At 40.4% G+C, this 62,713-nt stretch overlaps 6 protein-coding genes and 1 pseudogene across 9 annotated transcripts; 5 read left to right on the top strand and 2 right to left on the bottom strand.

Annotated features, from left to right (window-relative positions):
- Positions 1 to 4,687: 4,687 nt before the first annotated feature.
- On the top strand, positions 4,688 to 8,495 carry LOC127757305 (probable WRKY transcription factor 29). Of its 2 annotated transcripts, none has more exons than XM_052282808.1 (3): positions 4,688 to 4,873; positions 5,018 to 5,122; positions 7,671 to 8,495. In XM_052282808.1, exons 1-3 carry the CDS (start codon positions 4,794 to 4,796, stop codon positions 8,152 to 8,154), a joined length of 669 nt encoding a protein of 222 aa, XP_052138768.1. In that variant the 5' UTR covers positions 4,688 to 4,793; the 3' UTR covers positions 8,155 to 8,495. The 2 variants fall into 2 exon arrangements, with proteins under 2 accessions (XP_052138768.1, XP_052138767.1); XM_052282807.1 differs by having other exon boundaries at positions 4,689 to 4,873; positions 5,012 to 5,122; positions 7,671 to 8,494.
- An 11,642-nt stretch (positions 8,496 to 20,137) lies between these two features.
- On the top strand, positions 20,138 to 22,117 carry LOC127757762 (probable WRKY transcription factor 63). Of its 2 annotated transcripts, XM_052283336.1 has the most exons (4): positions 20,138 to 20,869; positions 21,028 to 21,141; positions 21,261 to 21,591; positions 21,670 to 22,117. In XM_052283336.1, the coding sequence occupies exons 1-4, from the start codon at positions 20,508 to 20,510 to the stop codon at positions 21,793 to 21,795; spliced, it is 933 nt and encodes a 310-aa protein (XP_052139296.1). In that variant the 5' UTR covers positions 20,138 to 20,507; the 3' UTR covers positions 21,796 to 22,117. The 2 variants fall into 2 exon arrangements, with proteins under 2 accessions (XP_052139296.1, XP_052139295.1); XM_052283335.1 differs by having other exon boundaries at positions 21,261 to 22,117.
- A 958-nt stretch (positions 22,118 to 23,075) lies between these two features.
- On the top strand, positions 23,076 to 27,583 carry LOC127756617 (vacuolar-sorting receptor 1-like). Its single transcript, XM_052281968.1, has 12 exons — positions 23,076 to 23,733; positions 24,210 to 24,899; positions 24,984 to 25,072; positions 25,150 to 25,219; positions 25,308 to 25,391; positions 25,525 to 25,601; positions 25,679 to 25,760; positions 26,234 to 26,316; positions 26,399 to 26,456; positions 26,596 to 26,724; positions 26,948 to 27,054; positions 27,155 to 27,583. The coding sequence occupies exons 1-12, from the start codon at positions 23,115 to 23,117 to the stop codon at positions 27,251 to 27,253; spliced, it is 2,187 nt and encodes a 728-aa protein (XP_052137928.1). The 5' UTR covers positions 23,076 to 23,114; the 3' UTR covers positions 27,254 to 27,583.
- A 77-nt stretch (positions 27,584 to 27,660) lies between these two features.
- Positions 27,661 to 32,510, top strand: LOC127756618 (protein TOC75, chloroplastic-like; annotated as a pseudogene).
- A 25-nt stretch (positions 32,511 to 32,535) lies between these two features.
- Positions 32,536 to 35,582, bottom strand: LOC127756622 (uncharacterized). The gene is made up of 7 exons (XM_052281971.1): positions 35,415 to 35,582; positions 35,248 to 35,325; positions 34,218 to 34,324; positions 33,711 to 33,788; positions 33,214 to 33,315; positions 32,961 to 33,039; positions 32,536 to 32,863 (listed from the first exon to the last, which is right to left on the bottom strand). The coding sequence occupies exons 1-7, from the start codon at positions 35,539 to 35,541 to the stop codon at positions 32,745 to 32,747; spliced, it is 690 nt and encodes a 229-aa protein (XP_052137931.1). The 5' UTR covers positions 35,542 to 35,582; the 3' UTR covers positions 32,536 to 32,744.
- A 7,912-nt stretch (positions 35,583 to 43,494) lies between these two features.
- LOC127756619 (chalcone isomerase-like protein 2) lies at positions 43,495 to 45,350 on the top strand. Of its 2 annotated transcripts, none has more exons than XM_052281969.1 (5): positions 43,495 to 43,694; positions 44,061 to 44,155; positions 44,260 to 44,418; positions 44,694 to 44,920; positions 45,030 to 45,350. In XM_052281969.1, the coding sequence occupies exons 1-5, from the start codon at positions 43,534 to 43,536 to the stop codon at positions 45,189 to 45,191; spliced, it is 804 nt and encodes a 267-aa protein (XP_052137929.1). In that variant the 5' UTR covers positions 43,495 to 43,533; the 3' UTR covers positions 45,192 to 45,350. The 2 variants fall into 2 exon arrangements, with proteins under 2 accessions (XP_052137929.1, XP_052137930.1); XM_052281970.1 differs by having other exon boundaries at positions 43,562 to 43,694; positions 44,066 to 44,155.
- A 3,404-nt stretch (positions 45,351 to 48,754) lies between these two features.
- Positions 48,755 to 50,207, bottom strand: LOC127756661 (probable non-specific lipid-transfer protein 3). Its single transcript, XM_052282021.1, has 2 exons — positions 49,757 to 50,207; positions 48,755 to 49,043 (listed from the first exon to the last, which is right to left on the bottom strand). The coding sequence occupies exons 1-2, from the start codon at positions 50,101 to 50,103 to the stop codon at positions 49,034 to 49,036; spliced, it is 357 nt and encodes a 118-aa protein (XP_052137981.1). The 5' UTR covers positions 50,104 to 50,207; the 3' UTR covers positions 48,755 to 49,033.
- Between the last annotated feature and the right edge of the window lie 12,506 nt (positions 50,208 to 62,713).

Raw genomic sequence — 62,713 nt, 5'->3', positions numbered from 1 at the left:
CTTCCGGGAACCATCACACCGCCACAATCATAGATTAGGGTAGTTGTGGAGATGCAGATGCTTCTCGCGGATCGGTTAATAAGATTGATCGAATTGCGCGGGAATGTATGATACAGCGCAACAGCACATGCAAGAGCAAAGCACTTTGCAGATAGCTAGCGAATCAATTACTAGGTCGGCCGTCTTTGTTTTCTCCCATCAGCCCATGATTATTCAACTAAGCTAATGTCAAGTAGTAACAAGTTCCAGAGCATTAGTCTAGTTCATAAGGAAATAAAAATTGTTACAGAGCACTTGTTCCATTGTCCATGTCTCCTCACCTGGATCTCACTACTTACTCAGGGGGGAATAAGAAAGAAAAGGCAAACAGTAGAAGTTAACCTTGCCTTTCTTTATATACTTTTTCTTCTGAATAGCACTAAACTAATTGCATGCAAAATTGAGACGGGGACACCTAAAGAGCTCAAGGAAACGATGCAATAGATTTGTATAGCTACTATTTATGCTGCAATTGTTCTTCTGAAACTTGGATCTTCACATGCATTTGAAAAATCATAAAGTGAATGAATGAATGTATACTAATGTCGTGCTAGCTGTTCAGATATTTCAGAATATGTTTATTGTAAGAAAAGGTACGCAGCTGTGCTGGAAAAATCTTCTCTTCTATTTGATCTGGCCCCACCAATCCAAATAAACTAAAGCCGTAGTGTCTGAATTTGTCACCAGAAAGTCATCAGCTCTTCATTACTCTACCAGCTCTCATATATCTGCAACAAAATAGTACTTGGAGGTGATGCGGCCACAACTATAGCCACAATCTCAAATGGCTAAAATATTGCAATGTGGTGTTCTAAAAGTCCATATTGTCTTGCTTTGTGGTCCTTGACAGTGAAATTTTTAAATATTGCTAGTTAATTGGTCGTCAGATAGAATATGAGGTTAAATGGAAACTGATGCTTTATTATCTCTTCTACAAAGTAGAGTTGAAAATTCGAACAGCTCAAATGGTCCATGCTGCCAACTAATTCATTTCCATGCAGAGTTGATTAAACCTAAGGGCAATTTTTTAAAACTTTTTTGCTTTTCTTTGGGAGAAAAAAATCATATGGACAAGCAACTAAGTTGGCACACCTTTTTCTTTTATCAAAACATGTTAGTTTAGTTGCCATTGTCATGTCAAAATATTCATATAGGAGTATAACTTATTGACAGTCTATGAACACCAACTGTATACATACATATATTCCATATTTGCTCACTGTTTATTTTGTAGGTGTAGAAGTACCTGAACTAGACTTGGAGATGTGGTCCCACTAACTTGTAATAATAATAAATCTGTGAAGAATTATTTAGCCTGCTAATAAATCTGTCACAATTCAAATATTAGATTTTGCCATTCTTGCTAAAATAAGATTTTGAGAAGGATAAAAAGAAATATTAGGTCACTGACAGGACTGCTTATATTTACTATGCCATATTCCCCTGAAAAATCCAAATGGTAGTAGGAGTATATGATTTCCGCTCCATGATGTCATTATCATGGTAACTATTACTACCTCCGTTTCAGGTTATAAGTACGACTTTCTAGCATTATCAACATTCATATAGATGTTAATAAATATAGACACATTCGTACATTGGAGTATATGAATGTGGACAATGCTAGAAAGTATTATATAATATGAAACGGAGGTAAGTAGCACTAGTTTACATCAGGAGTCATTAACAAGACTTGTTCGTCTTCCTTCTTTTATAATTATCATTTGTCTTAGAACTGCTTTAAAAATACTACTTGGTGGAAGATTGTCTAAAGGGATTGAATATTATAAGCACTTGATCGATTCCTCTGCTTACCTGTGCCGGTAGGATTGATTCACCAAACCCAATATTTTGTAATGAAGCTTCACTCATCCTATTTTTTAACTAACAACGTAATATATGACCAATCTGAGAGACTGCATGAACAAAAGAAATTAGAGCATGAGCTGTCCTCTTGCACATGGAGTTGCATTGACATTATCATTAGTTTAATTTATTGAGCCAGCCTCTCCTTTGTCGATCAGTTCATCTTCGTTATAGCTTCCTGTTTCTTTTTACATATACACTAGCTAAATGATCATGTGTTTGGTACTACATTTTCTTTTTAAGAGAAGTTTGTATGTTTTGCACTGACAAGCGATCGTTTCTATATATGGATTATCATGGACAACCGTAAAATTCTACGAAATGTTGTCGCACATTTATTTGTCGTACCTTCCGCAATTGCCATCAGTTGACCTCCGTTTAACCTATGCAAAAAGCTCATTTTATCCATATAAAACATCAACCTAGAGAGTTCTTCATGTATTCTAAGGGCAAAATATTTTTTTTATAAAGTTAATGGAGCTCACCTAGCTACGATGTAAAAAAGATCAAAAATTACATTTTGTACAAAGAGAACACGTAGAGTATAATATTATAGATCAATATTAACTACAAAATATATCCACGTGGTTTAAATCTGCTCGGATAGTTGTGCTCCTTGTGATGGAATTATTCACATCAAATTTAAGTATTAGTCCTAGGCTCTGTTTAGATCCTACACTAAAACTTTACACCCTGCCACATCAAATGTTTGGATACATATATGGAGTATTAAATATAGGCAAAAAAAACTAATTACACAGATTACGTGTAAATTGTGAGATGAATTTTTTAAGCCTAATTAGTCCATAATTTGATAATGTGGTGCTATAGTAAACATTTGCTAATGACGGATTAATTAGGCTTAATAAATTCGTCTCGCGGTTTACAGGCTAAATCTGTAATTTGTTTTGTTATTAGTCTACGTTTAATGCTTCAAATGTGTGCCGACATATTCGATGTGACACGCCAAAACTTTACACCCCTGGATTTAAACGCCCCCTAATTCTTTAGACATATGTTAGGGGACCCCTACGGTAGAAGTAAATCTAGGGTCTGTTTGGCATAGATTCAGCTTCAGCTCCATCTCTTCTGGTGCTGGAGTTCAACCAAACAGTTCTAATTGCATCTAAAATAGAAGCGAATTAAGCTGGGTGGAGCACTGTCAAAAAATAAACTAGAGATGTGGAACAGGATTTAGGTTGCTCCACAACTCTACTCCAGACCCAAGTTCTTGAGCTAAATTTAAAAGTTGGAGCTCTACCAAATAGACCCCTACTGTCATGAGTCGTGGGGGTTAAAGCAATGCAAACAACCAAAACAACCATATGTGTATCCCATCGGCCAGGCCAAACTCAGCCTGAATGGAAGAGATGGACCAGGCTAGGGGATTATGAGCAACCAAACACACCCTAAGAGTTCTCCTCCAATCTCTTTGTAGATCCGTCCTTGCTTAAATGGGTATTGCGGAGGCGATGAGTGGCTGCACCAAAAATTAGCAGGCAAATTTTGTCATAGGACACCCAAATTTATGTAATTTGCTGATAGATATAGAAAAAACATGTCACGGTTGAAAAACATCCTAAAAACTAATAATTTGCTAGAGGACACTTTGACTCAATTGGAGAGATAAATTCTTAAGAAAGATGAGAATATCCCTAGGACCACATACTTCAAACATGATATTAGAGTAAAAATTTAGAAATTATGCAACTCTAAATTTTCCATCACTCTAAATACAGCACCAACACACATCATATTCCACCTTCACTCCATCCTCAACTCAAAAGCTTTTGACCTAGGGGCATTCTATCTTTTTCAAGAATTTCTCTCATCAATTGAGCCAAAAGTATCCTTTAGCAAATTATCAATTTTTTAAGTGCCTTTTAGCCATGACATGTTTTTACTTTTTACGATGTTTGTCAGTAAATTACACAACTTTTGAGTACCGTATAGCAAATTTTTGCCAAATTAGTACTCCCTCTAGTTTTAAAATTCTAGACATTTTGAATAATGTTGAGATCAAACTTTATAACTTTCACTGTTAATAACTTCAAAAATATTTAGTTTGAAGATACTATAATAATATATATAAATGTGTCTTACAATATGCTATAAAAATATTTGTTGTATATATTATAATTAAAAATATAGTCAAAGATATATTTTAGAGACTGAGTTATTGTCCAAAATATCTAGAATATTATGAAACCGGAGGAGAGGGATTAGCAGTATAAGAAAAAAAAATAGAAACACAATTAGACTGTAATTTATGGTGGGAGCCACAAGAAACGTCAAATAATTCATTTTTTAAACTGTGTTTAGATATAGGGGTAAAAAATTTTGCCATCTCACATCAAATATACGGACACACATTTGAAGTATTAAACGTAGACTAATAACAAAATAAATTTTAGATTTCGCCTGTGAGACGAATTTATTAAGCCTAATTAATCCATTATTAGTAAATATTTACTGTAGCACCATATTATCAGATCATGGAGTAATTAGGCTTAAAAGATTCGTCTTTTAATTTATACGCAATCTGTGTAATTAGTTTTTTTTATATTTAATATTTAATGTGTGTGTCTAAATATTCGATGTGGTAGGGCGAAAAATTTAGCAGTCATCTAAACAGGCTCTTAATTGATAAATATACTGTTATTAGTAAAAAAAATATGGAAGGCAGAGCCGCAGAGGAGGTGTCGATGAGAGGGCGACGCGTGTTAACGTTGAAAAATGGCCGTCTGCCGTCGTTGTTTAATGGCGCTATAAATAAAAGTGGTCAGAGACGAGCACCAATTCCCACGCCTTCTTCTTCCTCTCCCTCTTCCCTACCAAGCGAGACCACTCGGCCCCCACAAAATCTCCGCTTCTTCTCCGAGACCGAGATGGCACTCGACTCTGTTCCATCCTACCCCAGCGATCTTGGATCCAGCAGGGCCAGGACGCCGCAGCAGCAAAGGGTCAGGTAGGTCTATTGCTACCATTCTTTTCTCCTCCATCGATCTCTTGCTTGCAGCAAAGGGCCTCCCCATGTGTGTGTAGTTCTTGATCTGTTCTCTCTTCATTTGTGGTGGGTGCGATGCCATTGATTCTGATATGGTAGCCCCAGGAAGGAGGAGCGGACATGGACGACCGACACCTACGCGCCGTACGACGACGGCCACCAGTGGAGGAAGTACGGCGAGAAGAAACTCTCCAATTCCAACTTCCCAAGGTACCTTCCGCCCTCCATTTCTTTTTTCGCACTTCATTTCCTTCCCCCAAAATTACTAGACTTCATGCATGCATCTATTTTTCTTTCCCTCAAAGGTCATATTTTTACTGTCTTCCATGGTTAGAATTCGCAGAACGGTTAATTTCAGATTTTACTAGATTCACCAAGCTAATTTTAAGGACATGCAGAGTACTTGTATTAGGTGAGTGAACTATGGGTGGTGATCTGAAACCTTGGGGAATTTCAAGTTCCCCCTTTGAATTTTGGCAGGAAAATTTTCTTCATGCCATCTTTTTTCTGAGAAAATTGCAATATTGGGACTGCAAACATGGGGGCTTCGCTGTTTTGATACTCCGAGTGAATGACAAATGGGCCCATCTGTGTGTATGAAATGTGGGTCCAGTGTCATTATAGCAAAGGTTAATGTTTGCAGTGTCATAATTGCAAATCCCCGGTTTCTTTAGTTTTCGCCTATTCGGTAGTTCTGGTAGAACAGCTCCTACTCACCAATACCTTCCAGAATGGAAGTGTGTTAGTGTGGTCCAAACAGAGCTGTTAACAGGCTCCATATGTGTGCTTAGTTAGTGTTTACATCTTGAGAGCGAATTTCAGTTGAAACCGGAGAACAAATCTAGCAGGGACTAGTTCTGTTCATGTAACTCGGTAACTGCGCTCTCATGTTCACATTTCTTAAATATTTATGGGTATAGCAGGAGTCTTATTTATGGGGCCAAACTATAGTCTTTGTTTGTGCAGATTGTGGTTTACTATAACCCAAATCATGTCGATGCCTAGTATTGTGTCCATTGTATATCAGCAGATGGTTTGGTCAATGCATTATTTGGGTTCTTGAAATGAACATTCTTGTGTTCTGTGGACACAAATTAGGCTGCATGGTTGTCCGCTAGTCATCTCTTGGTAGAATTGCGAGGGGCACCTTTTCGGTAGTTTGGTAGAATAGCTCCTACTCACCAATTTCTTCCATAACCAAAGTGGGTTAGGGTGGTCCAACAAATCTGTTAACAGGCTCCAGATGCGTGCTTAGTGTTTACATCTTGAGCTAATTTCAGTTGAAACCGGAAAAGAAATCTAGCAAAGACTACATCTGTTCATGTAAATGAACTCACATGTTCACATTTCCTTAAATATTTATGGATATAGCAAAAGTCTCATTTTTGGGGCCAATCTCTAGTCTTTGTTTGATCAGCTGGTGGTTTACTATAACCCAGGTCATGTCGATGGCTAATACTGTGTCCAGTGTTTGTATATCAGCAGACGGTTTGGTCAATGCTTTAATTTGGGTTCTTGCAAAGAACACTCTTGTGTTCTGTGGACACAAATTAGGCTACATGGCTGTCTTCTAGTCATCTCTTGGTAGAATTGCAAGGGGCACGTGTCGAGCCTGTCGGCAGATGCCTTTAGTGAGCAAGATTAAAAACTAGTAAATTGACCATGGGAAAAGAACCTTCATAGCAGCAATCTCTTTGGCAATCGACAACTCAACAAGACATATAAAAATTTGAAAAGTGAGACCATATAAATAAAAAATATGCAAGTGATTCTCTTTTATTGCCTGTCATCAGCGACTTGTTTGATATCTAATGTTTTCCTACCAGAATATATACTACTTGTGTTTTTCAAGCACATTTTGTTTGCAAATATTAGCGTGCATGCCGACAGTCTCCACAAACTCTTTTTTACTTCCTTGGAGTTTGATTGGCATGCAGCCTGAGGGAAGACCCTACATATCTTGTTTGCTCACAAGAGCTTGCTAATAGTTGCAGTCATTTCTTTTTGCAAAAGGTAATTTATGAAAGGTCTGAAAAGTATGTGTTGGCAACCGCTCCACCTAATTTAGGTAGAGTAAATGTTCGTGGAGAAAAGTGCAAAAGAGACATGATTTAAGAATAAAAATGTTTTTCCTGTTGTCTTAAATTAAGGTTTGTTACACTGAATGACACTGCACATATATATGCAAACTGTAAAGTACCACGGTTCAAGAACTGGTAAAGAAGAATAACTCAAGTTGGTACCCTAAAGGTGAGATTGCGTGAAGATGAGTTGAAGAATGTGTTGTTCAACCTTTCAACTTGGAATATAGTAGGAATGCAGGATAGTGCTGGCTTTGGTGTCACCAAGTAAATGAAGTTCCAAAATAAATTAGTGACATTCTGAAAAATATACCACGTAATTTTTGTAAGTAAACAGATCAACTAAGTTTTCTGATGGCATTCTGAAAAGTATGGTAATAACACATTGGCAAGCGGCAGATCGGAAGGTGATCCCAAAAGAGAGAAAAAAAAGGGAAATTCCACTGTATGCTGGAATGGACAGTAGTTTCAGTGCAGTCACCATCATTCTAAATAAAGATAAGCTAAAACGGTGTATAACAGCAGCACACAGAATCAAAATTTCTGCTCTTGAAGGCAACTGCATTTGTACTCCCTAAATGCTACCTGGAAAAAAAACCAATCCCTTATCTGCAGTAATTTGAGGATTTCCAGCAAGAAGGTATTGAGAATTTGAGATCATGGCTTTCTATTTGCAGGTTCTATTACAGATGCACCTACAAGAATGACATGAAGTGCCCTGCTACGAAGCAAGTCCAGCAGAAGGACACTAATGATCCACCATTGTTCTCAGTCACTTACTTCAACCACCACACCTGCAACAGCAGCCCAAAGATCGTAGGCAGCACTCCTGATTCTACTGTGCAGTCGAGGAAAGCCATTTCGATCTGCTTCAATTCACATGGCAAAACCGGTGAACTGCCCACATTCTTGTCACCATCAGCTTCATTGTTGTCGCCGAGCATGCAGCCGTACAGTTCCAACCAGCAACCTGACATGAACACCTACAGTCGCCAGTTTCATTGGGCAGACACATCGTCATCTACAAGCTATGCTCCGGTTAAGATGGAGGCGGACGATTATGCGGAAGCAAGTGCTTCGCCCAGTACAACCGGTGCTCTGTCGAGGACATTGCTGCCGATCGGTCAGTCAAGATGCATCGAGTATTTCCATTTCTTGTGATGATTTTGATGGAAAGTGAAGGAGATGAATATACATTCTGAGGAGCCTCTTGGTTGGTGCCAGATAGGGTTTTATATTGGGAGGTGGGGATGTTGTGCTGATGAGATTCCATATACTAGTGGCATTATGTTGTTTTCTTCTTTGCATGTAGATTCAAGCCAGATTTTTGTGCTTGAATGATGTAAAGAACTGAATTGGCATTTCTCTATCTAGTAGGAAGGAGTACGTGATACAGAAAAAGGCTAATGTAGCAGAATCTGTTAAATAATACGGAGTACTAGTATAAAATTAAGGAAAAATCTGACAGTAAATTTGCCTGGCTGTTACTCTAATTTCTATTTGCAGATTATCGTTATTTCTTCGTAGTTCCTTAAAACTTGTGATTGATTTGTTCGAGAATTTAGTTTTACTTAAGATGAGTAGCGGAGTAGCCCCGATTTTTGGCCCAGAGTCCAAAAATGAAGTCCAGTTAGTCGGCCCAAACAGTCCACGAAGTAGCCCAAGCAGAACATCAAGTGCATGCTTCTTGGTCTCGACCATTTCTGCATGCCTTCTTCATGGTGGTGTCCGAAGCAGATGGGAAAAGAAAAGGTATACCTGAGGTCTCTCATAGTGTGGTCGAGTTACAAAATTATCCTGTACCAAAAAACCATATACATATCCTGTACCAAAAAACCATATACATAGTAATTTTTAACTTATAAAGTCGGGTCATTCTAAATCTTTAGATGGTTTTATCCCTGGTTTTGTTCGATGTGGCAGTTGACTTAGCATGTAACCCACGTGAGCCCACATGTTAACAACTACTTCCTCTCCTCTCTCTCTCTCTCCACCTCTCTTCCTCTCTCCTCCAGTCCTCCCCCATCTTCTTGACGATGACCAACGAGAAGAAGGGCCAGTGCGGTGGGCGTGGCTAGCGGTTGGCGGGGGAGGAGAGCAGCCGGCGACAGGCAGGGAGCACCGGAGGCTTTGTGGGCAGCATCGCCTTCCATGCCTTCAACGATGAGCTCCGCGACACCTGCGAGCTCATCGGCCCTGTCCGTTCCCTCTGCCTTGCCGTCGACCCGGGTACCTCCTGCGCGGCCGTGAGCTCCATCTCAGCCTCGCCGACTGCCCCAGTAGTAGGCTCCGTAGCAGTGGTAGCCACTGTGAGCCCGTCGGTATTGAGATCGCCGTCCATGCCATGTCCCTCGTCTTGTCTGGCCGCCCCCTCGAGTTCGCTACGAGGTACCTGGCGGCGCGGCCGAGATAGGAGTAGCAGGATATGGTGGTCGCGCTAGAGAGCCACGACACCGAGAGGATGGATAGGGCAGAGAGGATAGGCGACAATGGCGTGGTGCGCCGGCTTTTATAGCTGCAACAAGGGAGGACGAGGAGTCGAGGACGGCGTCAGACCACGGGGCCTCTCGGCTTCCTCAGCCGGCCTCATACGCTCCTGTCGCTCCTCCTCCGCCGGTATACTTTGCTCTCCCCTTCCTCGAAGGACATATTAAGCAACGACCGACCTAAGCTTCATCATCTCCACGACTAGTCGATCTCGGTGACACTTCCACCGCTGAAGCCCAGCTCCTCTCCGTCGGTAGATGCTCTTCTCCCTGCTCGTCTTTGCTAGCAAGCGTTGCTGCTACCATTGAGGGCCACCGCCAACCGCCGCGCGTCTCCGGTTCTCGCTGCCTGTCACCGCTGCGCTCCTTCCCCGCAAGCCACTCTTCGTGCCCGTCGCGTCAGCCCTTCTCCCCGTTGTCCATCACCAAGGAGATGGGGAGGACTGGAGGAGAGAGGAAGAGAGGTGAAGAGACAGGAGGGGAAGTAGTTGCTGACATGTGGGGCCCACATGGATCCCACGCTGACCTAGTTGTCACGTCAAAGAAACTAGGGACAAAACCACCTAAGAATCTAGAGTGACCCGGTTTTGTGAGTTGAGGGAAACCATATATGTTTTCGGTTCAAGGATGATTTTGTTACTCGTGACAAGATGAGGGACCTCAGGTATACTTTCTCCTATGAGAAATAGAAGAGCCCTTCCGTTGTCTGTTTTGGGCCGGACTTGCGGGACTTTATGCATGTTTTTTATGGGCTAGGTTTTTTGTTTCAGGAGTGGCCCAGAAAGGTCCAAAACCAAGTGATGGCCAACCTCCTAGTAGTAACCACACCACATGAGGCCCATGTGGGCTTTTCTTTCTTTTTTTTTAAGGAATAAGTTCACTTTTCAGATCCTCAATTTGCTGCCAAGTCTGGAATTCGTCCCTGAACCGAAATACCAGGTATATCCCATCCCTCAATTCATAATACCGTGTGAACTTTGGTTCCTCGACAGTATAGTGGCCAGTTTTGATTGATGTGGTGAGTGGGACCCAAGTGGGGCCCATATGTCAGCGGCCAACTTTTCTCACTCCTCCCCTTCTTCCTGCTCTCTTCCCCATTTCTCTAGGGCAGTGCGTGGCAAAGAGATGGGTGGCACACTAAGAGATGCTAGGAGATGAAGGTCCAATTTATATTAAGTTCAAGTCCACCTTGGAATTCAGGAGCAACCCGTACTAAAATCGTCGCTCATAACTCATTCAGACTTCGTTTTCGATGTTATACATATATATGGAAAGCTAACAAGATCACCTTTCCAATGGGCCTGGTCTCACGTCAAAATTCATTTTGATTCAATGAGAATTGTTGAAATAGGAGAGCGTCCATGATCTGTCCAGTGTGCTACATCACCGTCTTTAGACCCGTTGGGCCGTGTATCTTGTTGAAGTCCATCAGGGACACATCCAGGGATCCTCGGTTTTCCTTAGAACCTATTAATTTAGTAATCGTCAATGAATTAGGGTTATGTTTTGCTTACATTATTCTACCATTGCAGTTTCGCCGCTAGTTCGATTTGTAGATCCCCAATTTGTGAGATTCATCTTATATTCGCAATATATTCAGTTTGCATCTTCTACTCTCTTGCTTGTGTCCTCGATTCGCTCGCAGGAGATAGCCTTATCGGCGAGGTCAATCGTGTTTCAGCTCGATTGATAACCAACCGAGGAGTGATGCAGTGGTGGTGAGAGGTTTGATCGTCCTGATTGAAGCTTTATAATCATCAACGCCGAGTCTAGTTTCTCATGAAAACTCACCCAATTGAAGTTTCCGTTAGCCAAAAATCACTACATATTATATCGATCAAAACCACCGTGAAAAGTGGTTTATGATGTTGTTTGTCCTGTTGTGGAATTTAAGGGTGAAAAGCAATCGATTTTATAAATCAAGTTGTAAAATAGACTCTAGACAAAGTTTGTTTGAAGGACTAAAAACGGAGTTTACCTAAATCCCAAGTCTTTGAAGTACGCAGTACTGTTACGAGTGGACTCACGCCCCCACAGCTGAGCCCACAAAAGATAGCTAGCTTCATGGTTCCTAATACAGTCATGTGCTGCAAAATACTCCTATAGATAAGATGTGAACGCACGCTGCAGCTAGCTAGTGCGCGTCCTAGCTTAGCTTTGGCCTGCATTCGCTATCCAGGAGCCGAACGCCAACTGAAAGCTAGTACTATACATATATATTTTTGTTGAAAGTAAGCCTTTACACTTGATTATACAAATGTGTACAGAGGACTGAAGAGCATTTCAGGAGATAAGCTCGATTGATCGAGCCGTGTTCGTCGTCCAAGGAAGGCTAACTGAATCTGCAGCAAAAGAAACAAAAAGACAAAGCCAGTCAGAGGAATTAAAGAGATAAAAAGAAATGAAAAGCGAGGGAGAAAGCAAATCTAAGGGACGATCATGCATGATATCCTATTTTTTTTACAAGTTGCCTGCAAATATGCGTGGTCAAGTTGTTGTACGTCCACCTGATTAACTAGCGTAAGCATGACTAACATCGATCTGATGTCACAGCTACATTCGATCGATATCTCTCTCACCATCGTTGCACTGTAGTACGTACGATTTATAGTCCAAGCTAGCTAGGTGAATGAATATATGAAATCGTCACTGCCATGACGAATTTTGGGTGACGTCGTTGGTGAAAGCGATTAATGAATACATGTATTACTCTCTCCGTTCTAAAATATACCAATGCCTATATTTTAAAACGGAGTGAGTATATGGTTTCCCGTTTAATAGAGAACGGTTTCCCTTTTAATAAAGGTGTCCTATACACATAAACATACTATACTTACAATAGTTATTGTATTGCATCGATATATAAAATTTTATTTTAAAATTCATTATATTTTAACGGTTCTAACAAATATATCCTCTAAAAAATTGTCTGATTTTTTTATTTTTTATGTCTGAAATATAATGAATATTAAGGTTGAGACTTTACAAATATATATAATATTATTAGAAATATAGATTTTTTTTATGATATTGTTAGTTGGTGTATACGAATTGTGGATCGGAAACTCGTGTGCACAAGATATATTCTCTCTTTGAAATTATAGGAGAGACACGATGCACTGTCGTTGCACTTTTAGAATTGGCAACCACTAATCAAAGGATCTTATATATTTTAGATCGAGTCATACCTATATAATTACTATTATTACGAGTACTTTGTTAGTCTATGTGATACTTTTTTCTCACTCTTTTAATTCAACTGGTCTTCTTATTAAAGGAGTTGTGGATTTGTTTTAATTTTCAGCAACACAACTTTATTGGCTATCACCATTTCCCATATCTTAAAAAACTTATTAATTTTCTGCGGTAAAAGGTCTCTTGTAGTCTGACACTTGATGCTTTCGAAATCTCTGAAATTTCTTTCGAATGGGAAAATACAAGGAGATTTTAGCAAAAAAGTTAGCATAATGTCGAACAGCCTCTCAGAAAATTACCTTTTGAGTCGTCTCTCATCCAATTTCTACAATTTTTTTTCTATAGACTATATATCCAAATGGTTATTATGTATTTTTCCTATGTTTTTCAAGCATTTATTTTTACATACGTACTTCTATCAGAATCATGCATTTTTCATATTTATTCTCCATACGAGGGTTTATTGTGAAACATATATATATGTATCTATATATATATATATATATGTATCTATATATATAGGCAACATATCCTATGCACACATGCCCTCACGTGTACACACGTGCACACCAACTAAAAAATGTCACCAAAAAATCTAGAAAAAATCATACACATACTTTCAATTGTATTACACCTAGGGTTAAAATCTTAACGTCAAATTCATTATATTTTAGCCGTAACAAAAAAAACAAAAAATCTGACAGTTTTAAGGTTGCAATTTTGTCAGAATTTTATCTTTTTTGTTATTCTCTATGTAGAATGAATTTGAAGATGCGACTTTGCACGTAAATGTAATACTATTGAAAGTACATGTATGAATTTTCCTAGAATTTTTTGTGATAATTTTTAGTTGGTGTACATGGTGTGTACACGCGAGGGCCTGTGTGCATAGGATACGCTCCCATATATATATGTATGTATGTATGTATGTATGTATGTATATGTAAGTATGTATGTATGCATGTATATGTAAGTATGTATGTATGCATGTATATATATACATACATACATATATATACATATGTATACATGGATATACTATACTGCAGATGGGGTGCGTTGTATTAAAACACAACCCACCCCCACCCCCCCCCCCCCACATTTCTTGTAGTACTGATAGTAAAATGATTACTATATGAATATGCATTTACCCTGTAGTAATGTTGTTACTTCCCGCACATATTAGCCATTTTCTTTACACCTGCTTTGTACGGTTATACCCCGAACTTTTAAGATCTGGGAACGGGCGGCCAAGGGAACGGCGTCGGCGTCCTCCAGCGGCAGGCGGCGGGAGAACGGCGAAATTGGCCAGCGACGGGTGGAAAGGAGTCGCCGCCGCAACCGCGGCAGGTCGGAGCCGAGGGGAGGTGGGCGGACAAAAACGAGTGATGCCTCGAGGGTATCTTTCCTCTTCTTGTTCTTCTTGTTCCTCTTCTTTTCCGGTGTGGCCCCGGCCGGAACCCCAAACGGGGGCGCGTCTCATTCTCCGTCCGCGCGTTCGCCGCGGCGGCACCGGCGGCAGGGTGTGATGCCACGGGGGATGGGGGATGGGGATGGAGGCGGCCGCCGTGCGAGAGGAGCTGCGGCGCAAACGCTCTGACGATAAGCAGTGGCGATGCTTTCCCATCTCCTGCAAACTCGTGTTCTCATTTACTCAGATCCTGTCTGGAAAGAAGGGCGGCGACGAGCAGCTGTAGCCCCTCACCCAGTTGTCGGCTCGTCACAGCCCCACACGATGGCCGGGGAGAAAGAGGATTGTGGAGGCTGATGTCCAAGAGAGAGGGCTGCCTGCCTTCTGGATCCGAAGGCCCATCCTCTCCCCAGCCGATGACGCCATGCCGGCCTCCTCATTTGATTGATGCATCCTCATCATCAGCCAAAGCGGCTTGCACAAGGCAGCGAAGTTCAGATGGTATGCTTGGATTATCGTTAAGTTTCTGACAAACGCAACAATTTTGTGATGCTAATTTGTTTCTGCTGCCTGATGCTAGCTAGTTACGTCTGACAATATTGTCGATAAGCTTGCAGTTTCTGAAAATTTTCAATGTAGCAGAGCTATCAGTTGATTAGCCAGCAGTTTTCTGCAATTTTGAATTAGTTCAACAGAACATCACTAGATCAGTCAGCCACGTGATTAGCAGATATGGTACTAGTTTCTAAAATTTTGTAGTTCATTTGAGCATTGTTGATCGGGTAACAATTTTTCTGAAATTCCCTGGTTCAGTAGAGCAACACAAATGAATTTCCTTTTATCCTTCACTGAATCAGTTAGCCATATGATTTTGATTTTGAGATATGAATATACAGGTTTGTGATTTTTTTCGATGTACTACATACTAATTACAAGGACGTTTCCATTCTTAATTTTCTTTCATTTCTTAATACTTTATATAATGTTGAGGCTCTTATTGCTATTCTTCTTGTATCTACGTATTTTCCCAACAGTGCTTCGATCGGGTCATGGTGTGCTCCACTTCGCAGTAACATATATGTGTTCCTGAGGTATGTGAAACAATAAACTGTTTCATAATTTTTTATACTAACAAAAATAACTTAGTTCTTGCATATGTGGTGTTACTATCATATATCTTTAATGAGTGGGGAAAAAATCAAGGTGAAAGACTGAAACAATGCCTATAAAATTCCAAATTCACATTGCTTCATATTCAGCCGTGCCTCATTATATTCTTCATGTATAGACCACTGTTATGCGAAATCTTGATGGATCTTAGACTTGATATCTGGATTAATCCTGTTATTTTCAAGTTTGTATATTTTAAATAGGTGCAGTGTGGGATACTGTAGTTGAGGCACGGGTTGATGGCATGTTGATGAGCCAATCCTGCTGCTCCAATTGACAGCTTCAACGGGTACATCAAGAAGAAGATTTTTATTAAAATGTGCTAATTTTTTGATGTTCTGAAAGTGACTAACAGTGATCTCTACATGCTAGGCACTTTCTATTTTATTGGCTTCTAATCTGTGTCATTTATAGTCATACTGAATGTAAATCGAGACTTCTCGTTGAAACCACCTATTGGAGACACTAGCAAGGACACACGAGCAGGGCCATAAAGATTATTATGTGGCATGGCACAGGACTAGCAGCAGCGTCGGCAGGGATGTGACTGAGTCTGGTGCCGGCCATATCCATCATTGTTGGTGGTGTTGTAATTTTTTTATTTGTTTTTGTGCATTCTACAAATGTATCACATTGCGTGTGTGATCAGACAACCGTTGTAATTCTAAATCCATTCAAACATTTGCCGGATGTGCATAAATGTTTTACTCTTGCACTCTAAGAGTAATTTATTTACTCAAGGAAGGTGGATGAAGAAAAGCACAAAGTAATTTATTTACTGAGAGAAGACTGGACTAATATATGTTGCTATATCAAAAGTTTTTACTTCTAACTTGAGTGTAGTTTATTTACTGATAGAACATTGGAGCAAAATTTTAATGTAAGGAGTAATCTAACAGAAGGGCTAAGAATTGCCTGTGATAAGGGGTGAGAATCTATTTACTAAGTAATAAATTTACTAAGATAAGGAGTGAGAACTACCTGTGAGTAATCCATTTATACTAACACAATGAAACAACTGAGAGTAAAACATTTACTGAGAAAATGACGTGGGAAGAAAAATCAGGTGTGAGATAAGGGTTGAGAACTACCTAGGAGTAACACATTTACTGAAAGATGAAAGAAGAAATAAACTGAGAGTAAATCATTTACTAATAGATGGATGTGTGAGTAATACATTTACTGAAAGAACAAATCAACTGTGAGTAAATCTTTTACTGAGAGAAAGACGTGGGAAGAGAAAAGGTGCGAACTGGAGGGGAGGGAAAGGTGCGGGACGGAGAAAATGTGCGAATGGGAGGGGTGGTAAAGGTGCGGGTTGGTGGGTGGAGGGAGGGGGGTGGGTGGGTAGGGTTTGTGAGGGGAGTAGTTTAATTATAACACACCCTGGATGCGGTTTAGCGCATCCCTATGTATACATATACATATACATATATGTGTATATATGTAGGTATATATATATATATATATATATACATATGTATATATATATACATATATATATATATATGTATATGTGTACATACATAGATATACATATACATATACATATACATATACACATATACATATACATACATATACATATATATATATATATATATATATATATATATACATATATATATATATATATATACATATATATATATATATATATATATATATATATATGTATATAAAACTCGATCTACTACCGATCGATATACTACTAACAAGCAGAGGTGGAAACATGAGCCCTAGGCTTGTCTTCTTAATCCCTTGTAAATACTTTCGAAAATTCCTGAGAAGTTTGAAGATTCAACGAATTGTATTGGCTAATTAAGCCCTAGTTTTTATTGGTTGAGCTCTAGTCTTAATTTGTAAATTCTTGGCAACGCAACGCAAGCTGGCCTACCAATGAAATATAAAAGATCACAAGCAATTAGTGATGCAGTAATTACACCAGACTACCAAAGTCAAAAGCTTATGGCTGTCTAAACCGAAAGATGCGTGCTATATGGATTTAAAAATTTAAAGCCTTTCCTTTTGGTCGGCTCACCACCGATCAGAATAAATTTTGGTCTTGGGATTATCTATTCTCATGTATGTTCCTTTAATTCTTATATCTCCCCAGCTCTATACTTCTATAACTCTTAATATTTTGAATAATAAAATGGTCTTTAAAAGCAAATATAATGATAGGCTACAAATCAACTATAAGGGCAGTTCCAAACCATAACACTAGACATAGTTTTCATAAACTCTACATCATCAAGAAACTAGTACTAGACACTACTCTTTCAATGCAAACACCATTATTTCATACTTCAATTTAATGCTACTTATCTCACATGATGTATTGGATATTCTGTAGAAACCATGTCTCATGCAAGACATGATTTCCTTCTCTTTTCTCATTTATTCACTTGCCACCTCATTTTTTATCATAGGTGGCAAATTATTTAATGCTATGGACACGATCCTAGTCATTGAGTTGGGAATGCCCTAAGCACACCCGGAAGTGATAAGGGAAGAGAGAGAAGGAAAGCGAGCTACATATTTACGTAGCCAGCCGTAGTACGGACTTGAAAAACATTTTGTGTGTATGAGATGTGAGACCATATATTAATGGTATAGTATACATTTATAGGTAACTATTGCATGAATGAGCTATTAAATTGACTATAGATGATTTTGAGTTAGTAGTTGGCTACACTATTAAACTTGCTGTAAAACATATTGTATCTATCCTATAATAATTGTATTTCTAGGACTTGAATGTATAGAGATGCACTTGTGGCTAGGATGTGTGGTTTCAACCCCGAGGTCCGGTGTTCAATCCACAGCACACAAATTCTTCTTAATTGTCACAACAGAGTATTAATGGTCCCATTAATCAGTTTTCATTCAAATTTCTCCCTATTTTACCCTCAACAACTCTTCCACTTTTACCTATACATCATTTAATAAGGGGTATAACAGCATTTCTTCTCAAACCTTAATATGTACTAACCAACCTAGAATTACAAGGGCATAATATTATTTCTTCTTAAATCTTAATACTATCTCCGTCCCATATTACTTGTCGCTTTGACCTTTTGCTTTCAACGTTTGACCATTCGTTTTATTTGAAAAATTAGTGCGAATATAAAAAATGATAAGTCATATTTAAAGTACTTTTGATAATAAAACACGTCGCAAACAAATTAAATAATAATTTTAAAAATTTTCGAATAAGACGGATGATCAAACATTACATAAAAAAATCAAAGCGACAAGTAATATAGGATGGAGGTATCATGTACTCCCTCCGTTTTAAAATGTTTGACACCGTTGACTTTTTAGCACATGTTTGACCGTTTGTCTTATTCAAAAAAATTTGTGAAATATGTAAAACTATATGTACACACGAAAGTATATTTAACAATGAATCAAATGATATGAAAAGAATAAATAATTACTTAAATTTTTTTGAATAAAACGAATAGTCAAACATGTACTTAAAAAGTCAATGGTGTCAAACATTTTGAAACGGAGGGAGTACTAAGCAACCTAGAATTACAATTTTTTGGACGGATGTAGTATCTTTTACAATAATTTTCTATTATAACATACACAGTAAATAAATAAGTTTTTACTTTTATTGTAGTATTTTTAAGATTAATCTATATATGTTTTTATAACTTCTTCAAACTAAATATTTTCCAATAGTGAAAATTCTAGAAGTTTAACCTTAACCTTATGAAAACATTAAACTATAGGAGTACATTTCTTTAATTTGGTTTAATTCTCATGTGCGTTCCTTTAATTTGGTTTCAAAAATTCTCATGTACGTTTCTTTAATTCTCACGTAAGTTCCTTTAATTTGGTTTCAAAAATTATATATTGTTGCTTGCTCATCAATCATGCATAGATATATAGGAGTACTTTATATGGATATGTATGTAACACGGAAACGTGACACAAAAAGCTGCTTTCAATCGTGCTTATATATACTGCTATATATGGGCAAGTTATTTAAGTACTCGATACTAGTTGCAGCCCTCAATCAGTTGGATCTTACGCGAGCGTACTAATCTTAGGCAGTTAGTAACTTAATCATCTTTTAGCTTCATTGGAATGTTCCGGTCGATGGCAAAGATCGATACAATACATTATATATTTGATCTCAATGTTTATCTGTGCTAATTGCAACACACGCACGCGCAGTCGATCGGAGTGTCTTTTTCTGATTTATATAATTGCAGATGCGCGTTGAGGAAAGATGATGACCTCAGTTAAACTGCAGATCGATCTATGAGTTTTAATTACGACATATATATCATGAATTGCGATGAACGCCGTTGCTTGTTTTCACAATTTCACATGTGTGTGTGTATATATATATATATATATATATATATATATATATATATATATATATATATATATATTTATCAATTTATGGACGCGTTTTCCAGCCGCCGGGGTTTGAAATTCAGAAGTTAATTCTGAACCGTAATTTGGTTGATTGCATGGACGCGTGTGTACTTCCGTTCTCCATCTGCAGCAACATATATTCTGACTCTGTCCGATCGAATCGAGTCCAGATGGAACCTCTGAACATGCAGATTAATTTGCAGTTGCAGGGTCACCAATTCTCTCTGCATGAGTGCAGGGTGAACCTGTTGGTCAATAACTACTTATTCCAATCATCAAGTTGGAAGAAGTAGAGGGAAATTAAGCTTTTATTTATTGTTCATCAGAAATTCAGATGATGCAATATGAAATGAGATATGATGCACGCAAGCCATGGATTGGTGAGGCAGGCCAAGTGGAGAGATAGCACACATACATGTGTTACACGAGTGCTTGTGCTGGTAGCAGATAGCATCCATCGATCGTACATCAGGTACGTCGTCGGTCTCGTCAACGTTGACGACGAAAGCAACGTCTTCTCATCCAAGCAAACCTAGCTAGCTGTTCTGCTGTTGTGTGGTAAGTATTTTCAGTTTCACAGCTAACAGCTGATCAATTCCAAGCATCTTCTCTTCTTCTTCTTCTTCTTTCCGAGAGAGAGATCGAGCTAGCCCACAGCATAGTACTCCGATCGAACGTGGGAGAGCTCACCTACTGATCAAAACTACGAAAGGCCGGTCTCAGGCCATCCATATATAAAGGATCACACACCACAATTAAGCTCTGCAGGCTTAGCTAGCTGATCCAATCAACTAAGGATTGGATTAACTAGCTATACACACAATTGCATATACTAGCTAGCTAGCTAGTACATGGCAGTTACTGAATCAGTTTGTTTGAGTGATGAACAACAAGCAGTGGCAGTGAGGGAGGTGGCGCAGGTGTACGAGCTGATCAAGACGCAGCAGCCTCTCCTCCTTGTACACCAGCAGCCGCAGCAGCTGGCGCATGGCCTCCTCAACCACGCCATGCGAGCCCTCAACGTCGCCCTCTCCGTCATGAACCAACCACATGCTTCTTCTTCTTCTGCTGCTGCTGCTGCTGCTGGTCATCATTTTCCGGTGATGACAATGATCAAAGCAGAGTCTACTCCGGCGAACAGCCCTGCTGCAGATGTTTCAGACAACCACGTCGCTGGAAAGGCAAGAAGATCATCACCCGCCAAAAGAAGAAGGTATCAATTCTCAATCAACCTATCCATCGAGTTCATAATTATATCTGATTCTTTCTCTGCCTTTTGTGCATATATATGAAGTTTGTTGCAAAATCAGATGGTTGATTTTCTAGCTCTCTGCCTAATTATTGTTGTTACTATGCATATGCTTTTTGTAGGATTAACTGTGAGGACAAGTCATCGTGGGTTTACCACACAGTCGTCCCTCATGAAGATGGCTACCAATGGAGGAAATATGGAGAGAAGAAGATCCAGGGCACTCACTTCACAAGGTTCATATCTATAATTATATACCGCAAATAGTATTAATTTTTTATAATGAATTATGTCCAGATGGCGATTCATTTCAGGTTGTTAATTACATGCAAAAATATGTGTGTACATGTGGCAGGAGCTACTTCAGGTGTACGTATAGAGATGACAGGGGTTGCCTGGCCACCAAGCAAATCCAACAAGAGGATAAGAACGACCCACCCATGTTCCAAGTGACATACAGCAACGAACACACCTGCACCACCACTAGGCTTATTAACAACACCAATAATAATCCTGCAGCCTTGCACAGCTTGACGGCTAATCCAAATGGTCACCCTGACGATGATTCAGATGATACAATCCTCACCAAGATGATCAAGCAAGAACAACAAGCTGCTTGGCTGCCTTCTCCTCCTCCTGATCTAACAACCATTTCTAACAATTTTGATGAAACGCCAGGATTACATGTGAGCCAAGAGGTGCCTCCTTGTTCATCCAATTCCTCTGCAATATCTCACTACGCTGATGAATTCGATCATCATCAGATGGGGCAGCAGCTGGAGACAACGGTGATGGAGGAAGCATTAGGGCTAGGAGCAGATCTGGATGATCCTTATTTCTACGATCCAAACCTTCTCCTCATCTATGAGAACCTCATGAACTGCTACTAGCTAATTATGGCTGATTAGCACAATTTTCAGAGAAGATACAAATTACTGCTCTTTGATGAGTGAACCTTTAAGCATTTGAGAGCTAGCTTAGTTCGTAGAGTTCAATATTCCTGGACATACATATCAGGACAAATTAGATTTTGTTGCACATTTGTACTTGTACTTCTTCTACTGAACCATCACAGGAAAAACCAAAAAGCAATATTGTCGTTGGAAAAGAAAAAAAAAACTCTTTTAGTATAGTCCATTTTCTAGCCAAAATGTCCTCTTGTACTGTTGGTCGCAGGCTGGATTGTTGGAAAGAAGTGATTTCTTTCGAAGCGTCGAGCAGTCCCTTAATCTCTCTCTTAATATGAGTAAACATGTGCAGCTTAAAAAAAATTTTCCTATGAAAAGCTGTCATACGACTATAAGATCCTCTGATGGTGTAAAAGTGGGACGGTCTTCTTCTCTCTTACCTATTATGAATTGTCATATACACTTTCAGCCTCATATGTTGGCCTAATAAGCTAAAGCAAAAAACCAAAATTTAAATTTTTCAATGAAGTTAATTTTAATATATTTTCAACGTAATTTCTTTTTAGTCTTGGTTTTTAAGTCGCTACGAATAAATATGTAATAGTTTTACCTATAAATTAATTTTTATTCTCTTATAAACCGTTTTGACTTATTAGGGAATATGGGCAACCAATGAGACCGTTTTCAAATTGAATGATTTTTCTAACAAAATTTATATATATAAGTTTATTTGATATTTTTAACACAACTTTTTAATAATTAACTTGTTCATTTGTACTCTCGAATATTATTACAAAATCAAATATCCATTTAGGATAAAATGGACCGGGCCTCAATTGGATAGATGAGATCAACTTCTACGGTAACGGGTGAACGATAAATTCACACAGTCATGTTTTATTTTTTCTTTATTGTAACGACTACAAATCATTGTAGCGTCAAATATATTTCACCTTGCGCCTCAGTCAGCTTTCATCACCACAGCACTACTACTTGCATGACTCAATCAGTTTTTCTAGTTCATAGGTCAGTAAATCATTTGCTATGAGAATTCCTTTTGAATTCCTGTAAAGGTCTAATCTTATGCTATTTTTAAGAATAAATGGAGTTTTAATTACATTTAGAAGTTAGTGAAACTCTTACTAGATTTCTTAAAAATGCGCTCTATTGTGAAGAAGTCTCTATCTAGAATTCTCGCGTGGGAAGATAATGATTTTCAGCAAAAATAGAGCTGCTCAAAACTTGCAGAGAAGAGAAGAACGCTCAAAAAAACACACACACACACACACACACACACACACATGGAGCCATGGACACGTTGCTCATGCTGCTTAACTGAATCAGGTTCCCTTCCCTCTGCTTGCTTCACGAACTCGCGGAAATCCCGTCCCCTCCCAAAATCTCACCAACGAGTCCACCCCAAATCCATCCACGAATCTCTTCCTCACTCCAACTGCCTCCCTCCGCCGTCAAAATCCAATCTTTCCTCTCACCTCCGCCGCTTTCGGCACGCCCCTTCAACCCCAAGATCGATACTCTCTCCACCAATCCGATCCAATCCGCAGCTGGGTTCCACGAATTGCAAAGGTCTAGGCGCGGATTGGAGCATGGGGCTCCGATCCCCCAACTCGATGCTGTGGCTAGTACTACTGGTATGGGCGGCGCTGCTGTGCGGTAGCTGCCATGGGAGGTTCGTGGTGGAGAAGAACAGCCTCAAGGTGACGTCGCCCAGCGACATGAAGGGCACCTACGAGTGCGCCATTGGCAACTTCGGCGTGCCCCAGTACGGCGGCACCATGGTCGGCGTCGTCGCCTACCCCAAGGCCAACAAGAAGGCCTGCAAGAGCTTCGACGATTTTGACATCTCCTACAAGGCCAAACCGGGCTCATTCCCCACCTTCCTCCTCGTCGATAGGGGAGGTCAGCACCAAACTACTTAACGCCATGCATGTATGTGGGAGTATGTGAGCGTGTACGCCTAGAATAGATTTGTTGAGGTTGAGGCCGTTGAAGCATTGACCACAAGTGGGGAATAATTATTCGTTGATTATTATTTTGGTATTTAGTTAGGTGCGTTCGAAATTAGATATTGCTTTGTGATGATGTGATTATGTTGAATGATCCTTGACCCAGTTTGGTACGATGACCAAATCTATGATTGATCTGTGGAGGGAACCTAATCTGAAACATTACTGTCAGGTCGTCCTGCGGTTTGTAGTTTCTGCTTTCTGGGTCATTGTCTTGCTGTTTCACCTTCCTATTTTGTTTCGTTGATTTTTCTTTCAACCCTGTTACTATTATGTAACATTTCTATTTGTCTTCTCTCTAATGTCTCATTCTTACTTGATTACCTAAATATAAAGTTTGTTATGTGACATGGTCTCTGTTGTATACAGATTGCTTTTTCACAAAGAAGGCATGGAATGCACAAAACGCAGGAGCAGCAGCCATCCTTGTTGCTGATGACAAGACTGAACCCCTGATTACAATGGACACGCCTGAAGAGAGTGGAAATACAGACTATTTAGAGAATATCACCATTCCTTCTGCGCTGATAACCAAGAGCTTTGGGGACAAGCTCAAGAAAGCAATTGATAATGGTGACATGGTTAATGTGAATTTGGATTGGAGGGAGTCCCTGCCTCACCCTGATGAGCGTGTTGAGTACGAATTTTGGACTAACAGTAATGATGAGTGTGGCCCTAAATGTGATAGCCAGATTGATTTTGTCAAGAGCTTCAAAGGAGCAGCACAGGTACTTGAGAAGAAGGGATACACACAGTTCACTCCTCATTACATTACCTGGTATTGCCCAGATTCCTTCATTCTAAGCAAGCAGTGCAAGTCCCAGTGTATCAACCATGGGAGATATTGTGCACCTGACCCGGAACAAGATTTCAGCAAAGGGTATGATGGGAAAGATGTGGTAGTCCAGAATTTACGTCAAGTCTGTGTTTATAAAGTTGCTAAGGAGCATGGAAAACCTTGGCTGTGGTGGGACTACGTGACAGATTTTGCAATCCGGTGCCCAATGAAGGAAAAGAAGTACACCAAGGAATGCGCTGATGGAGTTATCAAGTCACTTGGTATGTTGCTGTTTTCTTATGCCTTTCTTTCTATGCTTTGTGGTGAGGTGCAGCAATTGTACTGAGTATGTTTAAAATGCCCAGGTCTTGATCACAAAGCCATAGATAAGTGCATTGGTGATCCAGATGCTGATAAAGAAAATCCTGTGCTGAAAGCTGAACAGGATGCACAGGTTAGTACATACATGCTATAATTTTCTATTCATACAACTGGTAATCTGAATTTAACACCACCCACCATTTTATATAGATTGGCAAGGGCTCTCGTGGTGATGTTACCATCTTACCGACTCTTGTAATCAACAATAGACAATACAGAGGTTTGTGCTCTGCTATCCATCATAACTACAAGAAGTAGAATGCAATTTTGAGGTTCCTGGTGTGCTTATCCAAATCTTTGTTTGTCAGGGAAACTTGATAAAGGAGCGGTTCTTAAGGCAATTTGTGCTGGTTTTCGAGAAACCACTGAACCAGCTGTTTGCTTGAGTGAAGGTTGGTGCATTAATTTCAATAGATTTTTATCTGTTTGCTCATTCATGATAAAAATTTATACAGCAAGCTTAACTTGCTTGGGCCTTGCTTTTAGTATTTGTTCATTCATGATTCATGTTACTTCGAACTGTAGATATACAAACAAATGAGTGCTTGGAGAACAATGGTGGCTGTTGGCAAGACAAGGCTGCTAACATCTCTGCATGCAAGGTATTTCTTATGGTGTTATCTTCTTCAGAAACTTTTCCATCTGGCTATGCATATCATACTTGGCTGTGTACGTGTAGGACACTTTTCGTGGAAGAGTTTGTGAATGTCCAGTTGTGAAAGGTGTTAAATTTGTTGGTGATGGCTACACTCACTGTGAAGGTATGCTACCAGACATTAGGGCATAAGTTATCAGTTGGGATATTTGTTGTCTGCATGTGTAGTTAAGATTTAAAAGCATACTTATGTAGATTAATAAGAAAGTATCATTTTTGTGGCAAGCAATTTTCGTCTTCTTGAATTGTTATCAATACTATATCTGGGGTCCATTGATTTTACAAATCCCTTCAGTTTTATTTATGGTGAAGGGTAGTTATAGTTAATATTGATAACTAAATAGGAGATATGATAGTGACGTTTTTTATTTTACTTGATCTTGAAGAACTGCTGTTTGTCCTGTTCAATGCCCAATGTAATATGTTGTACATTTTGCAATAGCTACCTATGGTGGTAGCTTATCCACTGTTCCACATACAACCTGAAGAAAATGATTTGCATGAAATTTACTATAAATCCATAAATTTGATCTCCCTTCAATGATCAGCACATTCTAATATGTGCCCTCATTGTTTTAGCTTTGGGATCTGGCCGTTGTGAAATTAACAATGGAGGGTGCTGGAAGGATTCCAGGCATGGCCGGACATATTCTGCCTGCACGGTAAAGCCATCAGTTGGGGTATTTGTTGTCTGCATGTGTAGTTACAATTCAAAAGCATATTTATGCTGTTTTTAATGTACAGAATGATGGTTGTAAATGTCCGGATGGGTTCAAAGGTGATGGAGTCCACAAATGCGAAGGTAAGAATCGATTTGTGAACCCTGTTCAGCTGTTGGATGTACTTGCCATCCTGCAAAGCTTGTAGTTTTAGTGAAATATCACTTGCAATCCTTGTTGTGCACTTGACCCCTTGTACTGATATGAAATATTTTATGAAAGATATTGATGAATGCAAGGAAAGGACTGCATGCCAGTGCAAGGAATGTAAATGCAAGAATACATGGGGAAGCTATGAATGCGGTTGCAGTGGCGGCTTGCTTTATATGAAGGAGCATGATACATGCATAAGTATGTCCCTCCCAGCTTCTCATGCATGTTGCTCTTTCTTCATATCAAACAGTCCACTAGTTGTGCATTTATATACTTTTGCGGTCTGTCTGATCTATTTGACGGACCCACATAAATCATGATCTGCATTCTGCAACCATTGAAAGTGTAGAATGTCAGTGTATAGATTATAGAAGAAATTTTACTTAAGTGAGTAGACTAATTTGTCTTTGTCTATATTCAGGCAAAAATGCAGCAACAGAAGTAGGATGGAACTTCTTGTGGGTGATCTTCTTTGGCCTAGTGGTAGCCGGCATTGCAGGATACGCAGTATACAAGTACAGGATCCGGGTATGATATGGCAAACTTTGTTCAGGTTAACTCTGTTGATAACTCTGAATTGGCATCTAAATTCTCGCTTTTCTTTTGCATTGGTTGTTCCCGTGTACAGAGGTACATGGATTCAGAGATCCGCGCCATCATGGCCCAGTACATGCCCCTGGACAACCAAGGAGATGTTCCCAATCATTCTCAACAGATCGAGCTATGAAAAGAGTGAGGATAGCATGCAACTTCCCCCCATGTTGCCCAAATGGGATGAGAAGAGGTGAACAACTCCTGGAGATCATGACACAGCCTGACGATATGTGTAGTAGTATCACTCTGACGATCTTATTTTTAGCAAATTTAGCCCATGTAAATTTCTGGATTATCCTGTGGCCGCATAGTTTCAATCGTACCTGGCTGCTTTGCTCCCATATAGCGCTGGGGAAATATGGAGATTGCAAAATTAGGCAAGTTTGTGATCTCGAGGAAGAACACTAGTATGGCATTTCCCACCAAAAAAGACTAGTTTGGAAAGCATGAATTTTGTATAGAATTTTCGTGTGAATCAGTTTTGCTTGGTTCTTGCGGAAAAAGAAAAATCAGGCATTCCATACATGTTGGTGGAAAAGGATGCCCTTCACGAGCATAAACTGGTTGCGCGATCGATTATTCACAAGCATCCATCGTCGTCGTCGTGCTCTCGCGCCATTGGCGCCAACCGCGATCGCAATGCCAAGCTGCTTCACCCTCGACTCCGCCTCCGATGATGGAAGAAGCACTGCCCAGGGCCAGGGATGGTGCGCCGGAGTCGGTGGCTTCCTGTCCAGCTTCTTCTCCGCCGGCGCGGCGCGCGCGGACGGAGGGAAGCCGTCGCCGGACTGGGACGCGCACGGGCTCGCGGCCAGCGCGCTGCCGGTGCCGCTCTCCAGGCTGGACGGCAAGGAGAGGTACAAGGTCTCGGAGCTCACCTTCCTCGACCGCCGCACCCGCGCCGCCGCGGAGGACCCCCTCTTCGACGCGCTGCGCCCCGGCGGCGTCTACACCAGGGCGCAGCTGCGCGACGAGCTCGACGCGCTCGCCGCCTCCGGCATGTTCGACCACGTCACCTTCCAAACCAAGCCCAAGCCGGACGGCACGCTCGGCCTCACCGTCTCCTACGCCGAGACCCAGTGGCCCGCGGTCGAACACCTCAAGTGCATCAACGTGGGCGGCCTCATGGCGCGGCCGGACGGCGATGAGCTCGAGCCTGACGACGACATGACGGCGAGGGAGAGGATGGAACACCTCCGGAGGCAGGAGCGGGAGTACCGGCAGCTCGTCCGCCGCGCCAAGCCGTGCGTACTGCCGGAGAAGTTGCAGAGGGAGCTGCAAGGGATGGTGAAGAAGCAGAGGAAGGTGAGCTCCGGGTTGCTCAAGAGGATGGCGGGGCGCATCGAGAGGTGGTACCACGACGAGGGGTTCCAGTGCGCGCAGGTGGTCGGCTACAACGGCAACCTCGACGCCGGCGATGTTGGAAATTTGGTTATAATTCGGCATATTTTAATCCAAAATAACATGATAATAAACATGATATTTATAATGGGATTTGATCCAGTGATAGTGTTGAATGTAATCAACATGAGCATGCTTAATGTAGAATAAGCATCAACAATCACATAATAACACAATGTTGACATTGCGATGAACATTAACAGTAAAACTTCTAATTGAAATAATGTAAGAAGGTTATACCCCAAGAATGGTCCTCCGCTGGAGTTTGAGGCAGTATTGCTTCCGTTGGTGTTGACGGGAGCCTCCTTCTCCTTGAATCCAGTGTTGCCGTTGTCTCCAGTGTTCGACATATTGGTGAAGGTGAAGTAGATGTTGACAAACAGTGAGTAGTCGCACCTTGTGCTCCCCAAAAACATGATCGCCCGCCCGTCCGTGCAAACGTCGCAGCAGCGCGTGGTTTCGGAGGCCTACTCTCCCAACGCATGTGCACACACTCGTCGGGATGGGATTACCGTAGCAGCAACAGCGTTGGAAAATGGATGAAAGTGTGTTTCACTATTCTCGCGGGAGATCAAATCCATTCTCATTTTATAAGAGGAATGGAAGATGAAGAGTAAGAGTCATGGAATAGGAAGAGGAATAGAGCAACTAATTGTCATCAACAGCCATGAACCATCCTCCACTACACAACCATCAACCAACAACGAATTAGGAGTAATTGATGTAAGTTACCAATGGAATAGGAAGAGGAATAGAGCAACTAATTGTCATCAACTAGCCATGAAACATCCTCCACTACACAACCATCAACCATCCATCAATTAGGACTAATTGATATAAATTACCAATTCCCTAATCAAATGGTTTAATTATCAAAACTCTTCATCCCATTAATATCCCATAAAAGAATGAATACACATGAATTCCTAGCATAATGAGCCTTGAAATTTATTTGATTTAATTGATTTAAATGGATTAATTACCCTATTAAATCTAACAGGCGAGGTGGTGTGCGAGGTGGTGGAGGGGGACATCACCAAAGTGGAGTACCAGTTCGTGGAGGCAATGTCGTCAACGGCAACACCAGCATCTCTGTCATTGATAGGGAGCTTCCTCAACAGGTTTGCATACAAATAATTTTGCTAGTATCGATCACTGTCGAGCTCAATGTCTAAAAGAATGTTAAGATTTTTAATAGCAGATGGCTATGATTTTGTTGTTTAATTTTGCGACGAATTTCTTAGCCGATTTCGCCGATAATTATACCGGTTGAGCCAAGTGACTGTTTTGCAATAAAATGTCTCTTGATCAAAGTTTTGTTATTGTTGCCAGTATCACTGTCAAGCTCCATGTCTAACAAGAAAAACTAACATTTTTAATAGCAGATGGCTATGATTTTGTTGTTTGATTTTGCAACGAATTTCTTGGCTTTGCATATATTTGATTATGATTCTCTGATAACTGTACCAGTTGTGCCAATGTGACTGTTGTGCAATAAAATGACTGTTGATATCTTGCAGCTTCGTCCTGGGCATATCTACAACAATGGGGCAGGGAAGCAGGCTCTGAAGAATATCGATTCGCTTGGTTTGTTCTCCACTGTAGAAGTAGAGCCTCGCCCTGATGAGACAAATCAAGGGGGAGTAATAGTTGCAATTAAGCTCAAGGAACATGACCCAAAATCAGCTCAGGTGATCACAGATTGGAGCATTGTGTCTGGCTCTCAAGGAACACCAACTCTGGTAACGTGCCACTGGTTTTCAACCTTTTGTTCTTCCAGATCGAATGTGTACTTAAAATGCTAGACAGCATTGCGAATATATAAATTCCCTCATCACTGTAAGTCATTTTGTATAACCTCACAACTCATGTCACAACTTCCTCTTAGGCGTCCATTCAACCAGGAGGAACCGTGTCATTTGAGCACCACAACATCTGTGGTCTAAAAAGGTCTCTCATTGGTTCTGTTACAACCAGCAACTTGCTCAACCCTGAGGTGAGTTGGTAGTTAGTTTTTTTTTCTTTTTCCCATCAGCTTCGATGCTGCTTTTGGCTGTTGTTATATCAGTCATACATGATAATATGATATTTTGGCGAGTATTAGGATGATCTTTCGTTCAAGCTGGAGTATGCCCATCCTTATCTGGATGGCGTCGACAACCGTAGTAGGAACCGCACCTTCAAAATTAGCTGCTTCAATTCCAGGAAATTGAGTCCTATATTCGTTGCTGGTCCCAATATGTATGAAGCTCCACCTATGTGGGTTGATAGAATTGGATTTAAAGCCAATATAACAGAGGTTTGCACAATTGATATTACCTTCCACTCCTTTTAACTATCATGGACAGTTATTAACAACATATAGGAAACTGCATTTTTGGATCTTTTATTCAGAGCTTCACAAAGCAGAGCAAATTCACGTATGGCCTCGTAGTGGAAGAGATTACAACACGCGATGAGAATAACAATATATGTACACATGGTTCTCGACAATTGCCTAGTGGCGCCTTGAGCATGATTGGACCTCCCACAACCTTAAGTGGGACTGGCGTAGACCGAATGGCGTTTCTACAAGCTAATATAACTCGAGACAATACAGAGTTCGTCAATGGTGCAACAATCGGTGACAGATGTATATTCCAGGTATGCTTATATGTACCCTGGTTCTAGGAACACAAACTCAACCTGTACTCATTGCCAGGTAGCTCTGTAGCAAAAAGTTGTCACCTGAAAAGACCAATTAGACTGATCGATGTTTTGGAAAATTTTAGGAAATGTTTCGGTACATTTGCTCAAGAGTTTCAAAGGATGGTGAACAAGTAATTTGCGTGTTATTGGGAAAAAAATACTTTGCAAACATATTGATGATATTTGGGTTAATAAGTTTTGTTCAATAGTAGCATGTTTTTATACAAAATTCTCCATGTTAAAGTACTCAGAACAAAGTTTTCTTGTCGGCTACAGATGGATCAAGGCCTCGGTATTGGAAGCAAGAACCCTCTTCAACCGTCATCAGCTTACGGTGACAAAATTCATAAATTTGAACAAGCAAGAGAAAGGCCCTCGCAAGCCACCACCAGCTGTTTTGGCCCTTCATGGCCGTTATGCTGGGTGTGTAGGAGATTTGCCAAGCTATGATGCATTTGCACTTGGAGGACCTCATTCAGTAAGGGGCTACGGTATGGGTGAATTGGGTGCTTCCAGAAATCTTCTTGAGGTGAGTATTAGCTAGTCCATTAGTGAATTTTGAGTCTCATGAATTGCTGAATTCAGAATTTCAGATGCACAATTTTCACCGTTTATGATATTACATGCTTAGAGACTCAGATTTCCAAAAATTTGCCGCTTTGTTTTCTGAATTGTTGTGACCTATGAAGGTTGCCACTGAGCTGAGCGTGCCTATTACCGTAAAGAACAGACACACCCAGGTGTATGCATTTGCTGAGCATGGCACTGATCTTGGGAGCTCCAAGGATGTGAAAGGGAACCCTACTGAGTTTTTCAGACGTGTTGGCCATGGCTCATCCTATGGCGTTGGTGTCAAACTTGGTGCGGTAAGGGCGGAGTATGCTGTTGATCACAATGCTGGCACAGGGGCCTTCTTGAGATTTGGTGAGAGATTCTAGTCTAGGTGATGTGTTCCAGCTAGCTCCAGTCACTGGAAAGGTCATAAGATTTCTCTTCAGGATTCATACTACAATGCCAATATCACACAAGGTAGTCCCAGAGTGAGCATTCTTCTTTGTGTGATACAGTCACTTATATTAGAGGACATGGAAAATCTTAAGGGTCAGAAATGTGTGCATTGAGATAGAGAGAATTTTCTTGGTAACAGCTTCTCATTCTGTTTCATCACTAACCATCTGCAGATTCGCTTGCTCAACTGTCGCCAAGTCACGTGCCATTTTCGGGGTGTACATCGGTAGCTAAACTCTAGCTTCCTTGTGATGTTATTCAGAACGGAACCCCGGCTTGAGTGTGCAGACATGTGAAAATGCCATGAGATGGATGATGGATCTTACAATGTGTTTGGCTCATTAATCATCTGCTCTGGTGAAATATGTACGCACATATGCAGTACAAAAATTTGAGAAAGCATTTTGATCGTGTCGAGGGTTCAAATGCTGTAAACAATACAGTCAAACCTGGGTGAGGGGAGGGAATGGGCCAAAAATGGGGAGACAAAAACTAATGCTCTGTTGATGTCTAGTCTCTCATCTCTTCTATGCTCTGTTCATATACTGGCCAGTTCTTGAATCAATCAGGATATCATCGCCTACGTTCACAAACGAGGGCACTGTGACAACAGCTCCTGTTTCCACGGTTGCTGGTTTTGTTCCTCCTACAAAATATACAGTTAAAAGATTATTATTCTGATCGTGTCAGCTTTAATAAGAAAACATTTTTTTTCTAATTGTGATATTCACATGCAGTTATACCTTGTGCACTGTCACCTTGCCCTGGGTCAGTATCAGTTACAGTCAGCCTAATGGTGATGGGGAGATCAAAATCAATGATCTGCAGGACATATTAATGTCAGTGATCAATATCCTATTCTGTGCAAGAATACATAACTAATCAAACAGCACATTATCAAGAGTTTGAAACAAAATAGGAACATATGAACTGACAACAGCCAATTAATTGATTGGATTTGGACAGCAGATTATGTAAAAACAAAACAGGAAATACCCGTCCATTCCAGTATAACAAATTGCAGTCCATTCCTTCTTTCAACCATTTCTGCCTGTCGCCAACATCTGACTCATTTAAGCGACTTTCTTCAAAGGTAGTCTGGAAAGGAAAATTATAAAGATAAGTAACATTATGCACTTGGGGAACACACCATAAAAGAACCATTCATTCTCTTTGCCTTCTTTTTTGGCAGCAGTTTGCTGAAAACAAAAGGAATCGGCAAGTTTAATTCATATGTTTCTAAAACTTGACTGTCTGTCTGTAAAACTTCCGACTGTCCGTAAAACTTTAAACGATACTTCTACCAGTAGTTTCTACATTGTAGAAATCAGCGAGTTCAATTCATATGTTTCTATAGTACCATATTCCATATGGTTAGCACGTGCTTAAATTTCAAACATGGGTGTTCCATTGCATACTGATTACTGAAGCATACAGACAGCTAGCGACTACTCTTTTCATGATATGTTTGAATGAAAAACTGAAACATGTACCAGATCCATGAACACAAACTGGGCTCCATCCTTGTAGGTAAATTGCTTAGTTTCCTTTGAAATGGATGCCTCTGGGATCTAAAACAAAAGTGACAAAATAAGTGCTCTTCTTTGTTAGAACACATTGAAGGAGAGTTGATGAGTATCATATCAGTTGTTTTTTATTACATAAGCTAAAGCATGATCTGATACAGTCACAGAATGGTACTCCCTCCGTTCCAGATTATAAGACGTTTTGACTTTGGTCAAAGTCAAATTGTTTTAAGTTTGACTAAATTTATAGACAAATATAGTAATATTGATAATACTAAATTAGTTTCATCAAATCAATAATTGAATATATCTTCATAATAAATTTGTCTTGGGTTGAAAATTTTACTACTTTTTTCTACAAATTTGGTAAAACTTAAAGCAGTTTAACTTTGACCAAAGTCAAAACGTCTTATAACCTGAAACGGAGGGAGTAATTTCTACAGGTTTAGAAAGCTGAGTTTCTGCTTGGATTACCGTACTTCCAGCTCGAAAGGTTTTGTCAACTGTGTTGCCAGTGATATAATTACGCATTTTTGTCCTTACAAAAGCAGCACCTTTTCCAGGCTTGACATGGAGAAATTCTGTTGTTGCATGAAGACAGAAAGTTTTATATGATATTTCTTATATCGAGCATCTAAAGTAAAATGGAATAGATGAGCAATAGATGGCAAGAAATGATATACATCTGTCAGAATACTCTATGACATTTCAACATTTGTTTCTTCACAGATATAGATTCGTCTGGAATTTATTGAAAAACACATAATTTTATTTAAATCAAACGTAACAAATGGAACTCTTAAAGCTCTATCTAGTAGGTACTAGAGTATGCTTTAACATTCCATTCTAGCAACTGAAAGAAACATAGCAGTGAGTGATCTGAAAAGCAGGGAATACTTGGGAAAGCAAATAACATTCACATATTGTGGCAAGCTAAGCTATATGTGAAGTTTGAAAAATCGAACCAACAGAAGCAAATTTGCTCAAGTACACACTGAAAGGTATGAAAGGAGGTAATTCTTCTGAAACAGTGGATACAACAACCAAGAAAATAGTTGTTTTTTATAACACTAGAGTGTCACATTGCTTATGAACAACATGGATTGCAGTTGTATAAAAGGGAGTTGTTATTCTTCCTAAAATGTGTTAAAGAAATGAAGGTAGCAGTTTTCGTCCCCCCCCATCTGGTCCTATATATGCAGATAATAATGTGCCTTGAAATAATGAAATTTGTGGCTACATGAGGTATGTTCAACAAAGCTACTGTATCCACTGGGAGACTCCAACCAGGAATCAGGTATGTTTAGTACTAGCAGAAAGGAAGAAAGGCTGTGTTTAGATCCAAAGTTTGGATCTAAACTTCAGTCCTTTTCCATCACATCAACCTGTCATACACACACAACTTTTCAGTCACATCATCTCCAATTTCAACCAAAATCTAAACTTTGCGCTGAACTAAACACAGCCAAAGAAGATGAGATTGTGAGTGGATACGATTACGAACCAAGAACCTTCCAGGGAGCTCCGTCGACCTCGAGGTTGGAGCCCACCCTGATATCGTTGCTGGAAAGCGCGTACACCCCTGCAAGAAAGAAAGGAACAAGCAGTAGTATTCAGGCAGTCAGCATTGGGACAATGGGAGGGGGAGCAGAAAGGATGAAGGAAGGATACGGGTGAGACGAGAGCGGAGAGGTCGTGGTCCGGCGAGACAGGAGGAAGGGCGGCGGAGTTGGGCGAAGGAGGAGGGTGGTGCAGTGGCGCCGGAGGGAGAGAGGTGGCCGTGGCGGAGAGAAGCCATAGCTCAGCTGGCAGCTCAACTGATGTGATGAAGACGATAAGGAAGAGATGATTCCCCTTCCGGAATAAGTTCACCGGAGGTCCCTCAACTTGACAGCGAGATTTCTTGATGTTCATTAACCACAAAACCAGAAATATGTACCTCTAAACTCACTCAAACCGTTCACCGGAGGACCCTCGGTAGTATTTTTGCCCGGTTTTGCTGACGTGGCATCCTAGTCAACAAAAAAAAATTAAAAAAACACGTAGGGCCCACATGTCAGCTGCACATCTTTTTCTTCTTCTCTTTTCTTCTCCTTCTCCCCTCTTCTCTTTTCTTTTCTTTTCTCTCTTTTCTCTTCTCCTTCAGGCTGCAGGCGGAGCAGCCGCGCGCCGTGGCCACCGTCATCGTCGGCTCTCCACCGTCGTCGTCGCCGTGGGCGAGGCTACGCGGCGCGGCCGTCCAGCGGCGGAGCGGAGGCAACGGGCGGAGCGGCGAGCATGGATGCGGGCGGCACAGCGGAGGGCGAGCGCGGCAACGGAGCAGCGGAAGGCGCGAGCGCGGCGGCGGGCCGAGCAGTGGAGCGCAAGCAGGCCGCAGACAGAGTAGCAGAGCTCGAGCGCAGCGGTGGGCAAAGCAGCGGAGGGCGAGCTAGGCGAAGCGGAAGACAGTGGATGGGATGAGGAGCTCCCCCGTGCTCGGCCGCCACCACCGCTGTGCCCCCGCGGGTGGCCGACGATGCTAGGAGAGGCACCACCGGCGGGAGAAGGGGAAGAGGCAGAGGAAGAGATTGTTTCTTGGTCGCCGGCCGCCTCCCCCTCCCTCCCAAACTCGCTGGCCGCCGCGCTCGCCTTCGCTGCACCCCCCGCATCCGCGCTCCTCCGCTGCACGTAATGGCATATATACATGTGAGTGTGCTCAGCCATATACACATGCTTGGCTAATATATACGGTTGCATGTTATCGGGCGGCAAACCAACAAGAAGCTAGCTAGGCTATAGCTGGTTGTCTCCATGCATGCATATATATGCTCGTACGAAGACGCATGTACATGCGGCCGTCTGTACCCGGCGTATATGCGTATGAGCTACGACGTCAAGTGCTACCGCGACGTCGCCGAAGACTACGAGGGTCACCGCACCCGCGCCGACCACCGTCCACGACGCCGATGGCATGCCGAGCATGGACACGCTCCTGCTGCAGCTACGCGAGCTGGGCGTCCGGGAGGACCATGGGATCAGGCTAGCGACGCTGCCGCCACCACCACTGCCACTACCGCGGCACAGGAGGAGCGCAAGTGACTAGGGTGCATCGTCAGCTGGCACTTCGAGCATCCTATGCACAGCCACTGCGACGCCTGGCCGATGCCGCCGAACGGCCGCGCCGTGTAGCCTCGCCTACGGCGACGACAACAGTGGAGAGCCGACGACCACGGCGGCCACGGTGCGCGGCTACTCTGCCCATAACCATCCATTCCGCCCACAGCCTGCCACCGCTCTGCTGCTGCGCTTGCCGGCCGCCCGCATCCGCGCTCGGCCATCGCGGCTGCGCCCGCCGCCAGCCTGGAGGAGAATAGAGAGGAGAGAAGCGAAAAGAGAAGAGAAGGAGAAGAAAAAAGATGTGTAGCTGACATGTGGGCCCCACATACTTTTTTAATTTTTGTTTTGCTGACTAGGATGCCACGTCAGCAAAACCGGACAAAAATACTGCCGAGGGACCTCCGGTGAACGGTTTGAGTAAGTTTAGGAGTAGACATTTCTGGTTTTGTGGTTAAGGGACCTCAAAAAATCTCGCTGTTAAGTTGAGGGACCTTCGGTGAACTTATTCCTTCCACTTCCACCCGGGGAATTTTTTTATTTTTAATTTTCTTTATTAAAATATTTACAAAAGTAATTTTGTGTTTCAAAATTTTACAAAACTAGTCGCCTGCCGCCCTCTGGGAGGGCGATATTTAAAAATCGCCCTCCCAAAGGGCGATTTTCGTGACGTGGCTGACCACCGTTAGCGCACGCCTAACGGCCGTCTATAGGCGGCCTGCCATTTTGCAGGCGGCCCCCTCGCCGCCCTTACGGAGGGCGGTTTACTACTGTGCGGGGGGCCGCCTGCAAAAGGGCGGCGTGGACCCTGGTTTTTTTTGCAGGTGGTCCCCTTGCCGCCCTTACGGAGGGCGGTTTAGTACTGTGCGGGGGGCCGCCTTCAAAAGGCGGCGAGGACCCTGTTTTTTTTGCAGGCGGCCCCCTTGCCGCCCTTATGGAGGGCGGTTTGGTACTGTGCTGGGTGCCGCCAGCTTTAAGAGCAGCCCCCAGGTGTTTAGCTCGGTGCATTTAGAAAATTTAGTAAATCATCACTTTTAAAATTGTGAAACAAGAAAAAACATCATTAGAATTGAATGGTACGTTGTTTCGGCGGTTTGGAGCCCAACATGGGGTGTTTTTACACCGAAATATTTAATTGTTACTGTAAAAACTACATAAATGATTGTTTCGAAGTCGAAGGAGGAATAGTTTCAAACTAAATAAATCTAACTATTTTGCACTTAAAATTTTACGAAATAGGTATTTTACATAAACCTGATTTTTAGCAGTTAAAATTAGGTAAAGTATCATTTTGAAACGAACAAAGTACGTGCATTTTGACAAAATTTTAATAATTCAATTTTTCATATAAATTGGAGGGCTATGAGGGGGTTTGTTACCTATAAATTGTAAGTTACGCATAATTGTCGTGTATGTTGACTCATGTACACAATTGAAGGTGGAAGTTATAAAAATATAAGCATGTACATATAAATTATAAGGATACAACGTATCGTGGCGTCAAAGAAACTTTAGAAATCGGAACGATATAGTCACATTAAATTATAATTTGTGACGCATACAACAGCACAACATAGTAATTAAACATTATAATGACAAGATAGCATGGATAAAAGATACAAATTTGTCGGTCCTGACAAATCGAGCCTGAGCTTATCTACCGACCCCTTCCGCGTCGTTCAACATGTATTGCATTTTGATGGTCCTTCTCACGTTGGTACTCTACCTGTGTTTCAGACTCAGTTATCTTTTGGCCATCATATGTAGGATTGACATTGTCGATCCATAAAGTGAATGCACACCTCCTTGGATTGCCCTGAGAAACAAACATAGTTATTCAGATAGGATAGTAATAATAAGTAGATTCTACTTAAATTTGGAATTTGTTATACGTACAACGAAATCGTCGTCTACATTGGGGCAGACAAAGTATCTCCTGCTAATTGTTTGTTCTGCAAACGAGGTAGCCACCAGGCAGCGATCTGTACAACCACACTTTGGACGCTCCGACCATTTAGGTAAACCTAATGGATTGTTCCTCCAGTCTAAGCTTGCAATTTGTACCTGACGTTCATACTCCATCCATGCCTGAATGAATTGCGTGGTCGTCTCAGGTTGCGTTATCGTTTGACCAATGGAAGTAACTCTGACCGTATCGATCCATTGTACGAATTGACATTTCCTAACCTTCTCCTATTTGAAAATTTGTGTAAATAGAGGTAAGTGCATGAAAGTAGTGATTAGTGGTACCCAAAAAAAAGATACTTACGACGAAATCGTCGTCGTCAATGTTAGGACACACGAAGCATCTTTGTCCTCAAGTTCGTTGTCTTACGGACCTTATCACCTGACAACGGTCACCACAACGACACTCTGGACGTTCCCGCCATGTGGGGAGTCCTAGGGGGTTTACCTGCCATTCTAAAGCTTCCACGGCAATCCGACGTTCATGCTCATCCTTCCGCCTGAGGTAGTCCGATCTTGATTCACTACGTGCATATGGACGTGTCCCGTCGTTTTGTAGGTTCTCTGTATCTACCCACTCAATGTAGTTGCACAATGTACGGTATGTCTGCGTAAGATGTTATGATGGAGTAGAAATCTGTTAGCTTTTGATGTGTTCAGTATAGTTAATTGAACTTGTAATGAATGAATGATACCTGATCAAGGTTTGCACATTGGAAGAATCTCCTGCCCCGAGTTTCTACCATGAGGCTTGACTTAAGTATGCATCGATCCCCACAAGTGCATAACGGCCGGTCACACCATGGTGGAAACCAACCGGCGAAAGGATCGCTTCGCCAGTTGAGACACTCAAGAAATGGAGCTTCCATTCTCTCTAGATGTGTGGGAAGATGAAAGATGATTTGAAGAGCTTGTATTCGGCTTGTCTATTATATATGGCCGCAACTAGTGCTATAACTGGACTTAATTTTGTTCATCTGGCCCACTTGATGTGACAACACGTGCACGCGTGAGCATCATTCACTTTATCTCCGAGAACAGGGCTGAAAGATGATAGTGACAACTCGAACTACCAAGGTATATGTGTACTGTGGTTTGCTGCGCTACCTAAAGGAGCCAATCTTCACGCGCCGAAAGTTTGTTGTCGTATGCGTAAGTAGTTTTAATATACAGTGTATTGATGACACGAGCACATGCAAGCAGTAATTAATTCACGTGCGGAATCTGTGGTGCAAAGTTGATGCTGACAACTCGACGAAACGCTTTGTCTATAATGGACTGGACCGTCACGCGCCGAAAGTTAGGCTTCGTACGCATGGAATAGTTGTAGCAGTGGACATGTGGAAGGAACGAAATAGCAGATCCTCAAGGCAATGGTACCGTAGTACTAACAGCAAAAGTAATACTGGTCTACACAGCAAAAGTAATACTGGTCTACACAGCAAAAGTAAGCCTAAAGAAAAGTGCACACAACCACTCAATAGGTGGACCACTACTGCCGAGGCCTCTTACCCCGGTCCCTCCTGCCCTGCGCCCTAACGTGTCCCTGGGAGTACGTCAGACGGTCCGGTGGTACGGCACGGCCTGCTCGACCCTCCTGCACTGGTGTGACCAGTGGCTGCTCCTGGGTGTGCGCCTCCGGAGCTCCGCCAAGCTGTGAGGACCCAAGTATCTCCTGGTCTGGCACCCCGTGCAAGTCGTCATCGTAGAACCGGGCAGTAGGACATGTGCCACCGGCGTGTAAGGAAGAGGCTCCACTAGCAAAGATCCCTCGCGTCTGCGTGTCAGGACGAGGGATCGGCGATCTCTGTGACGAACTGCTGCCTCCGACAAAGGCGCCGGAAGGCAGACGGGGACCTGCGCATAACGTATTTAGTTAGGACGTAGTCATGTTACCAAGAATAAATCATATATACTTGAACTAACCTCTGGGCGGAGCAGTACCGTGCGAAGAACCAGCTGTAGGTCGCACAACTCCGGTACTAGGGGCGCGTGGACGTGGTGGTACTAGACCAGGTGGAGGTACCGCGTCCATGGCGCTGCGACAAGAGAAGACGCGCATGACAGCGTGCATCTTCTCCTGCATCCAGTCGAAGGTAATCCTCTGCTCAGCATCACTCAAGTGTAGCCCGGCGTCCAACCTCACTATTATCGAGGTAATATCGGCGTTCACAGCTCGTGCCGCGTCGGCCTATTCAAGACATAAGACAGCATGTCAGTAGGAAAATAATTGAAGGAACTGAGTAGAAACAATTGCCAGAAGTGAGTAGAAGTTCGACATACCCCCATGAAGTAGTCTCGGTCACGGTGCGTGGGGTACTCGTCCCTGACAGTGGCAAGTCGCGGCTGTGGTGCAGCAGGAGTGATGTTGTTGCGGTGATGTTGCGGTGATACTTCTTGACCCCTTGTAAGTGGCACTGGTGCTCGGTCACAATGCTAACTTTCCAATAATCTTTCCATTTAGCCTTATATGCATGAACACGCCATGGACAATCTTCTTTCACGCACCTCACTTCATACACATAATTGGTTGACTTGACCACCCTAAACTCTCTCATCAATGAGACCGCCCAATGCTTCACTGCCTCCTTCATATCCTCCTTATGAGCATACGTAGCACCCTCAATTACCTCGTTATCCTTGTATTCCTAGGGTACATGATGTCCCTCTGAGATAACAAGTCCCGAGAAGTCCCAATGGGCATTACATCACCTTCCTCGTCGGATGATGCATCGCCCTCTGCTTGCTCGTTATCCGAATCTTCCCTCTCCATTTCATCAACGATTGTACTGATTCTCTCCCCCTCATCTGCCACGCCCATGGCCTGCACCACCCCTGTGTCATTTCCCTCATCTTCCCCCGATGGTTCAACAAAATCCCCCACATGGCTTGGACCCTCGACATCTTCGGTTTCCATTGCAATATTTCTATCATTTTCATGCACCGACACAAAAATAACCAGGGGCCATGACCTTTTCAAAGCCATCTCCAGATACCGTTTCCAAGCAACAGTGCTATGCATCGGCATGAGTTCCCAAAAATAACCTTCCGTTGCACGACTCACTACAACCGATACTGACATTGTGTGGACTTCTGAGTCTATTCTAAATGCTCGCATCAACCAATTATAAATTGACTGAAATGATCTCTCGGCAGGCCTATCGATGCCCTTCGATGTCATTACAAAATCTGACAGATCAACACCATCAGGACCAAATCTAAGGTTGTCTTCACTGTGAACTATCTGAAACATGACCTTACTTGACATTGTGCCTGATGAAAAAATATCTATGTTAACTAAGTTCATATCATACTAACCAGATCTAACCCCCCATTCATCGATACATACTACGCCCTAAGTTAAAGATACTACAAATAAGTTGTATGTCCTATGTCTCAAATTCTAAAATAGGTTGTGTGCTACAGATCTACTAAAGTATATGGTAAAAAAACTAAAATGCAACAAAAAAAATGGAAACACATTTCAAATGAATGTATTACCTGTGATGGAGTCAGCAAACCAGTAGGGCTTCGCCGCTCCCCTTCTCCTCCTCCTCACCCCTCCCTCTTTCTCTTTTTCTGGATTTTGAGTGAATATAATGAAAATTCTGAGAGGGGGAAGGGGTTTTATACTCGGAGGGGTAAAAATCGCCCTCCCTAAGAGCGGCAAGGGGGCCGCCTGCAAAATTCTAGGCCGCCTCGCCGCCCTTTTGCAGGCGGCCCCCCGTACAGTAATAAATCGCCCTTCGGGAGGGCGGCAAGGGGGCCGCCTGCAAAAAACTAGGCCGCCCTTTTGCAGGTGGCCCCCCGCACCATAGTAAACCGCCCTCCGTAAGGGCGGCGAGGGGGCCGCCTGCAAAATGGCAGCCCCCCTATAGACGGCCGTTAGGCGTGCGCTAACGGTGGTCAGCCACGTCACGAAAATCGCCCTCTGGGAATCGCCCTCCCAGAAGGCGGCGGGCAACTACTTTTGTAAAATTTTGAAACACAAAATTACTTTTGTAAATATTTTAATAAAAAAAATTAAAAATAAAAAAAATTCTCCCCCCGGGTTGGTTCATCAGTACATGAAGAAGCCCATCGGCCCAGCATCAGTTTAGGCCCAAATGATCAGGCGGCCCATCAAATATGTGCACATGTGCTCTTCAGTGGTAGCACAGGGTATAGATTATTTGACTGTACGATTGGAGGGGGCAACTCCTCCTTTTTATATTACTATATAGAATATAGATTATTTTATGAAGTCACTCACATAAATACATTAAATATTATAAAGCTAATAAATAACTTTGAAAAAGAAGCTATTTAAGCCATGCTTAATAAGTTTGAGAAAACATACTTTCGGAAGCGTGCTACCTACATTAGCTGTTTAAAACGCCACCGAAGTGATATAAGACGAGGACGTCCTAACAAATTCAGTTTTGATTTCCTCGTCTTTGCATATATGGAAGGAACCGAAGAACTTCACCTCAAAAAAAAAAAGAAACTCTGCTCTTAACATATTAAATCTTGTTAAACTAGGATTAGCTTCGGTTTAAGCTGAGACTGCGTTTGGTGAACATTGCTACCTACCCATCCATTAGCAATTTAGGTCTCATTTTTTCTTGAGTTGCAGCGGTTTGGGACTTTGGGAGTGGTAGGTGTATCTGACAGTCTCGAATGTGCCACATCTCTTTTCTTCTCTCCTGTCTCCTTCTCCAACCTAACCCCTGCCTGCCTGCATCAACCATATATGTTGTCCTTCACCAATAAAACACATTGCCCTACTCCTCACGCTCTTTCGATCTTCCTCCTCTCCTCTCTATTTCTCTCATCAACAATTACCGCATCACAAGGAGCAAAAGCAGTTTCAGTTTCGGCTCCATTGCTTATTAATTTACCTCTACAGAAGAAGTAAGTTGATCTCTCTTTCTTGCTTCAATCTGATTGTTTCCTTGCTAGTTGAAAACTACTATTATATACTCTGTCTTTCGTCCATCTTGAGTGATATCATGAATTGATACACATTCTCATGAATGAATGTATCAAATTCCATCTGAAACTCTGGTAGTAGCTGCACACACATTTCAGAATTCAGACTTTGCACTAGCTTTGTGCATTGAGATAGAGAAATTACCAAAGTAGATGTAAGCATGTAAGAGTTGTTGAAATATGCTTACATACAAAAATTGTATAAAAAATATGATTATGAATGTACTAGTGAATAGTGATTACAAGATTTAAACTCCTAATCAATTAAGTTTGCATCATTGATGCAAGTTCAGTGGGCACAGAGATGGCCACCGTGGAGGTGGAGGGCATCCCATTTCCTCAGGAGATCACCGTCAGTAAGCCGTTATCACTGCTAGCCCATGGTAATTAATTAATCTATTAATGATTTATAAGTACTCCATTTGACTAATACCAGATTATGAGTACAACACAAGCCTCTAAATGCATTTGAAACAACAAATTGCAGGCATTACAGACATTGAGATTCATTTCCTTCAGATCAAATACAACGCCATCGGGGTGTATCTTGAAAAGGACAATGTACTAGGGCATTTGGAGAGTTGGAAGGGCAAGAAGGCAGAGGAGCTTGTGCAGGATGATGGCTTCTTTCAGGCCCTAGTTTCTGGTAACTAAAATGACTCCACCATTCAGGTTTTGCATTTCAGAAATATGTAAAACGGATTTGGAATTGCTTGTCTATAGTATATCAATACCATTCTCCCATTTCCAGTTACAGATCAAAAATAGTAGTATTATCTCTGTAGAGTTTATAGAACAATGTTCTATCCTAGAAAATAAAACAGAGTAAGGTTCAGTCTGCCGCTCCTGCATAACTGCAAGAAAAAAATGTTTCATTATTTCATTTGAGTCATGCTGATTGATGCTGTGGATGTACGCTAGCTCCTGTGGAGAAACTATTCAGGATCGTGGTGATCAAGGAGATCAAAGGATCACAGTACGGCGTGCAGCTGGAGAGCTCGGTGCGCGACCGTCTCGTGTCAGTGGACAAGTACGAGGATGAGGAGGAAGAGTCTCTGGAGAAGGTGACTGAATTCTTTCAGTCCAAGTATTTCAAGCCCAACTCCGTCCTCACCTTCCACTTTCCTAACACCCCTGGAATTGCAGAGGTATAATCTTGTAGAGTACTCCTTATATTCAGCTGGGTTTGGTTAAGATATCAAGTGATCAAATCTTTGTTCTTGCAAACCTAATTGAAGCATGCATATATGTGTGCAGATATCATTTGTGACAGAAGGCAAGGGCGAGGCGAAGCTGACAGTGGAGAACAAGAATGTGGCCGAGATGATTCAGAAGTGGTACCTGGGTGGAGAATCTGCAGTTTCTCCGACGACTGTGAAGAGCTTGGCAGATCAATTCGCAGCACTGCTCTCTGCATGAGGCATGGAGTAATAAACTACTGTAGTAATGTTGCCTGTTTCCCATTCATTTTTAACTCGATCATGCTTTGATTTGTCCAGCTGCTCTCATGTGCATGCTACAATTGATAATGGTATTGATTTCCCTACTACTTCAAATGCATGATTTACTTGCTCCAAAGCAGAGGAAACATACTCAAATGTATATGTTTCAACTTTACCTGTGTATCTGGTGCAAGCAACCTAAGACAGTGATAGAAGTGAAGGTAGGAATCTGTCCCTGTACTGCTCATGTGTTCGAATTAAGTCCACCAGTGGTTCCAACTTCCAACTTGTGTATTGGGCTTGCAAAATGAAGCTGGAAAAAGACACCAGAATATCTTTGAGAGCAACATCATGACACAAATTCATGAATAGTACTGTACTGCTATAGTTTGGTGTGCAGTCTTCAGTATTGTACATCCTTTAAAACCTCCTTTCAGTGTTGTACTCATTTTGGAATCAACCAACCCATACAAGTTACCTACTCCAACAAATAAATAAATTAGAGATGTTCTGCTTTAACTTCTTCTAAGGATGATCTAAAAAAAAGATTCTTCTAAGGGGAAGTTAGGATGCATGTTGCCAACAAAACGTAGATACTAGTCCACAGTCAAGTCAGTTCTTCATTTTGTTTTACAAAGAATATAGTACTATATTTGGATAGCAATGGAGATAAGATAGACACCACTTCGAATAAAGGAACAAATAAAGGGAGGAATCTCATAGGATCAAAATCACAGTGGATTTTTTATCACATATATATCCATTGAAAATTTGAAATTGTTGGGTTTAGTCCCCTATTCGTAATTGTTAATGGAGGGGTACAATTTAAAAGGTAAGGACGGTCGTTACTTATCAGACTAGTCTTTTAGGTTGTGTAGGCCCATGAGCTAAAGTTGTGGCACCAATTGAGTTTGTGGTGGAGCAGACCCAATGTGACCACGTTTGGTGGGCCGGGCTGTACACTCTATAACAAGTGGTATCAAAGCCCACGTATGAAAACCCAAAACATTTTTTATAGGTCACATGGTGGGGGAGCTCCAGTAATGTGGCGGGAGATATTGTTGGGCCTCGGCTACTTCAGTGGAGGTGGCAGATATTGTTTGGCCGTGGCCTGCACGTCGAGATCCAAACACTAAGAAACGTCATAGAATATCTAAATGTGATGACGACACCAAGATATAATATTTGTTAACGAGATTCAGCCGAATCCTATATCTCCGGACACTGATTATGAACACTCGTACTAGATGTAGCATAATTACAGCGTATCAGAGGTACAACAAACTTCCGTCGGACACCGTCGACAGCCATTCCCTCTCGCCTATGCTAAGTCGTTATGTGGTTAATTATAATAAGTTTGCCTCTCTATTTAAGAAGAGCTGATAGAGATTGACTCTAACTCTATCCTACTCCTATTAAACTCCAAGTTCTAAACTGAAATCGAATTTATATACATATTCACACAAACTCTAATAAGAAGAAAAGATAATCAATTAGAAACCTATATTGAATGGCTTAATATATCCGTAGAGAATTTTAGAGGAATCCAAACATAAGATTTGACATCACCGAAGACGTATTACTATGTGCCACCCCAGGCACCCTCTCCCCAAAATCCTACGTTATTTTTTTTTGAAGCATTATTTGAACAGAACAATTGAACATTTTCTGAGTTTTTACTCCAATGCTTGTGCCATAAATCGAGCGCAGAACGCTGGCATGGAGCGATCTTATTCTGCTACTAGTACTAGTTGGCAACGTGAAGAAAAGGGAATTGAAAAGGAAAAAGGTCTCAGGCATGGGAGGTGATTAGATGCTGGACAACACCAATTTGAGAAAAGGACTTGCCACTTGGGGGAAAGTTTGGCCAAAATACCAATGCAATTCCACACATTGGATTGAGCTCTCTCAAAAAGTGGACTCTGAAAGCTAGCTAGCGGCAGCGCTACATATGTCTCTATTTGTTCAATTAGTTTTCCCCGTTTCGTTTTCGTGTAAGAAATAATGTCGTATTTATATTTGTGCCACTTTCGAGGATGGACAACAATGCCCCTACCAGTATCTGGCGCACAATACAGGCTATGTTTGGCACCCCTTTTCCCAACCCTCCTCTCTCGTTTTCGCGCGCACGTTTTTTAAACTGCTAAACGGTGCATTTTTTTATAAAAAGTTTCTATACGAAAGTTGTTTGAAAAAAAAATCAAATTAATTCATCTTTTTTTAAAAAAATTAGCTAATACTTAATTAATTACGTGTTAATGGATCGCTCCGTTTTTCGTGCGTACTGTTAGTGTTGGGAACAGGGCTGCCGAACACAGCCTATATATGGTTTAGAGAAGTCCACATTAATTAATTTAATTATCAACTATTGCAATATTGTTCCAACTTTGATCATTTAACTCTATGAAACCGTTTATTTTTGTCTCCCAACACACTTATAGCCAATTTCGTTCCTTGGTCTAAATTTCATCCTTGGGGTCTATTCCAGGATGATTTTCGATTACGTGGAGTTGCAGAGGGTATAGGTTTCATGCCCAAGTCTATTTCCAATCAGCCAACGACAACTTTTTACAATCTATATATGAAAAGGAAATTAATGGATCTACCATTTCAAGCAATAGATAGTGCGCTTATCTATTCATTAGCTCATGTCGATCAAATTAATCTTAGGTTTAGACTTGTAGATAGGGATCGGGCTCCCTATCATTGTCGAATATTCACAATGTGAACATTTAAATTATACATTAAAAGACAGTGTCAATGTGAATATGGGTGACGATGTGAATTCTTAATGTGTGAATGTAAATGTATTGCCACACTAGTGGAGAACCCATTTTTAACACCAGTTGGGACCCGTTTTTAGTATCGGATGTAGAACCGGTACTAACAAATCGAGACTAAATATCTCGATCTTTAGTACCGGTTGAAATAACTGGTACTAAAGATGCATACGAAATAAAAAAAAATGTGTAGGATATGTGATTCGAACTCAAGATCTCTCACCTCAGCCCTCACGCGTGTAACCATCCACCAACTCCACCCATCAGACATGGATATGGATGCTTTCTTTTTAAACTAACCCTGTAGGCATCTTTAGTACCGGTTGTAACACCAACCGGAATTAAAGATGTTTTTGTACTTGGACTTTTAGAACCGGTACTTAAAAATATCTCTAGTACCCGTTCTAAATCTAACCGAAATAGGTATCCCGATAAAATATCAGTTGTGTAGTAGTGCCATTTTGTACGACTGTGCATAGTGTGGTGCATCTTTTTTAACATACTACAATAATGATACATGAAGTTGTCTTAAGGAACCGCTCGTGAAAAACGATTTTCACATACGGGTCTATTAAGACAACCGGCTGCACTAATTGTTTTTAGAGTGGGCTTGTTTTATGCCTGTAAAATAATAGAGATGATTTTCTATATATAGCAAGATCAAATTAAACAATTTTTTTGCGTATCACAACGAGGGAGTACTACTACTGCAGATTTCCTCAGCAAGAAGCTGGAGTAGCTAGTAGCTAGGACCAAGACATTTGGACAACATGCAATTCATAAAACGTATAGGATTACACGTACGCACAGATCGTGTACATACTGAAGAAAATTAAGATAGAACATGCACACAGGGAGCGTGCAACATAAAGTATACAGCTGATACAGAGAGAGAATGGAGCGCTGCATGTCTGCCGCAGCTGTTATTTTAATTACTTTGTTCATATATGCTGTAGCAAGTACGTGCTTAATTACTAGCTGATCAACTCCGATTGAGCTAGCATGTTAAGCTCGATCGATCGATCCAAGCAGGATTGATCTAACTGACCCTGCACCAAAGAAAAAAAATGCATATATATAGAAAGTTAGTTATTTTATGGGAAAATGTTTCATATCTCGAGAAATATCTCATTGTTGCTTTCATGCCCCCCACTTAAATAGCCATTAAAAAGTAAAACAAAATGATAAGCTAGATTAATATTAAATATACATGTCCATAAATATACATATTTAAATTCAACTTGTACTTGCAACAAAAATAACGGATATAATAGCGAAAATACGTTAAGTAGTGTTAGTTTAGTTTGTTGTTTCTCTAATTAACTTGTATAAGTTGAATTTAATCTTTTATGTCTATGAAGTGAGATATATCTCACATATGATAATCTATTTTAACTTGTAAAAGTTTTTATTAAATATTACTCTGTTTCAGGTTATAAGACGTTTTGACTTTGGTCAAAGTCAAACTATTACAAGTTTGACTGATTTTGTAGAAAAAAAGTAGTAACATTTTTAACCCAAGACAAGTATATTATGAAAAATTATTCAATTATAGATTTAATGAAACTACGCTGGTATTGTAAATATTATTACTTTTCTATAGAATTAGTTCAACTTAGAATAGTTTGACTTTAACTAAAGTTAAAACGTCGTATAACCTGAAACGGAGGAGTATTTAGATAGCACTAAAAAATAAAGAGATATATGTGTGTATATATATAGAGAGAGAGAGGGGACGTCATAATAAAGAGAGATGATATACTTGTTGCAGTCGGTGGAGAGGCTGATGGGGAAGCCAACGTTGACGCCGCACTTGCCGGGGACGCCGGCGACGGTGCCGAGGTTGAGCGACTTGATGCTGCCGGCGAGGCTCTTGAGGCAGCGGCAGGCCGCCTGGCGGTCGGCGGTGGTGCGGGCGGCGTTGTTCAGCCCCTTGACGCCGTTGCAGCATCCCTGCGTCAGCCCGCTCCTCCCCGTCACGTACGAGATGCACGGCGCGATCGCCGATCCCACCTGACCGCACGTGATCGCCGCCGACGCCCCCGGCGCCGCCACCACCATCGCCACCACCATCACCGCCACCACCACCTTACCGTTCAAAGCCGCCATATTCAAGATTACTGATTTGATCGTCGGATGATCGATGATCTGATGATCGAGTAGCTAAGCTAGCTAGCTAATCGTCGCCGCCGGTGATGGATCGTCGGTCGATGGGGTGGAGGGTATAAATAGGAAGCTGCTGGCAACGAGCTGAGATGCGGACGATGGAATCATACATCCATTGATGGCAGTCGCTGCTAGGTCGTTGGGAGTTGGACTCAGATCGACCTAGGTACTCTACTAGAGTCTGAATGATGTACGTACTACATCACATGTGTTCCGTGTTCTCCAGTACTACCTTTGTCTCAAAATGTTTGACGCCATTGACTTTTTTAAACATGTTTGACCGTTCGTCTTATTTAAAAACTTTTGTGAAATATGTAAAACTATATGTATACATAAAAGTATATTTAACAATGAATTAAATGGTAAGAAAAGAATTAATAATTGCTTAATTTTTTTAATAAGACGAACGGTCAAACATGTTTAAAAAAATCAACGGCGTCAAACATTTAGGGATGGAGGGAGTATATTTTTATGTATACATATAGTTTTACATATTTCATAAAAGTTTTTGAATAAGACGAATGATCAAACATATTTAAAAAAGTTAACGGCGTCAAATATTTAGGGACGGAGGGAGTAGTAGCTATCAGTATCAGGTGATTTAATTACATCATGGGCGATCGAGTTGGAATTAATATTTTGCAATCGATCTCTCCTCTATCGAGCGAATTCATCTTCAACAATTAATATTGATGAATATTGCTCCAGTCTTCTGAATATCAACGTTAAGGCCCTGTTTTTTTTAGCTTGGGATTATTATAATCTAGATTATTAGGAGTAAGCTGAAAGAAACAGACAACTTATTGGAGTAGCTTATTATAATCTGGAGTCCAGCTTATTATAATCTGATAAGCTCATTTATGTGAGCTTTTTCCAGATTATTAGGTGAAAAATTACCCACCATACCACCACACTCTCTTTTTAGACTTGCAAACCTAATAATTTTATAGTAATCTGACTCAATAATCCAGATTATAATAATTTTAAGCTAAAAGAAACAGAGCCTAAGTCTTCTGAATCTGATCAACGACATTTGTACAACATGCATGTGTTCCGTTATATAGTTCTATCAGTATCAGGTGATATAATCATGGTCATGGGCGAGTAGGAATCATTATTACTTGCGTTTAGCTCTTCTAGCGAAATCATCTTCTAATTACGGCAATGAATTATTTGGAACACCAGAATCAATATTCCGATAAGCTTTAATTTCGGTACTACTGAATTTTACGTTACTATATGTGTACGTGCCTAGCAAAATTAAAAATTAAGTTACTAGTACTACTCTCTCTATTTTCTTACTCATGACATGGTTTACTTTTAAACGTTATATTTCGACCGTTCGCCTCATTTAAAAATTAAGTAGTGCATGTAAATATGTAAATACGTAAGTTATGTTTAATTTTTCTATATATAACAATAAAAACAAGTGGCAACAAAATAAATATACATAGCTAGTTTTAAATAAGATGAACAGCTAAACATCAAATTCAAAAAATATCAATATATCACATATTTGGAAACAGAGGGCAGTACAATGCAACGTGTACATGTGGATGCTACTGTGTGTGATGTTATTGTCTAGCTACTGGTTCCCTCAGGGCGGCGTACCTCTACAGCCAGCAGAAATGGATTATTCATCTGGTGTCTGCTCATGCGACGACTCATCTGCAATCAACACGATGTAGGACAATGCAATATACGCATGCCAAGCAAATAGGAGTAATTGCCATTTGCCCCCGCTGCGTGCATGCATGATATAAGAGTAGCTTTTGTGTGTGTGTATAGGATTTTTAATTACCGGCGTCGATGGATGGTTATCCAGCCTGTTACAACCAATCAAAAATCTGGCCAGCAGGTCTTTACTATAGCTGTTATTCAATCAAAGAAGGTACAATAACAGACTATAAGCCATCTATAAACTTATTTTAAGAAGATCAAATATAAGAAATAAGAACAGCGGGCTACAGAATTATAACCAGTTGTAACACATATTCCAAGATACATGTGTGTACGACATGTGGGACCAAATATTAATTATGTAGTACATATTTATAGGTAATTATTATATGAATTGGCTATTAAATTAAGTATAGATGATTTGGAGCCAATAATTGGCTCGTCTCACTTCATTAAATATATCGCTAATAGTGATAGCTTTAAATTTTCTGTTGAAAAGTCATTGTTTGTAGTAATAATGTAGCCCTGCTTAGGGATGAAAACGGAGCGGATGATACTCATACCGTATTCGTTTTCATATTTTTGCCAGATACGAGAGTGAATACGGATAGCTCGAATATGGAAACAAATACGGATTATCTCAAATATGAATAAGAATCGAATATGATCAGACACGAATATGGAAACAAATTTTTATCGAAACACGAAAACCAACTCAAATTCTAATAGAAACAAATATCAACATATATAATTACCTCATTTTATATAAAATGTAGTATAATTTATAATTTTTTTAATTTTAAATAATATTAATATAGTGGACTAGTGTTAAGAGATGAACTACTATTAAAATCTAAAAAGGTATATTGAAAGTTATAGAATTATAAAGAAATGAGGTATGTCTCATGACTTGTGTGGATATCCGAATAGCACTGTTCACCGGATATCCGAATTATTATCCATATCCGACGGAAACCCCGATACCATATCTGTATCCGTATCCGGGAGGAAATATCCGTATCCAAACTATCCAATCCGAAAGGTATCCGTATTCGTTTTTCTCTGGAGCGGACGGAAACTATCTGCTTCATTTTTATCCCTAGCCCCGCTAGCTCCTCGCGCGATCGATGAGCACGCATAAGTAACGTACGTATTTGGAGAAAATTACATTTGTAGTTTTTCAAAAATAATTAAGCTAATACCAATTATTTTTGTGAAAATACTACTCCCTCCATCTCATTGAATAAGACATGCACGTATTCTAATATTCATTTGTTTAAATATCTGACCCATAACTATTTCATTATAAATTAAATTTTATTTGATGAAAATAGTATTATATTGGATTGATATTTTAATTTGCTTTCTTATAATTATTATTTTGTTACTATAAATATTATATTATATGAGAAATTTAAAGTCAAAGATTAATTTTGTAGGTCATGCCAAGTTTGATTGTGCATTGTTCAGTAACGGAGCGGGTAATATATTTAGCATCACATAGGTGCCATGTATTGGATTTGTATTACTTTCAATTAAATTTCCTGGTTAGTGATAATATATTTAGAAATTTTAGTTATATTAAAGTTTAACACTGGAAACTGTAAATTGAAGGCTGTACACCTTATATCTTTTTCAGCAGGATAGTGCTAATACTATAATAGTAGCAGAACATATTAAAGAGTCAAAAATTTTCTCACAAAGTCACAAAGTTATGCATTAATATTTGCTCTGATCAATCGATAATGACCAGCCAAATCTTCTCAGCCGTGCAATAATGCAACACATATATTAGTTGCTTCAATTAATACCAACTGTACGCGTATCTCGCGTAGGGATGGCAATTTACCTGGTAGTCCTCGCCCCTATGGGGCTGGGGTCGGGGCTGGTTTCGTACCCACGGGGCGACCGGGGCGGGGCCCCGACTTTGTTCGGGGCCGGGGCCGGGGGAAGAATTCCACCCGCGGGTCCCCATGGGCCTCCGAAAATATAGCAAATAAATACCCATGTCTATACTAGTAATATACCCGTGCTAACGCTACGTGACATCTCACAACAGCATCACAATGATACTTTGACAGGAAAAAAATTCTGTACAAAAAATCATGCTTGATTCCATTGTTCAATTTTCTTTTGTATAACAGAACACCATACTAATAAGCCCGAGTACGGTCTGATATAGGTTAACATGTATTGCCTACGTTTTTTAATAGATGACAGCCGTTGACTTTTTCTCACATGTTTGACCATTCGTTTTTTTCAAAAAATTTACGTAATTATAATTCATTTTGTTATGAGTTGTTTTATCACTCATAGTACTTTAAGTGTGATTTATATCTTATACATTTGCATAAAATTTTTGAATAAGATGAATGATCAAACATGTGAGAAAAAGTCAACGGCGTGATCTATTAAAAAACGGAGGGAGTACTTTACGAACAGGAAATTTAACATACACAGTTTGAAATTTGAAACAGTAGTGATGTATATGTCTCGACTTTTTAGAATATACACAATTTATATGTCTAGACTTTTAGAATATACACAGAATTTGCGTAGTATTTTATGCAACGATTATTGGTTAGATGTTGCTCTGAAGAAAAATAAGCATATTTTAATTATAAATAAATTGAATAGACCATGCAATCCCATCTCTGTAGAGCAGGTCATCAAGGCATACAAATACAAAAATATGAATTAGTATTCATTCATTAATATGAATTAAAGTCTGATTATTGTGACTGCTTGGTGCGGAGGTGCCTATGCTTTCGTGCGCTGCAATGTCATCATGTCCCTCTTCTCTACCTTGATGATGACAAAATCCATTTGTTCCTCCATGAAAAATAATAAACAAGGTCATGATAAAAAGGAACATGATCACAACTGCCAGTAAACAGATGAACAGAAATAAAAAAGATCATGCAAAACTTACATCTCCAACTGTATAGCTGTATCACCTATGAAGCACTTAATGTCTTTCTTAACAGCACGTACAAGATGGATTCCAGTGTTACATTGGATATGCTATACCATTCTTCTATGAATCAATGATAGTTGCAACCTGGCTGTGTGTGTTAGTAGCAGATCTATGCAAGTAGTCTACAAGAATTACATTATTAGGTGGCAGGACAAGAAGCACTGTTATATGTCGAGGATATTCACATTCATTTGAAGAGTTTCCACATTTACCTAAAACAGGAAATGAAACCATTGTATCGTATACCCAGCCATACCTTTAACCTCTTCCAAGCCCCACAGCGTTGATGGAGCTGTTCGATTAACCAGCCAGCACAAGCACATCTTATTGATATGTTTTTCTTCGACTCCAAACTTTAACTTTAATGTTTTTCATTAGCACACAATTCAAAATACTAAATGGTGAGTTTTTTTTAAAAAAAATTATATAGAAGATATTTGAAAAATCAAATAAATCCATTTTAAAGTTTATAATGGTTAATTCTTAATTAATTATGTGCTAATGAGCTTTCTTGCTTTACGTGCGCGAAAAATCTTTCTTCAAACTCACCAAAAGAACGCAACCTTTTCTCAACAGATCCAACTGAGCCTATATGGTCTGATTCACCGTGCACCCAAATTAAGAAATATTAACCGAATATGTGGTCAATATACATCCACGAAAACACTAAATATCTTAAACTAAACAGATATACTATCCCGCATTCCATTAACAAATCACAAAGGTGTCATTTTCATAATGCATAGAGAAGCAAAACTTATGGAGTGAAGTCGTACCAATTTACCATCAGAGTTCATAAAATGATTATAAATATTCCACCATAACTTGAGCTACCAAAATAGCATGTACAGTTATCAACAGGTTAAGTGACAGTGAGTCAGTGACATGCCATACGAATGATCATGGTAGCACATCCTGCAATTAGGAAAAATTGTAGATTTATAACAAGGATTGCAGCGTTTAATATAAAGATTCATAGGGAGTATATTAATGCAATTTGGAAAAATCTGAACAGATATACAGTTGAAAAAAAGAACTTTTTTGCAAGATTAATCCAGCTGTTGTTCATCGCAGCCGGCGGCAAACCGAATAGACTGGCGTGCCAGTGAACATGCGCATATCAGCAAGAGTAGCGACTATATGTACCTTAGCAGTTAGCTAGACACATATGATGTGATGAATAGACAATGTTTGTTTAATTTCACCTTTCAACCTGAAATTTATCGGTTCAGAAAAGTAAGAACATTAATATTAGCCATGAAACAAGATTTCCAATATGGCGCATGAATATATATATAATGTCAATGTAATTCTGCAGTTCTACTGATAAGAAACTATGGAGATGGACACTTAAAGCACTGATTTATACAGAGGGGGCTGCGAGGACGGTGGCGTGGTGGAGATGTGTTCGGAAACTTATTAAAATAGGGCATTAGTGACAGTATTGCAAACATTTTCTGTTGAAGGAAGTGAAATGATCAAACCGAATATCCGACATGCATCAGGAAAGGAAACTATTTTACCAAATGCAGAGCTCTGTTCTCTCCGGTAGGCATTGAACCAAATGCTCAAAATATGCAACCGCCATACAACAAAAATTTGGACAATTAGCAAGCTGACATGAAAAAAATCAAAACAATGTTATCTTAACAATTTGTGCATAACAATTAGCTTAAACTTCAACTTCTAGTCTTCTCTAGCCAATAGACATCAGAGAACCAAGAGAGAAATGAATAATTTAAAGCTTGTGGGTTCCATAAGCATACTAAGACCCTGAAATTACACTCTAATAAAATAGGGGTGGGACCCAAATTTTTCTCCAGGCCAACTCTCAAGCATCGGAATATGGCAATATTTAATAGTAAAATCAGTCAAACCTCTCTTGAAGCCACCTCTCAAGCATAATTTGCCCGTGCTAACACTACGGCGATGTTTAGGAAATATGCACATGAAATCCATGTTAAAAAGTTCATTTCCTACTTAAAAAATATTTTACTATTTTGAGGTCCAGATTTATTTAAATTTTATTATTACAAACAGGAGTAGCCTTTAGTTATAAAAGTTCCAAGTCTCAATCAAGAGTAATTTGTTCACTATTACCATGTTGATGTGTAATAGTTGATCTGACTACTTTATAAGATGGTTCTTATTTTTCTACATGCATAAACAAATACTCTCTCCGTTTCAAAATGTTTGACACCGTTGATTTTTTAGTACGTGTTTAACCATTCGTCTTATTCAAAAAATTTAAGTAATTATTTATTCTTTTCATATCATTTGATTTATTGTTAAATATACTTTCATGTACACATATAGTTTTATATACATCACATTTTTTTTGAATAAGACGAATGGTTAAACATGTGCTAAAAAGTCAACGGTGTCAAACATTTCGAAACGGAGGGAGTATCAATTAAAGGTTTTCTATTGTTTCATCAATAATCACCATTTGTATCACAATCCTCTGTCCAGAATTTAAGAAAGGTTTAAAAAATATGTATGGCCATTTTTGGAAAGACCATATTTGAAAGAGAAACCAGCAATCCGTTGCAACACATGATACACATCTTTGGCAACACCAATTTCTCATTGTATGCCATAGTATGCCAAAAGAAAATCCAAATCTCATTCTGTTGGACATACCTGGTCCAAATCGAATTTCTAGAAACTAATCTTGCCAACAATGAGCATTTGTTTCTTTTGCAAGGACCGCTGAACAACTCACAGAAAGGGCATATCAACCATTAAAGTATCCAAGTAAGAATTGTTTTAGACTGAGAGAGCTTTGATAGCCACCCATCAAAGGTTCAAGGCACTTTTATGAATTAAGAAGGCATGAAACTTATAAAACAAGATGCACATCTATATTACATCCAAACCAAGGTCTCTAAAATACTACTACGTAGTTATTAGCCAATGCATATCCACAAGGAAAAAATAACGTGAACAGTGATTTGACAAACTGATATTTGCACTCAGATATGATAGACAAGGTTCAGCAAAACATATTATTAAACCCTGATCAATCTAGTTTGTGAAATTATCTGAATTCTGAAGCGCTTTACGCAAGGAGCAGATCAATGATGATATATGCCATATACAAGTCACTACTTACAGTGCTTCTCCCCTACTTACATACTCACACAGAACTCAACACTTGTTGAACACTGCAGAGATCACAATTCATGTTTCACAATTCTGAACATTACCGATCGATTTGACACTCTTGCCGGAACCATCATATAGTTTGTACTTCCTCCGTTTCACAATGTAAGTCATTTTAGCATTTCTCACATTCATATTAATGTTAATGAATATAGATAGATATATATGTCTAGATTTATTAGCATCAATATAAATGTGGAAAATGATAGAATGACTTACATTGTGAAGCGGAGGGAGTAGAAGTGATATTAGCAAATATAGACAAGCACGGTAGAATTAAGCTAGCACATCAAATGGTTTGGTCTAAGAGATTTTACCATGTCCCAGCAACAGAGCAGCACCTCGCCATGGTTCGTGTGGAAGGCTGGAAGCCCACCTGGTTGTCTGCCGCCGATTTGGACGGGGATGCTGCTCCCGTCGGCAGTGGCGATGCTGCTGGTCCGGTTGGAGGGGCGCGGTCCGCGTTGGCCGTGGACAGAGGTGTGACCCACGCGATTTGGCGCGAGATGCTATGAGGCGACCAGGGCAAGGAGGCAGAGCGTCACGGCGTCGATCTGGCGAGGGCACAGGGCTAGGCGGCGGCGGCGGCTACTGGTTGAGGACTACGTGAGGGCGGCTTCGACTGGGGATCGGCAGCGTTCTCGATGACGACTGCAACGGCGACGAGCCACGACGCTTGAGGCGGTGGATTCGACGGGGATTGACGGAGGGAGACAGCGCGGTTAGGGATTAGGGAGGGAGCGCGTGAATACGGGGAGGGGGAAGGACGTGACCGCAGTTTGCGCTGGGTCCTGGCGGCGGAGCGAATCGGCGGCGGGAAGGCCTGTGCGACGACGACTTGGTGGAGGGCAGAGTGCGAAGGGCGGCGCGGCATGGGGGTATGACTGTGCGAGGGCCGCGGTTGACGATTCGACGGAGGGCGGAGGGCCGGCGTGCGAAGGAAAAGGGAGTGCAAACCGAGCGGTGATCCCGCGTGCGCGATTTTTCGCCGGGTGACCCCACGTGCTACGTGGCTGGTTGTGATGCGTTAGATGTAAGCGAGATAATTCGGATCGTTGAACGAGGAATGAAAGATGAGTGATGAGTGATGAGTGAATCATTTGTTGAACTATAAGGTAGATTAGTATCCTATTAAAGCGTAAAAAAAGGGCAGCCCATCACACTAAAGCCCATCTAACTACTTACGGATCGATACAATCAAAGAAACCCTAATTCCCACGCTACACATCGATCCGCCGCCACCCCAACTGCGTTCTTTTCGCCGCTCGCCATGCTACACATCGATCCGCCGCCACCCCAACTCCGTTCTTTCCGCCGCTCGAGTCCGTGTCCTGATTCCACGCGCGGAGGTCGCGGCAACCTTTCTGATTAGCGCCAACATATCCCACTCCGGTCTTCCTCTCTGCTTGCTTTTCCTTCTCTAGCGTTGTCCATGCTTTTCCTCATCTAGTGCTGCTCATCCCCTCGCCTGTAGAGGAGAAACAACCATATCTTGCTGGTCAGCGCCGCTGCTAACCTGGGGGTGCGGGGACCCGGAAGGTGTGCGGGTGTAACACCCCGATTTTCGTTTGGGATTAAAAATCATTAAATAATGCAATTTCTAGAAATTAAATAAAAGTTAAAGCAATTTAATCAAGTGAAATATTGAGGGAATTAAAAATTTCCTTTAAAAATCATTGGCCGAGAATATTTTGTAATATTCTTTGTGCCCTAAATATTCTCTGAAATTTTCCCGTGAATTTTCAGAGCTCAAGAAGTAATTATAATAATACAAAGTTCATTTAAGATATGTGAACTAGATGGTTTATAGAACTAGATGAAAGATATGTGAATTTTGTGAACAATGTTACTATCACTTTGTCGGATGAAGAAATGACCGAAATAAAAGTTATAGATTTCGATGAATTATACAACTTTGTTGTTGATGACTTTTTCAGTTGAAATCATTTAGTATTTAAAAATGTTGTTTGAAGTTATTATAATTTGAAATTCAAATTCAAACTATTCAATAAATGTTATATAGAGAAATGACCAAAATAAAAGTTGTAAATCTTGATAAGTTATAAAACTTTGTTGTTGATGACTTTTCCATTTGAAATCATTTAATATTTGAAATTATTGTTTGAAGTTGTCATATTTTTAAATTCGAATTCAAACTGTTCAAAAAAAAATGTTATATAGAAAAATGACCAAAACAAAAGTTATACATCTTGATGGGTTATACAACTTTATTGTTGACAATTTTTCCATTTGAAATCATTTACTACTCGAAAAATTATTTGAATTTCTTATATTTTAAAATTCAAATTTTATATCGTGCAATCAAACCCGGATGGAGAAATGACCAAAATAAAATTGGTAGATCTCAATGAGTTCTACAACTTTGTTTTTGGTAGTTTTTTCATATGAGTTCATTTAGTATCATAAAATTCAATTCGAAATTTATTTTTGCCTAGAAGTCTGATTTGCCTCCTCATCATGTTAATACTTGCTAAATATATATTTGATCCAATTAACTCGGTTTTTCTAGTGAAACATGTGAAATATGTAAATGGATGTGAAATATGTGATCAAAATGAATGTTATGTGAATGTGGTTGTGTTAAATATATTGATGGTTATGTATGTGAATAAATGTATAACTTCTTCTCCGGAAACCGATCCCCAAAGAACTCTAAGGTTAAGCGCTCTTAGGGTGGAGCAATTTCGGGATGAGTGACCGATCGGGAAGAAAAGACCGGCCCGCGGGCGTGCCCGCGGGCGTGCCAAGTTAAAGGCTTGAGAATAGCCAAAGAAACCAAAATTTATTTTTTTTTGGATTATACTCATCCGTGACGGGCTATAATTTAGGCCCGATTGAGATGAGAGTCATCCGTGGCGGGCTATAATTTAGGCCCGATTGAGATGAGAGGCATCCGTGATATGCTATAGTTTAGACCCGATTGAGATGATAGTCATCTGTGACGGGCTATAGTGTTGGCCCGATTGAGATGTATGTTATCCGTGACGGCCGCATGCCCGATTGAGATATTTTCTCACATTAGTGACCGTTGCTTAGTGACGGGGGCGCTACCCGATAGAGATGAGAATTTAGACCCGTTACAGATGACCGAACCTTCCAGTGTTTTAAAGGTAAACATTAATTCTCACCATTAATATTTGTTCTGATCGATCGATAATGACCCGCCAAATCTTCTCAACCATGCAACAGTGCAACACATATATATAGCTTCAATTAATTCCAACTGTACGCATATCTCAGCTGCATTTGTTTGTTTCAGAGTTATATAAATTATACCATGACCTTCAATTAATTCAAGCTACGACCAAGCAAGAATAAATATAGATAAATTACACTTATGATATACAAACTTATATGGTGGATATAAATAAATATAGCAACTTATAAATTTAAACATTCATTTATGTACAATATAATAACCTGTTTAGTCCATGCAAACATATGTAGATTCAAACATATAGCTCGTAGAGGACTCACATGTTTATTTTGAGATAGAGAAAGTATGTGCCGCGCTAGAAATTTGTAGTATTTTTTGTAGAAAAAGAAAAATTCCTATCTTGCATCTCCCATTACTCTGCCTTTCTGACTTGTCATAGGGTAGCACAAACTAATTGCATGAAGAGCAAAATCGTGATCACCGGCTGGAACAGTGGAACCACACTGGAAATTTGTATTTTGTAGACAAAAAAAATTCGATCTTGCCTCTCCCATTACTGGGTCGTCCTGACTTGTCATAAGGGAAGATGCACTTATAGTAGTGCAGTGACGAGGATTAGTGCGTGGTTTCAATCCTGAAATCTAGAGTTCAATCCCCAATATCCTCATAATATCTTCTTAAAATAATGTTTAGAATGATGTCTCTTTCTCTAAATCTCCTTTCTTTTGTACTTGTCACAATAGAAGCCCAGATTGATTGCATGAAGAGTAAAGTTGCGGTCACTGGTGGAAACCACACTGGAACTGCTAGGCTGCTAGCTAGCATGGAGCCATGGAGTTTTACTTGGCAACTAATTTTCCACACCTAACCTTAAGGAAGTCATAATTTCAATAGATAGTGTTTGGTTCCTGCCACAACTCTACTTTATCCTCAACCCTAGTTAAAAATGTATGACAACATTAGTCCTCGAGCCCAAATTCTCCGATCAAAAATAGCCATTGAAAAATACAGGGACCTTAAATACTTAGATAAAGTTACATTGCAACTTTGCAAGTTACGGGTTTTTTTTTTCTGCAAAATAACAATTAATTAGTACTATCCTGCTAGCATGGGTTGGAACGTACAAGCGTGTTATAGAGAGCGTCTTGTAAGATCATTTTCACTTGAGTGGTCGGTTTAAACTAAGTTAGTACGGACTAAGCAAGTTGTCACATCGCAGAAAGTGTTTCGTTGCACTTATTTGTATCCACCTTAAGTTTAATTTTACTCAAGGAAGAATTAATGTGTTTTAATTGCTGGAAAATATAACAGGCAGATAAACATAAGAAGGTGTCCATCTTAAAGAAACAAGAGTACTTGATCAACTTTGTTTTTTTAAAAAAGCATATATAAATGCTAATTAAGGCACTGTTAACTTGAATTAAACATCTACAGCTATAGGATAGTGCTATCAATCACACAAGCAAAGCTCGGCAGCTCTAAGTGGTAGCATTCATCAGTGGGCCAATATAATTATAATTTGCAGTGGGCCATGGGCCATATTTTATATCGGC

The sequence above is a fragment of the Oryza glaberrima genome, chromosome 12 (assembly GCF_000147395.1).
Source record: "Oryza glaberrima chromosome 12, OglaRS2, whole genome shotgun sequence".
Lineage (NCBI taxonomy): Eukaryota > Viridiplantae > Streptophyta > Magnoliopsida > Poales > Poaceae > Oryza > Oryza glaberrima.
Note: the sequence above shows the minus strand (reverse complement) of the source record. Positions and strands in the feature narration are given on the sequence as shown.

Coding starts and splice junctions, on each gene's coding strand:
- LOC127757305 (XM_052282807.1), top strand. CDS start 4,794: ATGGCACTCGACTCTGTTCCATCCTACCCCAGCGATCTTGGATCCAGC. Junction 4,874..5,011: donor CCGCAGCAGCAAAGGGTCAG/GTAGGTCTATTG, acceptor CTGATATGGTAG/CCCCAGGAAGGAGGAGCGGA. Junction 5,123..7,670: donor TCCAATTCCAACTTCCCAAG/GTACCTTCCGCC, acceptor TTCTATTTGCAG/GTTCTATTACAGATGCACCT.
- LOC127757762 (XM_052283335.1), top strand. CDS start 20,508: ATGGCAGTTACTGAATCAGTTTGTTTGAGTGATGAACAACAAGCAGTG. Junction 20,870..21,027: donor TCACCCGCCAAAAGAAGAAG/GTATCAATTCTC, acceptor TGCTTTTTGTAG/GATTAACTGTGAGGACAAGT. Junction 21,142..21,260: donor CAGGGCACTCACTTCACAAG/GTTCATATCTAT, acceptor TACATGTGGCAG/GAGCTACTTCAGGTGTACGT.
- LOC127756617 (XM_052281968.1), top strand. CDS start 23,115: ATGGAGCCATGGACACGTTGCTCATGCTGCTTAACTGAATCAGGTTCC. Junction 25,761..26,233: donor TGGCTACACTCACTGTGAAG/GTATGCTACCAG, acceptor TCATTGTTTTAG/CTTTGGGATCTGGCCGTTGT. Junction 26,457..26,595: donor TGGAGTCCACAAATGCGAAG/GTAAGAATCGAT, acceptor ATTTTATGAAAG/ATATTGATGAATGCAAGGAA.
- LOC127756622 (XM_052281971.1), bottom strand. CDS start 35,541: ATGGCTTCTCTCCGCCACGGCCACCTCTCTCCCTCCGGCGCCACTGCA. Junction 35,326..35,414: donor TCTCCGCTCTCGTCTCACCC/GTATCCTTCCTT, acceptor TCTTTCTTGCAG/GGGTGTACGCGCTTTCCAGC. Junction 33,789..34,217: donor CCTTTCGAGCTGGAAGTACG/GTAATCCAAGCA, acceptor CTTTTGTTTTAG/ATCCCAGAGGCATCCATTTC.
- LOC127756619 (XM_052281969.1), top strand. CDS start 43,534: ATGTTGTCCTTCACCAATAAAACACATTGCCCTACTCCTCACGCTCTT. Junction 44,156..44,259: donor GTTATCACTGCTAGCCCATG/GTAATTAATTAA, acceptor AACAAATTGCAG/GCATTACAGACATTGAGATT. Junction 44,419..44,693: donor CTTTCAGGCCCTAGTTTCTG/GTAACTAAAATG, acceptor GATGTACGCTAG/CTCCTGTGGAGAAACTATTC.
- LOC127756661 (XM_052282021.1), bottom strand. CDS start 50,103: ATGGCGGCTTTGAACGGTAAGGTGGTGGTGGCGGTGATGGTGGTGGCG.